Source organism: Nicotiana sylvestris, chromosome 8, assembly GCF_000393655.2.
Source record: "Nicotiana sylvestris chromosome 8, ASM39365v2, whole genome shotgun sequence".
Taxonomy (NCBI): Eukaryota; Viridiplantae; Streptophyta; class Magnoliopsida; order Solanales; family Solanaceae; genus Nicotiana; species Nicotiana sylvestris.
In genome coordinates, this window is record NC_091064.1 from 153217016 (window position 1) to 153289104 (window position 72089).

The 72089-nt window shown below is 37.9% G+C and overlaps 5 protein-coding genes across 6 annotated transcripts; 2 read left to right on the forward strand and 3 right to left on the reverse strand.

The window, feature by feature from the left end:
- Nucleotides 1–1856: 1856 nt before the first annotated feature.
- LOC138875870 (uncharacterized) lies at nt 1857–2901 on the reverse strand. The gene is made up of 3 exons (XM_070154743.1): nt 2366–2901; nt 2219–2315; nt 1857–2132 (listed from the first exon to the last, which is right to left on the reverse strand). The coding sequence occupies exons 1-3, from the start codon at nt 2899–2901 to the stop codon at nt 1857–1859; spliced, it is 909 nt and encodes a 302-aa protein (XP_070010844.1).
- A 24124-nt stretch (nt 2902–27025) lies between these two features.
- LOC138875871 (uncharacterized) lies at nt 27026–32611 on the forward strand. Its single transcript, XM_070154744.1, has 14 exons — nt 27026–27475; nt 27681–27709; nt 28153–28311; nt 28649–28712; nt 28802–28870; nt 28972–29604; nt 29870–30157; nt 30306–30429; nt 30517–30795; nt 30906–30968; nt 31153–31480; nt 31572–31692; nt 31781–32301; nt 32401–32611. Exons 1-14 carry the CDS (start codon nt 27026–27028, stop codon nt 32609–32611), a joined length of 3339 nt encoding a protein of 1112 aa, XP_070010845.1.
- A 1258-nt stretch (nt 32612–33869) lies between these two features.
- LOC104240967 (uncharacterized) lies at nt 33870–34454 on the reverse strand. The gene is made up of 2 exons (XM_070154745.1): nt 34449–34454; nt 33870–34298 (listed from the first exon to the last, which is right to left on the reverse strand). Exons 1-2 carry the CDS (start codon nt 34452–34454, stop codon nt 33870–33872), a joined length of 435 nt encoding a protein of 144 aa, XP_070010846.1.
- A 549-nt stretch (nt 34455–35003) lies between these two features.
- On the reverse strand, nt 35004–37313 carry LOC138875872 (uncharacterized). The gene is made up of 3 exons (XM_070154747.1): nt 36793–37313; nt 35762–36312; nt 35004–35059 (listed from the first exon to the last, which is right to left on the reverse strand). Exons 1-3 carry the CDS (start codon nt 37311–37313, stop codon nt 35004–35006), a joined length of 1128 nt encoding a protein of 375 aa, XP_070010848.1.
- Nucleotides 37314–38393: 1080 nt separating this feature from the next.
- On the forward strand, nt 38394–40961 carry LOC104239459 (3-ketoacyl-CoA synthase 11-like). 2 transcript variants are annotated; one of them, XM_009794091.2, is made up of 3 exons: nt 38394–38605; nt 38782–38832; nt 39014–40961. In XM_009794091.2, the coding sequence occupies exon 3, from the start codon at nt 39068–39070 to the stop codon at nt 40601–40603; it is 1536 nt and encodes a 511-aa protein (XP_009792393.1). In that variant the 5' UTR covers nt 38394–38605; nt 38782–38832; nt 39014–39067; the 3' UTR covers nt 40604–40961. The 2 variants fall into 2 exon arrangements, with proteins under 2 accessions (XP_009792393.1, XP_009792392.1); XM_009794090.2 differs by having other exon boundaries at nt 38395–38605; nt 38782–40961.
- The last annotated feature ends 31128 nt before the right edge of the window (nt 40962–72089 follow it).

Here is a 72089-nt window from a genome sequence, read left to right on the forward strand (position 1 = left end):
CCTTGTGAAAATATTCTTCTTCAAAATGCCATCACACTTCTCGATTCATTGTTGGGTAAAGCAACAGCCTCAACCCATTTGGACACATAATCAACTGCGACCAAGATGTAGGTGTTTCCATAAGAACTCACAAAATGACCCATGAAGTCAATACCCCACACATCAAAAATATCAATCTCTAAAATGGTGGTGAGGGGCATTTCATTTTTCTTTGAGATTTCATCAGCTCTTTGACATTCATCACAATGCATGACTAGAATAGTTGCATCCTTGTAAAGAGTGGGCCAATAGAAACTGTAACATAGCACTTTGGCCACCGTTCTTGCTCCACTATGGTGGCCACCATATGGCAAAGAATGACAAGCCCCAAGTATTTCACGTTGTTCCTCCTCCTGTACACATCTTATAATCACTCTATCCATACAAATCCGAAAAAGGTATGGCTCATCCCAATAATAGTCTTGACAATCCTGTTTGAGCTTCTTCCTTTGGTTTGAAGAGAACTCATCCGGGTTGATAACACTCTCAAGAAAATTTGCTAGATCCTCGAACTATGGCACTTTCTTTCATTGAAATAGCCAAAAGTTGCTCATCGAGGAAAGAGTCATTGATTTCAAGGCCATCATGCGGCCTCCCCTCCTCTTCCAAACAAGACAAGTGGTCTGCCACTTGGTTTTCACTTTCTTTTCGATCTTAGATGTCAATATCAAACTCTTGCAACAAAAGCACCCATCTCATCAACAGGGCTTTGGAATCTTTTTTCCTCATAAGATAACGAAGTGTCGCATGATCCGCGTGGATAATCACTTTTACACCCATCAAGTATGAGTGAAACTTCTCAATAGAAAACACAATGGCAAGGAGCTCTTTCTCCGTAACGGTGTAGTTGACTTAGGCACTATTCATGGTCTTACTAGCACAGTAGACCAGATGAAAAATCTTATTGAAGCGTTGCCCCAAAACTCCAATCTGGAGCGCTGATAATGGGAGTAGTGGTCAACTTGAACTTTAGCAATTCAAAGGCTTGCATGCAATCATCATTGAAGTGGAACTTAGTATCTTTCTCCAAAAGCTTGCACAACAGGTTCACTAGTTAAGAGAAATACTTGATGAAACGTAGGTGAAATCCCGCGTGTCCTATGAAACTCCGCACGCCTTTCATCGAAGTTAGAGGTGGAAGTATAGAAATCACCTCAATCTTTGCCTTGTAAACTTCAATTCCATTCTTTGAGATCTTGTGGCTAAGGACAATGCCTTCCTTGACCATGAAATGATATTTCTCCCAATTGAGCACCAAGTTTGTTTCTTCACATCTTGCCAACACTTTATCCAAGTTTGTGAGACAATCATCAAAGGAATTCCTCACCACCGAGAAGTCATCCATGAAGATTTCAAGGTAATCCTCCATCATGTCCATGAAGATCGCTATCATACACCTTTGAAAAGTCCCTGGTGCATTGTACAACCCAAATGGCATCCGCTTGAATGGAAAGTACCATAAGGACGTGTAAATGTAGTTTTCTATTGATCCTCCAAAGCAATAAGAATTTGGTTGTAGCCGGAATACCCATCAAGGAAACAATAGAAAACACATCTGGCCAATCTATCAAGAATTTGATCTAGGAAGGGAAGTGGAAAATGGTCCTTCCTTGTGACTTTGTTGAGCTTACGATAGTCCATACCCACTCTCCACCCAATCATTGTTCTTGTAGGAATCAACTCATTCTTATCATTGGTGACCATCGTCATGCCCCCCTTTTTGGGACACATTGAATCGGAGAAGTCCACGAACTATCGGAAATGGGGTAGACAACCCCGATATCCAACCACTTGATGATCTCCTTTTTGACAACCTCCTACATGGCTTCATTGAGTCGCATTTGATGTGCAATAGATGGTTTTCCACCTTTCTCCAAGTTAATATTGTGCATAAAAAATGCTGGGTTTATCCCCTGTATATCTGCTAATGTCCATCCAATAGCCTTCCTCCTCTTTTGTAGCACCGCCAATGTGGAGTCTACCGGCACATTTGTCAAATAAGAGGAAAGAATAACCGGTAAAGTAGAGGAAGGGCCAAGAAATTCATACCGAAGGTGTGGAGGCAATGGCTTCAACTCCAAGATGGGAGGCTCCTAAATTGAAGGCTTTGTTGGAGGAGTTGTCCTATTTTCAAGATCCAAGGACAATTTGCGGGGCTTATAAGTGTAAACCCCATTACTTGAAAAGAGTTCACACATTCCACGAAGTCCTCTATCTCTTCATCATCAATGTTGAGCAAGACGGCCTCTAATGTATCATCGACATTTATCACAACACTTGTTTCATCCACAATCACATCAGTCACCAAGTCCACGAAAGAGCACACCTCATTGCTATTGGGTTTCCTATAGACTTACACACATGGAAAATCACTTTTTTATCACCAACCCGAAAGGTAAGTTCTCCAGCTTCAACATTAACTAGAGCCTGCCCCATTGCAAGGAAAGGTCTCCCAAGAATAATTGGTACCTCATAGTCAACCTCACAATCAAGAATGACAAAATCCACCAGAAGAATGAACTTATCAACACGAACCAATACATCTTCAATCACTCCCAATGGTCTCTTCATGGTACAATCGGCCATTTGTAATCTCATAGATGTGGGTCTTGGTTCTCCAATTCCTAGAGTCTTGAAAACCAAATAGGGTATCAAATATATACTTGTCCCATGATCACAAAGAGATTTTGCAAACATGGCACTTCCAATTGTACAAAGAATCGTGAAACCGCCGGGATCCTCCAACTTGGGGTCCATTGAATGCACAATTGCACTCACTTGATGAGTCATTTTTATAGTTTCAAAATTCATTGACCGCTTCTGTGTCACTAAATCCTTCATAAACTTTGCATAACCGGGCATTTTCTCTAAGGCTTAAACCAATGGAACATTGATTGATAGACTCTTCATCATGTTAATAAACCTTTTGAATTGATTCTTGCCATTTTGCTTGGCAAGCCTTTGAGGATATGGAGGAGGAGGCCTAGGAATTGGTGCCTTAGCCTTTTGCACTACTGGTTCCGGTATGTCAACAATGTGATCCCTAGACAAGTTCACGTCCTCTTGAGTCTCTTCCACATTGTCATCAATATTAATCCGCACTTCATCATTTGCTTGCACCACATTGTTTGGGGTCTCATCTTATTGAACCACTTGCTCATCATCCACAAGTTTCCTTTTACTTGAGGTGGGTGCATCCCCACATTTTCCACTTTTTGTAGTAACGGCCATGGCATGTCCCGTGTTGTTCCCACCCTTTGGGTTCACCACCGTGTCACTTGGTAGTGCCCCATTAGGACGAGTATTTAGGGCTTGAGAGAATTGCCCCATTTGGACTTCCAAGTTATGGATAGATGTATTGTGAGAGGCAAGTTGGGCATCGTAGTCGGCATTCTTCTCCATCATTTGCTTGAACATATTCTCAATACGCCCCATTTCATTGTTGGAGGAACTTGGACCGTGTGAAGGATAAGGAGGCTGGTTGCTCGGTTGTTGATACATCGGGGGCCTTTGAAAACCCGACCCTCGATTGCCTTGATTATTGTTCCATCCCCTTGGTTGTTTCCACCCCAATATCCTTGGTTATTGCCATTCCAGTTGCCTTGGTTATTTCCACCACTCCAATTTCCGTGATTGTTTTTATTATTCCAAATATTTTGGTTGTTGGAATTCCAATTACCTTGATTAACTTGAGGTTACTGGTGTTGTTGGTTAGGGCCTTGAGAGTTATTTCTTTTCCCTTGAAAGTTGTTCACATATTGCACTTCTTCCTCTTGTTTATTGTAGGATTCATCTTGAGCAAACCCACTATCTTCTTACACATAATTCTCCATTCGGTTTTGCACTTGTGGTCCCTTGGTCCTCCTTTTGTTCACCATCATGTTTACTCCCTCCATGGTATTGACTTGCTTAGGACTTTGCACTTGTTGAAGTTGAGCCTTTGCTAATTGATTCATTATGGTGGTCAACTCGGCAATGGCTTGCCCATGATCATGCAATTCTTTATGCAGGTGAATCACGTTCGGATCACATTGAGGAACATTTTCCCTACTTTTCCATGCCTATGAAGTGTCCGCCATTTCATCTAAAATCTCACAAGATTTTGCATACGACATTGTCATGAAATTTCCACCGTTAAGTTGATTTACCACCCACTGATTGGTCGTATTGATCCCCTAGTAGAAAATTTGTTGAATCATAGCCTCTGTCATGTCATTATTAGGGCACTATTTGACTATTGTTTGGTACCTCTACCATATTTCATGCAACGCCTGATTGGCCTCTTGTTTGTATGGTAGAATCTCGTCTCTAAGAGTAGCCAAATGCCCGGAGAAAGAACTTAGAAATAAATTTCTGTGCCAACTCATCCCATGTATGGATGGAATGGTTTGACAATCTCTCTATCCAATCCAAGGCCTTCCCCCGTAGAGAGAAAGGAAATAGCCTCAACCTTAAAGCATCCTCGGAGACATATGTCTGTTTACCCTCCCTACAAGTGTCCACAAATCCCTTCAAGTGTTTGTATGCATTTTGATTCAGAGCCCCGGTGAAGAATTCCTGTTGCTCTAGCAATGTGAGCATTACATTCATGATTTAAGAATGATAGGTAATGTGGGGCAGGACTATGGCACTCGCATACCATTCATTAGGTAACACCCGATGAAGAGCCGCTCTTGGTGGAGGTAGGGGTGGAACTGGGACGTTGTCTTGAGGCGGTCGACCTCGTCTATTTGCTTGAGGTTCAAGAGTGATAGGTTTTAAATGGTTTTGCCTTATGTTTTGATGATCTAACAAACTTACTGTTAAGAACCAGATAGGGAACCTGACCTACTCGAACTATACTGCAAGCTTAACGAATTCAAGCTAAAGGTGAACTGCTACAGCTTTAGGAGCTAGGAACTCAAATCAGGATCTGATACCCTTGTGGTTCCCTTATCATAGTACAAGTCAATTGGTCATAGTTGGAAATAAAGTGACTGGCTGCACTATTTCTAGTTGGAAATAAAGTGATTGCCGTATCACATCCCCTTGTGTGGGATTTTTCCACGTAAAAATCCTCTGCCTTATTTACGTACTGCTTTATTAGCATTCTCAGTAGAATCTCATAGAGGACCAGGTACTCTACTGTTTGTTGGACTCACACAAACGAACAATTGGTATCAGAGCAGGTTCCTCCTATCAGGCTAACACCTAGGACAAATCCTCATGGCTGCTCCACCAAATTTTGAAGAAGGTTAATCTACATACCGACCACCCAAGTTCAATGGACAATACTATGGGTGGTGAAAAATAAGAATGCATGATTTTATCATGGCTAAGGGTTGTGAGTTATGGGATATCATATGTGATGGTCCTTATGGTCCAACCAAGGAACTAGAGGAACTTCCATTTTCAATGGCAAAACCAGCAAAGAGTACACTGAAGCAGACAAGAAAGCTGCGGAGAAGAATTTTTGTGCCAAGAAAATTCTAGTGTGTGGAATAGGACCTGAAGAGTACAATAGAATCTCCACCCGCGACACAGCCAAGGAGATATGGAAAGCCTTGCAAACAGCTCATGAGGGAACTACACAAGTAAAATAGTCTAAGATTGATATGCTCACTACTGAGTATGAACTCTTTAAAATGAGGGGCGATGAACCCATTAAAGATATGCATAAAAGATTCACTTCCATCATAAATGTGTTACACTCACTTGGTGAAACTATTCCCAGAAACAAGCTAGTGAGGAAAATCCTTAGCTTTCTGCCTAACTCTTGGGAAAGCAAAGTGAATGCTATTACTAAAACAAAGGACTTACAGGAGCTGACCATAGAAGAGCTGATCGAAAACTTGAAGACCTATGAGTTGAAGAGAAAGATAGACAGTGAAAGAAGAGAACCAAAGAAGGAAAAGAACCTGGTACTTAAAGCTGATAACAATGATTCAAGTGAGGAAGATAGTGACATGGCTTACTTAACCAAAAGATTTCAGAAGATGGTCAGAAGAAATGGAGAAATGCAAAAAAGGGACGCCTCTAACAGACCAAAAAACTGTGATCTTTGTTACAAGTGTGGAAAGCCGGGACACTTCATGAAAGATTGTTCCCTCTTGAAACAAGAATTCTCCAAGAACTACCATGAGAAAACAGTTAAGAGGAACTATGTTCCCTTCAAGGACTTCAAGAGAAAAAGATCTGCTGACAATATGATGAGACAGGCTCTTGCAGCATGGGGGGTTCCTCTAGTGAGTCTGAAGATGAACCTGATACTGGTGATAGTTCCATGATGGCAGTTGAAGGCGAGGAGATTGGATATGACTCAACTTTTGCTTTGATGGCTCAATTAGATGATGATGAAGACAATGGCAACAAAGAGGTAAATTTCAGGGATGTTTAGAGAAATCTGAAATCCTATTCTACCAAAAAACTCAGGTCTTTAGCTGATGTATTAATCACTGCTTTTCATAGTCTTGTGGAGGATAGGGATTTTTTGACCTTAGAATTAGGAGAATTTGAACAAACTAGAGACGACTTTGTGGCTGTAGTTACTGTCCATAAGAAAACCATTGAAATCCTCAAAAAAGGAAAGGATGATCTATTGGCAGAAATTACAAACCTAAGGGAAACAACAGTGAAACCATGGACTAAGTCAAAACCTGAAAATTCTGGAAAAGGAAAGGAGATAGCCAGTGAGGAACACATTAGGCTTGAAAATGAGGTGAAAGCTATGAGATCTAGGATGTGTGCTAAAATTGAGAAAAACGAGCAACTCCAAACTGATCTAGAAAGAGTAAAGAATGATCTTGAAAAGTCCCTAAAGTGGACCTGGTCCTCAGAAGCTACCACTGCCCCACATACTAATGATTGTGAAAACAGGCAGGGAATAGGGTCCCAAAGGGAGAAAACTCCTCACAGCAAGTACATCACTGTCTCTGGTAACTGGCCTTGTACCCAATGTGGGAACATTGGGAAGTTCAAGGAAGATGTCCAAGCCAAGAATCAATCGATTCAGAAAAACAAAGTGTTTGCTGAAAAGGTGACTACAAAAGAGGGACCAGGTACCACTCACAAAAAACGCACATTACCTGCATGGACTAAGAGAACTCTTATTCATCCTCTTGCCTACTACAAGGGACCCAAACTTGCTTGGGTTCCTAAAATTAAGTCTTAATCTCTTGTGCAGGGAACAGTAAAAGGAAGCGGTCAATAATGGTTCATGGATAGTGGGTGTTCAAAGAACATGACTGGGAACACTACGGACTTTCTTTCACTAAAAGCCCTGCAAGAAGGGAGTGTATCCTTTGGCAATGAAAAAGAGGGGTACATTCTTGGAGTTGGAAATGTCGGGAAGTCACTCACGCATTCTATTGAAAATGTGTACTATGTCAATGGCCTTAAGTACAGTCTCTTGAGTGTCTCTCAAATCTGTGACAAAGGAAACAAGGTGGAATTCTTGTCCAAAATATGTACAGTCACTGATCTTGTGACTGGTGAAATAGTACTTGTGGCTAAAAGATACAAGAACATCTGTGTTGCTGATTTCGAGTCCTTATAGAGTGGTGATCTGAGGTGTCTGAAAGCTGTTGATGATAATACTAAATTATGGCACAAAAGATTGGGTCATGCAAGTTTTTCTCTTCTGAACAAACTAATTCAGAAGGACCTGGTCCATTGTCTGCCTATGTCACAATTCAAGATGCAAAAAGTCTGTGACGCCTATGTTAGAGGAAAACATATGAAGTCCTCTTTTAAGTCTAAAAGAGATGTGAGCACCTCAAAGCCACTAGAGCTTCTGCATATGGATCTGTGTGGACCTATGAGAGTGCAAAGCGGATGAAGAAAAAGATACATTTTTGTGATAGTAGATGACTACTCTAGATTCACATAGACTCTGCTTCTCAGAACCAAAGATGAAACTATTGAGGTGTTTGTGGCCTTTGTGAAGAAAATCCAGGTGAAGATGGAGTCTAGAGCCGCATGCATTAGATCAGATCATGGGACAGAATTTGACAATGTCAAATTTGATGAATTCTGCAATGAAAATGGCATCACTCACAACTTCTCAGCTCCTAGAACTCCCCAGCAAAATGAAGTAGTAGAAAGGAAGAATAGAACTCTATAAGAAATGGCAAGAACAATGCTGATCGATAGTGGAATTGCAAAGAACTCCTGGGTTGAAGCTGTCAACACTGCCTGCTACTTGGTGAACGGGTTCATGATCAGATCACTTCTGAACAAAATCCCATATGAATTGTTGAATGGAAGGAAACCCAAGCTGACTCACCTAAGAAATTGGGTGCAAATGCTATGTTCTCAAAAATGGAAAGGATCAGCTTGGTAAATTCGATGCTTGTAAGGCCCCGAAAAGTTTTGCTAAGTAAATTAGGATTTCAAGGTGCCATATAGGCTAATTATAATATTTTATGTGCTATTAACATGATGGGCATCAATTGGATTTGGTAAATAAGTGTATCAGTCTTATAATGTGTAATGTGGGGTCTAATGGGAGGGCTAAGTTTAAGTCAAATTGGAAAATTTCAAACTAGGCTAAAATTCCAAATGAGTTTGCACAAGTCCACACTTTGGACAAGCATATATAAATATATATATATATATATATATATATATATATATATATATATATATATATATATATATATATATATTTTATATGGTTAAAAATGTATCAAATGAAAGGACTTTGAGTCTAGTTTCTAACACTTTAAACCGTTCCTCATTTGGACATTCCTACACAAACTTATGATCAAATTACCAAAGGCTGGATTTGCAACCAATTTTGTGATCGCAAAATGACTATGCGGACCGCATATGCGTCGCATAATGAAGCAGTGTCAGGCAAAATATTATGTTGTCGCATGTTGATTATGCTGTAGCATAATCGATTATGCTGTCAATTATGCTATCGCATAATAATTATGCTGCAAGAATGCTGCCCACATTTCGATTATGCTATAGCATAATTGCACCACATATTTGACTTCGGGGGTCATTTTTGGAAATTTTCATATTCGAACCCACTTTGATAAATAAGCTTTGGGGCTTCATTTGGGACCATTTTACACTAAATATAGAGAGAGGTGAGAGCATTTTAAAGAGAGAAAGAGGGAACCTAGCCTCCTGATCATCAATCTTGCACAAACCCTCAAGAATCAAGCATGCTAATCTCTAGCTCGCTATCTTTCGGGTAAGTCCTACTTCTAATATTTCATATATGAGATTATAAGTTCAAAAATATATTGTGGGGTTAGAAATAGGGCATGCATGTGACACTAAGCTATAGTATGTGGGATTAATGAACTATTTTGGGTAGTTCTTGATGAAATTGAATGAGGGAAGAAGGAAGTTCCATTGGAGAACCTTGTATTCTATTTCACATGATTAGGTGTTTGATGAAATTCCTAAGAGAGTTACACCATGGAAAATCCTTCTAAATTATTAATTGATTTTGCTTTCTCCTTATAGATTATTATTGCTAAAGGTGTTGGTGGATTGTAGGAACTTAAGAAAAAATTAAACAATGTATGTATGGCTAAAAAACCCTCTTCTTAGAAATTGAGCTCCCATGGTGTCCCTGCATATGTTGTAAGTCCGTAATTTGATTTATGTAGTATTTGCTATTTCAAAGGATTTGGTGTTGCAAGAATATATGTGAAAGGTGTGTCTCAATGTGTTCAATGTTCTATTCTTGGTAAATTAGAGATATGTGAAGAATGTGAACTATATTCTAAATTGCCTAGATTTCAAGTCAAGTTTAAATTGTGATTATTATGCCAAATCATGAGAATTCCTCTTTATGCTTACAACTTGAATTGCTCTTGTATGTGCCCATTATCTTAAATTGCAAGTTTGATGTTGAAAGTGAAAGTGATTTGGAATGCGAGTTATGAAATGTGGCCTAATGCCAAGTATGGTGTGATAATTGTGGCCCTAAGTGCCTATGAAATGATATATGTGAAACAAAGACTGAAATGAGATGATTGATGGAAAAGGGAAATGCCTTGGTAAGGCGGCTAGCCGATTGGGCTGAGATCGGATGTCATGCCGCACACATGGTGGTATTGTATTTGTGATTGAAGTGTATGTCTCAAATGAGGCAACCTAACCGATCGGGTCGAGATCGGACTCCGCTCTAGATAGCGGTGGTATTGTGGACAATGATGAACAATATGAAATGCCCCAAAACTAAAAGCTATGGGAAATGATGTGAAAATTGTATGATTCATTTATTTGATAATATGGTGACCATTTAAAGTGTTTGAGTTATACTTGTGATTCCTTTTATTTGATGATGTAGTGATTGTTTAAAGCTTTTGTTGAATCCTTATGACTTCCTTGTCCTTGTATGGTTATTCTTTCTAATGAGATGGTGTTTAGTTATACATACTAGTACTATTCGATGGCACTAACGTCCTTTTTGGCGGGGGTGCTACGTCTTTAAATGGATGTAGGTGTTTCTATAGCAGGCAGTGTTGGTCGCAGCTAGTGCCGCATCATCCTTTCAGCTGACTTGGTGAGCCCCACTTCATTTCGGAGTCATGTTTCATCTGTTTATCATGTACTTTTTATTTGAGGTATAGCCGGAGACTTGTCGCCGGCATTTTCATATTATTCTTCAGTTGTATTTAGAGGCTCCGTAGTCAGGTTGTGGTAGTGTAGGGTATTGGAATTAAAATAGAAATATCGATGTTTTGGCAACGATGTATTAAACATGTAATATCTTCAAAATTGTGAACGAAGTTGCTAATGGAAATGAAATGGAAATTGTTAATGACATGTTTATAGAATTTGATTAATGGTATACATTTTCTTTTTATTCAAAGACGAATTTGGGTAGTATGAAACCTAATAGGCTTGCTCAGTCGGGTTTACTTGGTTGAGCGCCGGTCGTGCTCCTCAGGTTTTGGGGCGTGACAAACTTGGTATCAGAGCCTAAGGTTTTAAAGTATCCTAGGATGTCTCGGAGCCGTGTCTAGTAGAGTCCTTCTTAACGGTGTGTAATCGACCACATCTATAAGTTGGAGGCTATTCGGACATTTAGGAATTTCACCCTTCTTTGATACTCCAGATCGTGCAGTAGAGCTCAAGGTAGGGAGCTAATTTGCACTCTATGTCTTAATCTCAAGACGAGTAGTTCATGATTTTGGAAGCAATAAGGAGGGAATGACCCCACCATTGAATCTGAGGGAGATTTCCCAAGAGTTTGTTAGAATAATGTATCGAGGCATGGAGGGATTGGTAGAACTTGTTGCTAAGGGGAGTACCCTTGTTCCTATTAAAGTCTATGCACCACCAGATCATGTAGTATATTAGTATATTACCTACCTAAGTTAGGGATGTGGAGTCGAAGGGTATCGATTAAGCTATTGCCCTACCAACCTAAAGTCATTAAATGAGTCAAATTAAAATTTCTACTCGTTGTATATGTGCATCCATATTGAAGAATTCTCATAAACATAGTCTTAACAAGGTGTTGAATAACAAAACATTACATGTACGACTTTTTGAACGAGATGCATTATTCGTGAATCCACTCTATTACAAATCCTCTTATTTACATTCTTGTGGAATTAAGTTCTATAATTGTGTCCTTGAATGGAGTTATGACTCTAGGATTAATACTTCCCATTTGCTTTTCCTAAATTCTTAACAAGGGAAAATACCTGATGAATTTCTTAAAGAATATTTTATCTAAATGGACAATACCTACCAACTTGTGCCTATGCATGCACCGTCGTAAAGTTTACCTATGTGGTGTCAAGTTCCATGTAAAGCATCCCAGTGTTGTGATCCTTCTCGAGTCACTCTTCTACTCAATTGTGTATATGGCTTATATAGTTTGAACAGTCACTCTACTCTCTTGCGAGTATCATCATGAAAGCTTCTCACTGTCTAGTAACATAAGAGCATACCTTAACACTTATCACATGAGTTCATGTCAATCGAAATGGCCACCGTATGCATAAAGTCTCTCTGAAAATTAAGATCCTCATATCCCTGTCATAGGAAGATCTTGTGTCGCCATCTTAGTATAACTTTCATGTCCACTTGGGACATCCCCCAGTAAGTATCTCACTTTTTTCCTAGTATCGTGGTTACCCATGGCGTGGTCTTGTATTGCCATTGGGAGTTAATATAGCATAACCATGTCTAGCTCATAACAAATGTTTATCTTCTCTTTACACCTCCACAACATGTGATAAGTGTGTTCCTTAGTTAGTGGATCCATTGTGCTAGCTTCCCCACACTTGTTCGATAACCATGAGAGAACATATTCTTCTATGTGTTATTGTAACACTTCCTTTCTCGTAAGGACTCTTACTAGGCTCTTCGTCAAGACCAAGTGCACCTTTGGGGGTTATCATAGCATAACGCTTGTTTCTCCTATTTTCTGTCTTTCATTAGCATCTGGGTATTTCTCAAGTCAAAATCAATGGAGAACTCATTATGAACATCTACAAACCTTCCATGATTATTTTATACTATCTCATTGGGTTCCCACCTCACTTCAAGTTCATCAAGGGTTGATAGCATGCTGTAATTGCTGAGATTGAATGATCTCCTTTCGATAATAGATTATCTACACATGTGCTAGTCCAACGATCTGCTTATCAGTCGAACTCTTGCCTTTTGGTTTTGGGTTGACCAAGGAGAAATACACCTAGTAACAAATTCGTATGTCAAAGCTTTTCTCTCAGTCAAGTCTTATAGCATCTCCCAATGTGGCTTGTAATAGCTGGTTTTGTAGTGGTGTGTTGTAGTGCTTCATTATGAAGTAGAGTTGCTAAACATAATTGGATTTTTGAATTCTGGAGCTATACATCACGTGACTACATACAAAGATCTTCTTTCAGAAATGTAGCTTCTCGTAATCCTTTATATTACCACCCTTCCTAGTGGTTACATTGTAAAGGTTACTTCCATAGGCTCTCTCACTTTCTTTTCATTTATCTGCTCTGCTTGTCCCTGTGACTATATAACCTAGGTTACCTTTCCCCGATAAATGCATTAAGACATCTCATTCTCTCAAACTTATCTATGTAGGCACTTTGAGGCCTTGTTTTATACTAACTCGTAATGGTTTTAAGTACTTTCTCGCCATTGTTAACGATTTTCTAGGGCTACGTGGGTTTGTCTATGGGTTCCAAAAGTAATGATTTCCCCTAAGTTCAAAATTATATTGCCATGATTTCAAACAAAAGTGCATCCCCTTTTCAAAAGTCTTAAATAGGTCGGATTGGATGGGTTACGTGGTTTCTGCTCACTCAGCTTCTAGGATTATTGACAACGTCATTGTCATGTGCGGGAAATTTTGCTACCGCTAGCGTTTCACCTCCTTAAGGAGGATAGGAGTTTTAATTGTCTTTCCTCCCGGAGTGTTACGTCAACCATTGGAACTCCTCTAACCAATACATGATTTCACCCCTATGGTAGGACGTCCTAGCTATGTGGTTTCACTCGTGAAAGGTTGAGATTAGATGCCTTCAGATTTTTGCACATATCATGAGCATATTGATTTGGAAGACAAGTTGTCGTATCTTTAGTTCTCTCATATAGGATCAATTATCAAGAAGGGTTAAGCTGTTTGAAACATGATAATCTCATAAGTGTTCAACTTCTTTTCATCCTCATGGGCTTTTGGCATAGATTTCATATGTCAGTTAACGATAGGAGTGTAATTCAACTTTATGTACTTTGAAACCCATATCGCATTCAAGGTTCCAGAGTATTCTCCTTCCCGATAAACTAATTTTCCCTACACTCTAGGAGACGATTGGGTCACGTACTTGAATATTCCTCCTTAATGATTCCTATTGCCAATGTACTAGTTACCCATATGCCTCATTTGTCTAATAATTAATGTCGTCAAAATAATTAACCATGTCAGTATTGTTAGTAGTACTCTTCGTGTCTATTAGCATATAACTCATGAAATACTCTACTCAGCACATTAATGGATTCCTGGATAATTCCAGCCCGATCTTGAATTCCGTTGCTCCTCATTGTATTAAATCTAGTGGGTATTGAAGGTTCAAACATGTCAAAGAGGAAGCATCCCCGTGTGATCACATATATTTGATAGGTAATTTTATGGTCAGTTTATGATAGCACATCTTAGAGTAATTGCTGAAGGTCATCAAAAGGTTTAGTGTGGGTATTCGTATAGAGATTTAGAATTGAGGAGGGTGAGTAGGTTATTCTTAATATTTTCCCTTGAAGACGTTATGTGAGTTGATAATAAAGGTGGCATAAGTTTATTTCACATTAGCCCGCACTAGGAGTATGAAGTTCCCCATAGTTGTTCCCCATATATTTTGTGTTTTCAAATGTTTATGCCTAAGAAGGTAGTTGGAGATCCTTTATGTATCATTCTGATGGAAATTATTGAAGGTGAAGTTAATGGATAGTTAGCTTATGCGAGGTACCTGGTTGTCATCCTTGTTAGATAAGTTTAGAGGTTGGGGTGTTTCTGTGAATGTGTTTTGGCAAAGCTGTAAGCCGAGGAGGCCACCTTGAAGGTCGAAAGTGGCGTGGAAAGAAACCATTTTCGCTTGATTATGTAACAATTAGTTTCGATTTGAAAAGTACTTTATAGGTTTTATGATTTAAAAATGTGCAGTCTACGTTCAGGTATCATTATGATAATGTAGCGCTTGTAATGGTAAGATTAGTGTTATGAAAATATACATTGTGGCGCTTTGTCGAGTTGTGGATGAGTTGTTAGGGTGTTTTGGTAGTTCTCTGGCAGGTGGATAGGCCTAGTTACAAAGGAGATGCTGCCGAAATTTCTGAAATATTTGGGAGTTAATCAAAATTTAGGGACTGGAGGTAGGTTAGAAAAGAGATATGTTATGTTAAGTGTTTGGGGAGGACTCTACTCCTCATTCGAGGACGAATTATCCTAAGGGGGGGGAGAATGTAAGGCCCCGAAATGTTTCGCTAAGTAAATTAGGATTTCATGGTGCCATATAGGCTAATTATAATATTTATGTGCTATTAACATGATGGGCATCAATTGGATTTGGTAAATAAGTGTATCAGTCTTATAATGTGTAATGTGGGGTCTAATGGGAGGGCTAAGTTTAAGTCTAATTGGAAAATTTCAAACTAGGCTAAAATTCCAAATGAGTTCGCACAAGTCCACACTTTGGACGAGCATATCTAAATATATATAAGGTTTTACGTGGTTAAAAACCTATCAAATGAAAGTTCTTCGAGTCTAATTTCTAACGCTTTAAACCGTTCGTCATTTGGACATTCCTACACAAAGTTATGATCAAATTGCCAAAGGCTGGATTTGCAACCAATTTTGCGATCGCAAACTGACTATGCGGACCGCATATGTATCGCATAATGAAGCAGTGTCAGGCAAAATATTATGTTGTCGCATGTTGATTATGCTGTAGCATAATCGATTATGCTGTCAATTATGCTATCACATAATGATTATGCTGCAAGAATGCTACCCACATTTCGATTATGCTATAACATAATTGCACCACATATTTGACTTCGGGGGTCATTTTTGAAAATTTTCATATCCGAACCCACTTTGATAAATAAGCTTTGGGGCTTCATTTGGGACCATTTTACACTAAAGCTAGAGAGAGGTGAGACCATTTTAGAGAGAGAGAAAGAGGGAACCTAGCCTCCTAATCGTCAATCTTGCATAAACCCTCAAAAATCAAGCATGCTAATCTCTAGCTCACTATCTTCCGGGTAAGTCCTACTTCTAATATTTCATATATGAGATTATAAGTTCAAAAATATATTGTGGGGTTAGAAATAGGGCATGCATGTGACACTAAGCTATAGTATGTAGGATTAATGAACTATTTTGGGTAGTTCTTGATGAAATTGGATGAGGGAAGAAGGAATTTCCATTGTGGGACCTTATATTGTAATTCACATGATTAGGTGTTTGATGAAATTCCTAAGAGAGTTATACCATGGGAAATCCTTCTAAATTATTAATTGATTTCTCTTTCTCCTTATAGATTGTTACTGCTAAAGGTGTTGGTGGATTGTAGGAACTTAAGAAAAGCTTAAACAATGTATGTATGGCTATAACCTCCTCTTATTATAAATTGAGCTCCCATGGTGTCCCCGCATATGTTGTTAGTCTGGAATTTGATTTATGTAGTATTTGTTATTTCAAAGGATTTGGTGTTGCAAGAATATATGTGAAAGGTGTGTCTCAATGTGTTCAATGTGCTATTCTTGGTAAATTGGGGATATGTGAAGAATGTGAACTATATTCTAAATTGCCTAGATTTCAAGTCAAGTTTAAATTGTGATTATTATGCCGAATCATGAGAATTCCTCTCTATGCTTACAACTTGAATTGCTCTTGTATGTGCCCATTATCTTAAATTGCAAGTTTGATGTTGAAATGAAAGTGATGTGGAATGTAAGTTATGAAACGTGGCCTAATGCCAAGTATGGTGTGATAATTGTGGCCCTAAGTGCCTATGAAATGATATATGTGAAACAAAGACTGAAATGAGATGATTGATGGAAAAGGGAACACCTTGGTAAGGCGGCCTAGCCGATCGGGCCGAGATCGGACGCAATGCCGCACACATGGTGGTATTGTATTTGTGATTGAAGTGTATGTCTCAAATGAGGCAACCTAGCCGATCGGGTCGAGATCGGACTCCGCTCTAGATAGCGGTGGTATTGTGGACAATGATGAACAGTATGAAATGCCCCAAAACTAAAAGCTAGTGGAAATGATGTGAAAATTGTATGATTCTTTTATTTGATAATGTGGTGACCATTTAAAGTGTTTGAGTTATACTTGTGATTCCTTTTATTTGATGATGTAGTGATTGTTTAAAGCTTTTGTTGAATCCTTATGATTTCATTGTCCTTGTATGGTTGTTCTTTCTAATGAGATGGTGTTTAGTTATACATACTAGTGCTATTTGATGGCACTAACGTCCTTTTTGCTGGGGGTGCTACGCCTTTAAATGGATGTAGGTGTTTCTATAGCATGCAGTGTTGGTCGCACCTAGTGCCGCATCATCCTTTCAGCTGACTTGGTGAGCCCCACTTCGTTTCAGGGTCCTGTTTCATCTGTTTATCATGTACTTTGTATTTGAGGTATAGCCGGAGCCTTGTTGCCGGCATTTTCATATTATTCTTCAGTTGTATTTAGAGGCTCCATAGACAGGTTGTGGGTAGTGTTAGGTATTGGAATTAAAATAGAAATATCGATGTTTTGGCAATGATGTATAAAACTTGTAATATCTTCAAAATTGTGAACGAAGTTGCTAATGGAAATGAAATGGAAATTGTTAATGACATGTTTATAGAATTTGATTAATGGTGTAGATTTTCTCTTTATTCAAAGACAAATTTGGGCAGTCTGAAACCTAACAGGCTTGCTCAGTCGGGTTTACTCGGTTGTGCGCCGGTCGCGCACTTCTCGGGTTTTGGGGCGTGACAATGCCAAGAGTGATGAAGGAATATTTCTGGGCTACTCTTCTTAAAGCAAGGCCTACAAGATATATAATAAGCGGACTCAATGTGCTGAGGAAGGTGTCCATGTTATTTTTATGAGTCTTATCCATCATGTGAGAATAGTGCTGAGGAAGATCAAGATGGAGAACCCTTACTAGTCCGTGGTGAAGTCATTAACATGACAAACGGAAAGGCAGATATGATGAGTCAAGTAAAGGAGCTAAATGAAGACAACGCTGGCTCATCTTCAATAGAATCAAACACCTCAATTGAAACCATTGAAGCTGAAGAAAGAGTGGTTGATGCAGTTCAGGGAACTCCACTAGCACTTAAGAGAAGGACAGAGGAAAATCAGCAAAACATACCCTCTTCCTCTTAGAATGAACCTCAGGCGCCTAACTAAAGACACCAAATCTCTCATCCAATAGATAACATTATTAATCCTCTAGATTCTAGAGTACAAACCAGGTCAAGAGCCAGAAGTTCACTTGCCTTCTCAGCCTTTCTCTCCCAGATTGAACCCAAAAATATCAAGGAAGCCTTGAAAGATGTATATTGGATTACAGCCATGCAAGACGAGCTACATCAGTTTGAGAGAAACAATGTGTGGCACCTGGTACCTAGACCCCCCAGATCGAACCATTATAGGAACCAGGTGGGTATTCATAAACAAGCTCGATGTACATGGAATTACCACAAGGAACAAGGCCAGGCTAGTGGTCCAAGGCTATAATCAGGAGGAAGGGATTGACTATGATGAAACGTTTGCTCCAATAGCTCGCATGGAAGCTATTAGAATTTTAATCACTTTTGCATCTCATATAGAATTCACCTTGTTCCAAATGGATGTCAAGAGTGCATTTTTGAATGCACTCCTTAAGGAAGAAGTCTATGTGAAGCAACCCCCAGGGTTTGAATGTCATGAGCACCCTGAATATGTGTTTAAACTGGACAAAGCTCTGTACGGGCTAAAGTAGGTTCCTCGAGCTTGGTATGAAAGGTTGTCAAAGTTCCTCTTGGAAAATGGCTTTAAAAGAGGGAAAATTGACAACACTCTTTTCTTAAAGAAACGAGGAAGGAACCTGCTCATTGTTCAGGTCTATGGTGATGATATCATTTTTGGAGCAATAGCTGATTCTCTGTGTCAAGAATTTTCAAAACTCATGGGAAGTGAATTTGAAATGAGCATGATGGGGGAACTAAACTTCTTCTTGGGTCTTCAAGTAAAACAGTTCCCAAAGAGTATATCCATTTGTCAGCAAAAATACATTAGGGAGCTCCTGAAGAGGTTTGACATGGAAGCATCAAAGATTATGCAGGTTATCTTGTGGACAGGAAAAGCACTTCTGGAATGGCTCACTTCTTAGGTACATGTCTTATCTCTTGGGGCACAAGGAAGCAAAATTCAGTGGCTCTTTCAATAGCTGAAGCAGAATATATAGCTGCAGCATCCTGCTGTGCTCAGCTTTTATGGATCAAGCAGCAACTGAAGGACTTTGGGGTACTCACTGAGAGTGTGCCCCTTCTATGTGACAGCACCAGTACACTCAACATGGGCAAGAATCTAGTTCAACACAAAAGGACAAAGCATATTGATGTGAGGCATCATTTTCTGAGGGACAATGTAGAGAAAGGGCAGATATGTATGAAGTTCTGCAGCACAAAAGATCAACTTGCAGACATTTTCACCAAGGCACTAAGTAGGGAATAGTTTGAAAGAAACAGAGTGAAGCTGGGGCTTTTAAAGCCCAATTGAGAACCTGATTCCTCTTTATCTAACTTTCACCTTCAAGAAATAACTGGCTAAAAGTGTTTTCTGACCATGTCTAACTCACTTCAATATCGTTGCAGGTAAACACGCATAATAAATATAGAAGTTGTAGATGCAGTGCATGAATGATAAAAGAGGATTGATTCTTTCAAATAAAAAGGTTAAGAACCTGGTTCTTGTACCAAAGGGTGCATCCTTTAATACACGTCTTAAAAAAGGTACAAAACATAACTACCATGTCATCAACTTTTCAGATCCTGCTGTCACGTCTCTTCATTTCAAATAGTTCCATCTCCCTCTGAAACATTGCAGTTCTCCACGCCCAAGCGCCGTTTCAGAACCAGTGCCTAGTCCTCTCTCTTCATAATTATCCTTACCTCTTAAAAACCCTCTTTTCTACTCTTCCTAACCATAAGCCTTACATTAGATATTCCCGAAAACATCGTCATACCACTTATTTTAATGGCTGAGACAACTTCTGATCTCCCTACCTCAATTGTAACTACTACTGATCAATCTATGAAGCCTTCAGCTCCCATTGAGCCTTCCTCACCCACTATTACTCCTGCCACTATAGTCACACCTCACCCAGTTTCCCAGTCTCCTCCTAATTCAGAAACCCTTAAAATTGCTGCTCCGTTCTCCCCATCGTCTAAGGCTCCCACTAGTCAAATACCAAGTGGAGAACAAGGTTAAAACCCTGAGGTCACAAAGAGTTCTGCCATCGTTGCTACCGATTCCACGGTGGTGGTAGCACAATTTGAGGAAGAGAAAAATGTTGTAACCGTGTTTGTGGTGTCTGCTGATGGTGTACTGCATGAGATCACCTCTCAGAAAAACGAGGCACAAGGTATGGGGGAAGAAAGGGACATTGTAACTGTTGAAGGGGATGCACTAGCATATACTACTGGGGCATCACATGAGGAACCTGATCCCTCTCCGGAGGACCCAGGTCAGGGCTCTCGTTCCTAGGACAGCGTTGTTCCTGCATTCAATATTGTTCCCTTGGAAATTCAAGCACCTGAAATGAGATCCAGTGATGAAGAAGACTTAGATAATATGGCTCTTGATGCATTCATAAGTAAGTGAAGGGTTGCTACTACCAGGCTTCAAGTTAAGATGGCCTAAGATTCTGCCCTTCAAAAGAGAAAAAAGAGTAGTAAGAAGAAAAGAAGAAAGTTGGTGAAACACGGTGTACCTGTAAGTGATGAGGCGATCCCTGTAGTCGAGGTGGAAGATGAAACCCCAGATGAACCTGGTTCACTTGTTAGACGGTCTTCGAAAAAGATGAATCCTGGTTTAATATAAAAAGGGGTCAACATGTAGGTCCAAGATGAAGGAGGTGGTGAGTGAGTTTTCGATGTCAGATGAGGATGTGTTAGTCAAATCCAAGGGAAAAGGAAAATTCAGTGGAGAGAAGTCTGGCAAATACAAGTTTGAAACTTTTGAAGAACCTGTTTCTGTAAAGAGAATGAGAAGTGAAGTCAGCCTAGGCATCAAAAAGTTCTGTTGGGTCGTACGTTTGACCCAGCAATCTCTGAGATGGATGGAATGCGCCAAATTCTGGAAATGATCGAGTTTCAATGCTGGACGCATCTATTTCAAATTGATGCACCTAAGGTATATGAGGATGACGTACAAAGCTTTTTTGCTAGCCTCTTTCCAGTTGAGACTGACCACATTTGTGCCTTGGTCAATAGGGTGGACATTGTGTTCGATGTAAAGTTGCTTGGAGAGATTCTTAAAGTTCCTACAGCTGGTGTGTCTAGTGTAAAAGATGTGTGTCAGTTTAACTTCAGAAATGCCGTGATAAAAGACAATGCAAACCAGAAGGGGGACCAGATCCATAAGAAAATGTTACTACATGTCTATCAGCTACTGTTCGAATTGGTTAACAAAGTTCTACCGCCTCGAGATGAGAGGAGGTCAGTGACTTCTAAGTCTGACCTATTCATGATGGAGCAACTGGATAGTTTTACTCCTATGAGTCTACCTGATATTCTGATTGAACACATGCAAAAAGTTGCTACCTTCAAAGATGGTAATCATGCCCTTCCCTATGGGTTCCTGCTTACTCAAGTGTTCAAATTCTTTGAAGTCCCACTGGGGACAGGCAAGGTGGGGACTAGGAAGCAGACTTTCTCACAGACAAATTTGGAAGAGTGAGAGTGCATAGAAAAGAATGGGGGGTAGGAAGTACATCAACCGTCTCATAGCTTATTAATGCTCAGAATAGTGCAGCTGAGGAAATTCGTCGGTTGAAGGCCATGAATACTATCCTGGAAGGTCAGCAAGCCCAAGGGGTTCCGGTGTCAAATAATGAAGTAGCTTGTTTGACCAAGGAGAATGTTGATCTTAGGGAGCAAGTAGAGAACCTGAAAGCAGAACTGCTCAATGAGCAAAAGTCGGGAAATGCCTGAATAGACCTCGTTCTCCAAACACTTGCTGCAACTTCCAAGCCCTTTACTCTTAGTGCCCCCTAAGTACCCCTTCAATGACCAGTTTCTGGAAATGTTTGTTAAGTTCTCTCTGATGTTTTGGCGGATGTTTTTGTTTACTTTTTTTTATGTAGTTGGAATGAAACACTAATGCTCCCGTTTTTAACAAGTCCAACGTTGCCTTTCACTTTTTCAAAGCAAAGGCTTATTAAAGTTTTATTAATATCAATCCTTGTTTTATTATGCCAGTACTCTCCTTCTGTATTTCTATTCTCTATCATGATTGTGTGCACATATGTAACATGAGTTAGCTTAGTTGAACTTATTTGTGCTGTTATTCTGTTTATTTTTTTAATGATGCCAAAATAGGGGAAAATATGGTCATTAACTCAAGGGGAACACATGTGTTACGAAAGGCATAGAGTCAGAGGGAACCAGTTCTGTGTTCCCCTGTTACTTAATCTGGTTCTTACTGCTCTAAATCCACTCTATAAATGTTAAGTTTATCATCATCAAAAAGGGGGAAAACCAAAATATGGCCATTAACTCAGGGGGAACACATGTGTTACGAAAGGCATAAAGTCAGGGGAACCAGTTCTGTGTTCCCCTGTTACTTAATCTGGTTCTTACTGCTCTAAATCCACTCTATAAATGTTAAGTTTGTCATCATCAAAAAGGGGAAAAACCAAAATATGGCCATTAACTCAGGGGGAACACATATGTTACGAAAGGAATAGAGTCAGGGGGAACCAGTTGTTCCCCTGTTACTTAATCTGGTTTTTACTGCTCTAAATCCACTCTATAAATGTTAAGTTTGTCATCATCAAAAAGGGGGAAAACCAAAATATGGCCATTAACTCAGGGGGAACACATGTGTTACGAAAGGCATAGAGTCAGGGGAACCAGTTCTGTGTTCCCCTGTTACTTAATCTGGTTCTTACTTCTATAAATCCACTCTATAAATGTTAAGTTTGTCATTATCTAGAAGGGGGAAATTGATAGGTTTTAAATGGTCTTGCCTTATATTTTGATGATCTAACAAACTTACTGTTAAGAACCAGATAGGGAACCTGACCTACTCGGACCATACTGCAAGCTTAATGAATTCCAGCTAAAGGTGAACTGCTACAACTTCAAGAGCTAGGAACCCAAACAAGGATCTGATACCCTTGTGGTTCCCTCATTACAATACAAGCCAATTGGTCGCAGCTGGAAATGAAGTGACTGGCTGCACTATTTCTGCCGCACTACACTATCTCCAGCACCCACTCATTATCTGACCAACTAAAGTGCTCACATCATTTCAAGTGATGTGATCAAGATGTACCTACAATAAGTTTATATAAAACATCACTTGAAGGTTTTAGTTTCTCATTCAAGCTTCTTGTCAAAATAGAGAAATCAATCCTCACAAGCTTGAAGAACAAAGTTGAATGCAACTACGGACCAGTTTCTAAAAGATAGCTTGTTGTTGTCCTAGTTGAGTTGTAACTTTGTGATTGTACTTATTGTATCTCTTAAACTGCTTAGCTAGAAGCGTTTGATTAGGAATCCTCTTGTAAATTTGTAAATTCCTTGAGTTTATGTTGTGACTAGGGTTAGTCATAAGCAAAAGTCTTTGTAATCGTAGAGTTTCAAAGTAGCTTGTGGTGAGAGCATCACAAGTTAGTAAAAGTCTTTGAAACTAGGAAGTCACAAAGTGGCTTGTGGTAAGAGAACCACAAGTTAGTTGAGTAAATTCTTTGTACTGGAGTCATTTCAAAGTGGCTTGTAATAGGTTTTTACAAGTTAGTGAAGTTGAAAGCCTACAGGTGTAGGTCGTGATTTTTTGATCCCTTTGTGTGGGATTTTTCCACGTAAAAATCCTCTGTCTTATTTACGTTCTGCTTTATTAGCATTCTCAGTAGAATCTCGTAGAGGACTAGGTACTCTACTGTTTGGTGGACACACACAAACTAACAAAGATGAACCTCTTCAACTTGGTTATCTTCAGCGTCCACATCCCCTAAAGACATATTTCCGTATTGATCATTGTTGAGGGCCATTGTTGCACCTACAATTGATTCACAAAAATAAGTAACACTGAAGGAAAAGAAGACAATTCACACACAAAACCAAATATATAGCTAAATCCGTTTTAGCTCCCTAGTAACGGCGCCAAAATTGATCTCGTCTAAGTCACACCTCTATTTAAGGTTATGAAACAATCGATGCAATAGTAAGACCCAACAAGGAGTCGGGGTCGATTTTTCACAAGGAGCTGTGAATGAGACTTAGGGGTATATATTATAGTGTATGAGCTTGAATTATTTCAAATTGAACTTCCACAAACTTGGGTTGTTTCTAGGTCTAATTTAAACTAAGATTACAAACTAAGGATTGAAACTAGGAAATTGTTTTTGTTGTTATTTTTCAAATGATATAAAAGAGGGCTATGACCTTCACCTAGGTGTTTGCCTAATGGGTTGTAAACTTTAAAGCTTGTTTTATTGGTCGGGGTGTATTATAGCTATCAATACTTGAGTACCCACTCAATACCTCTCGGTCAAATAGTGATTTTGCCTAATTTGGCTTTCTCAAGTCTAAATGGGTATTGAAAAAAAAGTTGATATAAGGCTCAAATCGGGTTTTATTATCTTTAGGTTCAACCCTTTAATTTGGCTTATCAATTTCTCGATTGACCTAATATCTTGTTAGCCAAATTTTCCTAGACTAAGTCTCTCTTTCTCAAGTAAAGACTAAGTCAAATAGGCATGAACTAATGTTTGCAACCATTAATTCTACACTTTAAAGAAAGAACAAGGCTAAATAATAAACACTCAACCATAAACAAATAATAAATCAAACACTCATTAAGATTACACCCTAGTATTGGGTCACAATCCTAGTGAAAATCTAGTTACTCATGCTTAAAATAGAAGAAATAGAAGAAGAAATGATAATTAAACCCATATTGATAATTAAAATGATAAAATATATATTTAAAAAGCTCAAAATAGCAAAAACTACTAAAGATAGTAAAGAAAGTCGTCTACTGTAGCAGCTAATGACGAAAGTTAACCTAATAAAGTGAAACTCTTCTATTTATATAAGCTGGAATTTTCGGACAAAAATGCCCTTTCGGAGGTTCTACGGCTGCACAATTCCATGTGTGGTCCGTATTTTACTTCAGCCTGACAGGATTGGAAACCTCCGGCCGCATAATTCTGAACTGCGGTCGCACTTCTCTTTTTCTGCGGCCCGCACAAATGTGTTCTGCGACCACACCTTGCTTTTCGTTGAACTTGAGATGCAGGTTCTCTGAACTTTTGCTCTTACCAGTTTCTGCGGCCGCACATATCATGTGCGGACCGCACTTTTCACACTTTTCTGATGGGGTTCCTTCACATCTTGCAGCCACAGAAGATAATCTGCGGTCTGCACTTTTGAGCTTTTGTGCCTATTTTTGTCCTTGAGTTCAAATCACTCCTTATTGAGTTGGATTTCATCTTGGGAGCTCATCTTCCAATATTCCTACAATTAAGCACATTTCATCAGTTTACGGGAACACAATTAAACACTTTTGGACTAAAATTAGAGCTAAAAGGCGCTAATAAGTAATCAAAATCTCCACTTATCAAGGGTAGGTTGTCCATTTATAAAGATAGATATAGTAGAGGACAAGACACATTTGATGATGATATTAATATGGGAAGGAGGAAAATTTAAACTGGATAAGGAGTACCGAATGAAGTACCATTCGAGACGGTCAAATGCTTTTCAAGGTCGATGTTAAGAAACATGTGACCCTGATTACCCGTTTTTGAACGGAAGAGTGAATTGCTTCTTAAACAATAATAACATTGTCAACAATTCGTCGTCGGGGAATGAAGCTACTCTGATACAGGCTAATAATGGAATTAAGGTAAGGCCGAAGTCTGTGGACGATGATTTTAGTGATGATCTTATAGCTAGTATTACAGAGAGCAATCGGGCAATATTGAGAAATCCGTTCGAGGCTTTTAACTTTAGGGATTAAAGTAAGATGCGCTTGATTTAGGAATAGAGGAAATGTCAAAAGCACCATGACATAATTTTAGAATAGGGGGTTGTAGATCATTCCAAAATTACTTAAAGAAGATAGGATGAAAGTCATCCGGACTAGGAGCTTTAAGCGATTGGAAAGATTGAATTGCTTGATAAATTTCAATATCTATGAGAGGTCGGGCCAAGTGTTGGGACATAGCAGTTGTAAGAGCATTGCGTGCGTGGATGACGACTTGATTGAGGCTTAATAGAAGTTCAATCGTGTAAGGACATTCAACGAGGTTGCTTATAGGACAAACATACTACGCAAGCTACAACTCAAAAATCTAGCAACAATTTTTTTGTCAAAATAGTCAGTTGCGATAAATATGAAAACTTATTTAAATTTTATGGTGAATATACTGAGAATTTTTACAAAATATGATGGATTAATTATGGACTAACTATATTTTAAATTGTCCGGCCAAACAAAATCACAAATTCAATTTGAATTGATGACCACAATGTCCAGGTAGCAATTTCAAATGATCAACAACATATTTGAAGCAAAGTCATATATCTTAAATATCGGTGGAGATTAATATTTGATTTATTCTTATTTATGATCCATAGAGAGGATTGTAAATGTAAACAATATCCATTACGAACATATATATTTTTTTAACATATAAAATTCAATAAAATTTAGTAAAGAAATTTATAGAATATTACAATTTATAAAATAACCCGAGTAGCACAAAGCTGCATTAAGCACGAGCTATCAACTAGTTCACTCAAAAAGATTATATTCAGATAGATAAAAAAAAGTGAAAATCTCACTTTATACCTATTAAGCCCAAACTATTTACCTTTTAATACCCATGCCCAAACTATTTACCCTGCCTACCCAGTCGGCCCAATTTATTTACCCGGCCCCCATATTTCACGCGGCCCAATCTACCCATCTCTCCTTATCTTCGATCCAGCCCACCTATTTCACCCGGCACAAGCTTCCCACGCTTTTCTTTGTTCTTTAACAGTTAACAAGTAGACTAGAGTATAGTTTTCAAATCTCCATAGCCAACCGATGAGAACGCAAAATTCACCCACATTCGAGTTTTTAATTTTTTTTTTCCGATTCCGTTCTATCTCTTCGTCTAGTACCTATTTTTGGGTGACATTTTTTCTTTGGGTGAAATTTTTGCTTCTGAAAGTACATTTTAGTGAAAGTGGATTTTCAAAATCATAGGATTTTTGTATTTTCCTTTGTACTTTTGTGAATCAATGTCTATGGGTTGTTGTTTTCTCTATGGGTCGGAAGCATTGTGCGCGTAGATGGTGGCGCCGTGGACAATATCATTCTTCAACACAAGTAGCTGCTGAATTCGTTGCCTCAGCCATGTCTGTTCCTAGTTTTTCCTTATTTTCTGATTCTCAGTCTCTATTTAGTCATAACCCTAGCAGTAGTCATGTTGAAAACACAACTGAAAATGTAAAATTAGAGGGTGGAAAAGGCAACAATATTAATGTTTCGTCAGTCGATGAAACTCCCTACCTGTCATTACCCGACACAAATTCTGAACCAGTCATAGGAGATGTTCCTGTGACTGATAAGGGAAAAGGTAAAGTTGTTGAGGATTTTGAGTTAGGGGGAAGCCGACGTGAATCCGTGCCTAAAACAGAGACTCAACCAGTAGATATTGATTGTAGCAATGATTCTCAGTTAAAGAAGAAAAAAATTGGTATCGCACCCAAGAAGGTAATTTTCTTACAATTATGATCTTTGAGATTTTTAATGTATAGTACATTGTTATTTTTTGATTTCCTGTTATGTTTTTGTATTATATTATAGTTATAGTCAGTTGTGTTAATTTTAAGTGAATTCTATTTCTTCAAGTTCATTCTGTACATTTAAGAGAACTGTTGTAAATTTATTACGATTTCCATTTATCTGTTTATTCCAGCTATCAGTTTCATCAATGTTCAGTACGACGTAATAGTGTTTATAGCTGTCAAAATCCATCACTAGATGATTAACTAAGAGAAAATCAAGTACCAGCGAATTTTGAGTTTTTGGGTGAAGTTCATTTGAGCTGTTCTATGTGTATGTTTCTGTGATATTAGCAAAATTTAGGCCTATCATTCTGCTTAGAAGAAGTAAAAGATATCATTTTGTATACATTGTGTCTGAGCATGAAGGAATTGAGTGATCTTTTCTACTATATTGTACAGACCAGTTAATTTACAATAATGAGCTTGTTAATTTTGGATGGCATATTTGTCTTTGCTATTAGTTTCTCAATGTTTTTGAATCAATATAGACAGATTAAATTAATGTTCTGCTTGAGGTTTAAAAAGGGTCACTGATTCAGTAGTTGTTGTAGTCAACCATATTTATTGAAGCCAGAGCTGCTCTGTGTGATTTCTGATTTTCAGCTTTGCATTAGATGGTTTTGTACATGATTTAGTATTTAGCCAGTTGACAGTGGTGGAGAGAAGCATGGAAGGAATGGGACCATGTAAGTTAGGAGTGCAGAATGGGCTTTTCTTTATATGTGGCATTGTGTGGATGGGGTCAATGGGCGATAAGCGCTGGTACTGTAGCATAAGTTCCTTGTCGAATATTAGCTATCTTGTAGTGCAATTTGATGTGAGTTTATGCTATTCTTTTACTTCCTTAGTAATCTCAAGAATATGCAAGATGAAAAGTATTTTGCTACTATCCTCTAAAATATGTATTTGATAGAATAGTTTTCGGATACTGTAGATTTAATAGCTAAGTTTCTTTTGGCTTTCCCTCCCTAGTAATATTGAATATGCATCTTCAATTGAAACAACTTAAAGTAAGTTTATGCATTGATGGTCACTTAGTATTGCTGCAAATTGTTCCCACACTATTTTCCTTTTGTTTCCTTATGAGTAAAATTTGTAGTTGCCGGAAATTAGTCAGTAGAATTGTATACCCTGCTGGTATAGTTATATGTCGTGTTGGTATCGTATGGTAGTTGTAATATTTTTAGTTGGTTTAGTTGCATTTTAAGTGAATTCTATTTCTGAAATTATTTTATATGAATATGTTTTGCAGTGTTGGGATTTCCTTGTGCCTATGAACTTAGATTATAAACCAAAGGTTGATTGGGATACCAACTGTCATGTTATTCATCAATTGAAAGCGAATTTATCAAAGAGGCAACTTCAATTGTTTAAGAAAACATGCTTTGGCTATTTTTGGATCTGCCACCAGTTATTGTGCAGATTCGGGTTATGCACCATTTGCTTATTAGAGAAGTACATCATGAGGTGAAAAATGAGATGTGGTTTGTAGTGAATGATTCTAGGTTGTGCTTTGGCTTGGGTGAATTTGCACTTGTTACTGTGTTGAAATGTAAGGGTGATACAAGTATAAAGAGCATAACAGAGAATAGGTTGATTTCAAAATATTTTGGGACTGCATCTGTGACATTTGCCCAACTAGCAGACTGTTTTAAGAAGAAGAAATGGGAAACAGATGATGATGCGTTGAAGATAGCAGTTCTTTATTTTGTGAACAGCTTCTTACTTTCTCAACTCAAAACAAAGGTTATTTCACGGTCTTACATTGACTTGGTTGAGTGCGGTGATTTTAATAATTATCCATGGGGTATAGATATTTATAAAGCTACAATTGACTCGTGTTCCAACAAGTTTCAAGATAAGCCTTCTTTTTATAGACTCGGTGGCTTCCCGTTGGCTTTACAGACTTGGTTGTATGAATGCTGCCCAAGTTTGGATGGTCACTTTGCTGATCATCTTGGAAACAAACTTCCACGAATTTTGAATTGGGTAGTCATGGGTCAAATACTGAATGAGCAAGTTGCTTTGCAAATGTGTAGCTTGCAACGCGAGCAGGTAATTTTCTCATAGTTTTATTGCCTCTCTTAATGTTTTGGTACAGTAGTTTAGTCACAGTTGTAGCAATATCCCAGTTCAGTGATATACTCTGTTGGTATACATGTATACTATATTGGTATCATGTATACTATATCCCAGTTCAGTGATATACTCTGTTGGTATACATGTATACTATATTGGTATCATATGGTAATAGGGATCTTTTATCTTTCCATACTTTATTATCATTTCTATTTCTAACTAGTGTGCTTAATAATTGCAGCTAAAGAACATCACCCCAACTAATGATGAGAAGAAACTATTTGATGAAGGTCTAAACTTTGAAATTGAAGTTGAGTGCACTGATAGTCAGCCCGATAGCTTTCAGGTTTTTGGCACTCAATTACCAAAGACACAAAGTATGCATGAAAGTATTAGAGGTGATTCCCAACCTACCAATGCTGAGGTAATGAAGGAGTTACAAGCTTTGAAGCTTTTTGTAGAGACCAAGTTTGAGGAGGTGCTTGCAGCTATTGGTAGGCAGTCAATGAAACCAGAGGGAAATTCAGCGGTATTGATCTTTTATATAATATAATGCTATAGTATATTGTTCAAAGATGCAATATATGCTTATAGGATACTATTCCATTCTTTACTTTTAGTGCACATAGTATTCTTGTAATATACATAATACTAAAATTGTTGTTTCTCATTTTCAGCATAAGCAACAGGATAATGATCCTGACTTTCGTGAGATGCATAATGATTATGACCAGTTTGAAAGTGGCCACGTTGGGAATGATCCTGTAGTTCTTGGAGATAGCACGCCCAAAGCGCCTTCTAGTATGTAAATCACAGATTTGATTGATTTTTGTTTTTTGCTATTGTTTTTTGAAAATAGTACTCTTGCTTATACTTTTATATGTTTAGTATATGGTTTTGGTGGGGTTGGTCAAGATGGAGGTGCCACTGGTGTCAATGTGAAGAACGTCACAGCAAGTGATGGTGTAGTTAATGATGATTTTGGCTTAGATTCTAACTTTAAACTATCTGCATCTGCAATTGATCAAATTACTGCCATTACACAACAAGCAATATATAAGCAGTCATCTCATGATGTTAAAAAGTCAGGTCCTGCTCCACTGCCATCAAGAATCCCTGTACAGACACGAGCAGATGTTGTTATTGAGTCTAATACTGCTCCACAGGGTACGATGTTGATATTACTAATTCTGTAGTTAGTATGTAAATGATAGGTTCTTGATAGTTTTTTAATTTTTATTTAAGTAGTGATGCTGATAATGCTTTTATGTGTTCAGCATGTCAGGTTGATGGTGTTGGTCAAGTGGATGTTGGTGGCAGTAATGTGAATTTGCCTTCTGGTAATGTCTTCTATATATAACTTTTCATTCTTTTTTTCTAAATTTCTTAACTTTGTATATTTATTTATTCACTAGCATTTTCTAATTTAAGCTCCATGTCGACACGGGGGTGATCTTCACTTCGATTCTGATTTTGAATATACTGATTCTTAACTTGATCTAATTGCTGCCATTACACAAAGAGGGAGACGTAATGTAAATCAATCTGGAAATGAACTGACAACTCGTGCTGTAAATAAGTCTAAACCTGATCAGTCGGTATCAAGAAGTATTGTCCAGATACAAACAGACGTTGAAACTACTCCTGCAGTTTTTGCATGGAGAAGGCGCCCCGCAGCTATAAAACAGTCGCCGTATAGGAATGACTGGCAATCTGGTGTTAGTGTAGTTGGGGGATCCTCGAAGGTTATCAAAGTAAGATTTCCATTTGTAAATGATATTTCAGAGACTGTTGATTTTAAGCTTACGACTACATTCTCAAACTTTGTTGAAGCAAACATGCAATTGGGAGAGTGCGTATTCGTTTCCATGTACTTTTGTTTTCATTTTTTCTTAATGTTTGTTGTTATATTTCTTATCCATATCTTCTTTTATACGAAATAGGGAAGTGTATTTACCTGGTGATCAAAAGCTAGAGCCTTGTTTTGACTTTGAAGTTGAACAGATTGATGATAAGACGTTTTTCCATACCTTAAACTATTCTGGCAGGCCGCTCTCTAGTTCGGTATGTGTACTGCTTTTTATTTTTGTTGTTGTAGTAGTTCATTCATATTGTTAGTGGTAGTCATGTTTTCTTCCTCTCTTTTTTGTAGCACTTGAATATTATATTCTACTATCTTAGGAAAAAGGCGAAATATAGAATTAATATGCCAATCAAAGTCACAACTACAAATACTCTTTTTAATAATATCATTCAAAGGGTTTTCACAGAATTTGTAAAAGGTGGGAAACAAGATCATTTGATTGATAGATCAGACGATATCATGGAGTACATGAAAGGATTTAGGATGCATTGCAACACTCCATGGCACCAGGTTGATCATGTCATTTTTCCAATTAATTTGGCAGAAATTTGGCATTGGATATTTGGGTGTGTGTCATTCCACAAGAGATGTTTTTACGTATATGACTCGCTACGTAGTCGAAAGCACAAAAAAGCTATTCAAAAAGTGGCAGAGGCTTATGCTGTGTTGATACCCCTATTTCTAGTTAGTATTGAATTTTATAACCAAAGAAGTGACATTGTAGTAGAAAATGGTCTGCACATGGGAAAGAAGTTGACTGATCCTTTTGAGATTGAATTGATTACAAATCTACCAACACAGCAAAATTCGTAAGAATAGTTACTTTTTTTTTACTTTGTTTTCCTCATTCATATTAACATTTTCACTTCTAATTGATTTTTATAGTCTGTTCATTTGTTTTATTTCAGAGATTGTGGAGTATATGTTGCTTGCTTTGCTGAGTATATTATTGAAGATCTTCCAATCCCTGTTGCCAATTTTGATGTGGATGGTCTTCGAGCTAGGTTTGGTATACTGTTGTGGCACTATGGGAGGAACAAGCAGTTGCATGGCGAATCAAGTGAATCCGAGGCTCCAGTAGCACCTAAAAAGACTCGTGGAAAGAAACACAAGAAGTAGTATAGGTCTCTTTTTTGTTTTAGTTAATCGTATCATGAAAACTTTGCAGGATTTTAATAGTTTTTGGTGAAGTATTGTATTATTAGTAGAAAATGACCTTCTGCTGATTCAAGACTGTAGGAAACTTGTGCCTTTATAAAATATTTCCAGCTGCTAATGTTTCTTTTGTCATATTTAATTATTCTGGTTCAGAATATGTGGTATATATTTCTTCAAGTACATGGGGGTTATCAGTTTAGTTATGTCTCTTGATGCTGAAAATTTGCTGATTTTGTTTCTGATTTCAGCTTGTTTTATTAGGCTTTTCTTAGGCTTCTTCCATAAAGTTGTTAGTTTATTAGGATGCCAAGGTCCATTCCTTTGACAGAGGGTAAGGTTTAATGGATTCTGCAAGTGAAATTAGGGGCAGATGAAGCGAACACTTCCAACAACATACAAAGTAGTTGTGATAGAAGTTAAATGATCTGCTTTCGAATGTGATGATGGTCTAAGCTTTAATGTTCATTTGTAGTTTTAGCATAGATGATGTATTAGTGTAGTAGAACTATATACCAATCAGGTATACTGATATACCATTTGGGGTATCACATTGTATTTGACTCACATTTCTTCCTTCATCAACTAGATGTAAGTACTGACATGAGTTCCAAAGCGTGCGCATTTTGGGTATCACGTTGTATGTGGTGCACCATTTGTATTTCTGCGCATATTTTGTTTTATCCATATTAGTGCAATACCACTATATAACAGCGAGGTATACAAATATAACATTTGGGTATCACCTTGTATTAATGCACCTGATGATGTACAATAATTGCATGTAAATGGCTTCCAATTTGTTATACTTCAATACAGACATGAGCTGCAAAACGAGTCCATTTTGTTAACAAAGTATGTACAAATGTTGCATTTGCAGCACCACTTCTATTTCTGCACATATTTTGATACTAATAAGATATACAGATATACTAATAAGGTATACAGATATACCAAATGGGTATCACATAAATATTTTAGCATCTTTTTTCCTGCAGCAACTAGATGTAAATGCATCCCACTTTTATATACTAAAATAGAAAATAAATAGATTCTTATTGAAAATACAAGTAGCCATATAAATTTGTTGCCAAAAAGTAATTTCTCAAAGAATCATCATACCAAATATATGTCTAGTGCAAGAAATGCATTTTATTTTTTTGCAATTCAAATGCTATGATTCTACGATATATGAGTTCTATAAAAACATTGAAGCATTATATCAATCTCTTTTTGGAATATTTCGGCATGTTCTCCGGTTGTGTCCTTTTCTCCCGCATAGTGCACATGTAACTGTATTTCCTTCCCAGCCTCCTATGCCTCTCTTCTTTTTAGGTCTTCCTGGTTTGATTTTTCCTTTTGGTGGCAGTACCACCTGCGAAGAGACATCTTCTGAAATTTGCCACATTGTTTCATCTGGCAATGGATTTACTGGTATCTCATATGTTTTCAGCAAGTAGTCTATGTTGTAGTAATCCGAGCAATCCTTGTATGAATCCATATGGAATTTTTGTATAACTGCCATTGCATGTGGACATGGAATATCGTCTAGCTGAAACCTCCCACAAGTGCAGTTTCTTTCATGTAGGCGCACCACATTTCTTGTTTGGCCATCAATTATTAAATGTAAGAATTCAGTTGATGGCAACACCTAGTATAATTTTAATTAAGAAAAGTCATTAGCTATATGAAGTAATAGTATTTCTTAAATAACAATATTCAGTTGTTTTAGTGAAATCACTAAGGTAAAAAAGTAAAAATACAGTACATGCAGTGTTTTTATGATTTTGAAAATGCATACCGTCATCGTCTGTGATAAGATAGTATTATCTGCCAATATTTTTTCTTACTTTGCACTAATCTTCATAAATGATTCCACTGCATCCTTCCGATTGGTGTAATTCCATTTTTGAATCAATGTTGTCATAAAGTCAAGCAAATTCACAACTGGGAGGTCTCTTGCGTGCTTGTTTGCTGCATTTACTGATTCCGCAATATTCGATGTCATGGTCATTGTTCTATTTGCCTTGGAATGCGCCCGAGACCATTTATCATATCCAATATCCATCAGGTATGTTTTCACTCTACTATCAATAGCTTCTAACTCTGCCATATGCCTGCTGAATTCTTCAACAGTGTAAGCTCTTGCTAACGCAAAATATACTTCTTTGATTTGTTTTTGGCTCTTCCTGAAGTTTGTCTTTATGTTGTTCCACAAATGGAACATACATGCACAATGAGGGACTTCTGGATAGACAATTGAAGTTGCTTTCCATATAGCATCATGCCTGTCTGATACAATGCACATTCCCTCTCTTTGTCCATAGGTTTCTCTGAACTACACGAAGAACCATTCTCACGATGCATCATTTTTCGAATCAACAATTGCATATGCAAGGGGTAGAATTTGTCCTGTAAACCCAAAGAACAAAATATCAATTACAACACACTATATTAATTTAGCATTTCATATAGTAGTATAGTCATAGGTAGGTGCAGGTGTGTAGCAAAACAACTATATACTTTGTTGGTATACTTGTATACCATACTGGTATCATATAATATTTGCAAATATTTTTTGTTTCTTTAACTGAATGTAATTGGATTGTACAAAAAAAATATTAATTTAGTATTTCATATAGTAGTATAGTCATAGGTACGTGCAGGTGTGTAGCAAAACAATTGTATACTCTGTTTGTATACTTGTAAACCATACTGGTATCATATAATATTTGAAAATATTTTTTGTTTCTTTAACTGAATGTAATTGGATTGTACACAAAATATTATTTTAGTATTTCATATAGTAGTATAGTTATAGGTACACGCAGGTGTGTAGCAAAACAACTATATACTCTGTTGGTATACTTGTATACCATACTGGTATCATATAATATTTGAAAATATTTTTTGTTTCTTTAACTGAATGTAATTGGATTGTACACAAAATATTAATTTAGCATTTCATATAGTAGTATAGTTATAGGTACGCGCAGGTGTGTAGCAAAACAACTATATACTCTGTTGGTATACTTGTATACCATACTGGTATCATATAATATTTGAAAATATTTTTTGTTTCTTTAACTGAATGTAATTGGATTGTATTCTTACCCTCTGCGTCTTGCGTGGAAGCCGTGAGTATGGTCCCTCTATATGTTGACTTTAAAAAACTTCCATCAACTACAATTGTTGGCCTACAATAGACCCATCCTCTAATCGATGCATATATAGCTATGAATGCATACAAGAAGCTCCCATCTCCTTCAGTGTGTAGTCGTGTCACTGATCCTGAGTTAGCGTACTCTAACATATAAAGATATGTTGACATTTTCTTGTATGATTCACTTGGTGATCGTCTCAATAATTGCATTGCTTTTTCTTTTGATCCCCATGCTTGCATGTAGCTTAAGTCCATACCATATGCTTTTTGGATGTCTCTCTGGATATCTGTTGGTGTATATATGGTTTTCGGGTCAACAAGTTTATCTTGTACCACATCTGCAACAAAAGCTGAGACAGCTTGCTTTTGTGAACAAAATCTCTTATCAGTTAAACAACTGTGGACAGAATTGAAATCTGTCACTTTGAAAAGATTTGATGCTCGCAGGCTTGATGCTTTAAGTCTCCAAGTACATCTTTCATCCACGCATTCAAGGATATACCTATTTATAATACAAATACAGTTATGTATAATGTTTTATTGATAAAAAACACACACAAATATCCGTACAATTATATACTCACATGGTATACTCTGTTGGTATACTTATATACTGTATCAGTATCATATTTTGCTGATAAAAAATATAGACAAAGCAGCACAATTCTATACTCACATAGTATACTGATTTAGCATACATATATACTATATTGGTCTTATGTTTTACTGATAATAACAAAGACAAACCAATACAGTTATATACTCGCATAGTATACAGATATAACATACTTATATACTATACCAGTATTACTGATAAAAAACACAGACAAACCAATACAATTCCATACTCGCATAGTATGCTGATTTAGCATACTTATATACTATATAGGTATCACATAGTTTTTTACTTGAAAACATGTAGACGGACCTTCTTGGGCATGATTTATGAATCCGATATTGACATTTTTCTCTAACGACATACTGTTTCATAACGAGAGCCAGCAGGTTCTTGTCTTCATAAATTTGTCCTTTTTCAACATTTTGATGAAATTGATCAGTTATGATGTTTGCATCATCAAGTTCTAAAATGGCGTCATCTCTTTCTTGCACATCAAACATAATAATCATATCAGTGCTTTCAAATTGTGCAATTTCTGATGAAATTGGAGCAACATCGAAACTGGAGGTGCTTGCAGCTATAGTGTTTTTAGCAAACGACACACACAGGGGAAGTGTTGTCATCCATGCACTTGATTTTTTCAATTCCATGTAAACACTAATACTCATATCGCTGCAAATTGTAATTGGTGGATATCCTTGAGCAATAGCATACTGAATAACTATTGTTTTACTGTCCTTTTGCAGTTGCTTTGCAATTTCTCTGAGAAGTTGTTCAAATTTCCAAGAGGTCTTTATTAGAATTGCATCAACATGAAAATTTATGAAATTATTGTTATCATCCCATTCTCCACTATGCTGTGGCAGAATTGGAATATTTTCCATGATTCTGAAGTTATAATCACTTTTATGTCTTGAATCTCAACAATGCAAATTTCAACAGTGTTCGAAATCAACAGTATTCGAAATCAAAAGTGTTCGAAATTTCAATAGTATATAGCTGCAACAGATTTTTCGAAATCAAACCTATAGATCTCCAGATCTCCAAACCTATAGATCTCCAGATCTCCAAACCTAGATTAGAATTTTCAGCTAAAATTCAGAAGTTTAGCTCCGAAATCAAAATCAAAATAACAGCGAAATCAAAATCCGAAAAGAAGATGCGAATCAACATCTTCGATTTGTTTTTTCACACTTAGTGATCTTCAAATTAGGGAATGTCGGTGGAAATCTCAATTGTGTGCGCTGATTTTCTGAAATTTTGAGCAGCTTTTGCGTTTTTATAGGTAAGGCATTAAGCGTGGGATAGTTATTTTGATATTCCCGTTTATTTATTAAGTGAGTAGGAGATTGTAATTATTTAGCGGGTAGAATTCTTTAATGGGTAGGGCAGGGTAAATAGTTTCACTTTTATAGGTACTCTTATCTTTTCCCCAAAAAAAAATTCAATCACCCTTAAGCCCATATGCGAACCTAGGATTTGAAGGTAGAGGGGCACATGGGCGGATCGCTCAACCACTACGCCTATCAGACTTTTAATATAATCGTTTTCTATATATATAAAATTTCGGAGGTTAACGGGTTCGATGACCCTTCTACTATGCCTTAGTTTTTGTATTTTAATAGAGAGAAAAAAAAAAAGGAAATATTATTTTTAGAAAAAGAAATTTTTGTAGTAGTACTTTTTCTTCTAGATTCAAGGAGTCAATTAATACATAGCTATCCCTTCCCCACCAACACAGTTTTATACACGTTCGCAAGGAAGTAGAAACTAGTACTACTACTTGCTTGCTAATTTCCAACTGCCCAATCCTTACGGAAGTGCGAACGTAATCGCAACAAACGTCCATTGAATTTTCTTGTCTTTTTCTCTTCCAAGACCTGCACTTGTACTCACATGAGTGGGTCCACTAGTAAAGAGTTTGATACTACTCCATCTCCATATGTTAGAACTGTGGGTGAAGCTGACTCAAGAGAGCAGATGAAAAAGTGAAAAACTGGCTACCAAAATTGGACCCCACTACGGAATCAACGTTTTTATCCTTTTAAATGCAAATCCAAATTTTCACTCGTTTCCTATAAATTAATATCTGATTATACCACCTTCAAAACCATCTTCTATCTCCTCCCTCTCAAGCATTGTGCAGTTGTGGGGGTTGTATTCCGCACTGATTAAGGTTTGTTTTCCTGATCTTGTCTTGAGATGGGTTTTTCTTCTTTTCCTCACTGCTTAAAAATTTTGAAATTTGTCTGTCTATGTTTTGTTTTTCTGTTTTGTTGGATGTTGTCACTGAGGGAAACTTTATCTGTTGTACATTTAGTCAGACTGATGTTTGTTTGTTCTTTTCTACAGGTGGTTCTTTGAGTTTGGCCTGTTTTTCCTGTGAGACATTCTTGTGAAATGGTACTTGTTCTTGAATATTTTTGCTCCTTTGTTTGTTAAACCTTTAGCATGTTGTAGAAATTCAATCTTTGCTGTAAAAATCCAATCTTGATTGCTATTACAAAACTGAAATTTTGGGGCAACTCAACGATTCTTAGATAACCGTTGACCTTAAATATTGCCAATCTTGTGTTGTTTATAGGACTGACTGCCCTTGAACTGTTGATTTTGTGTTATATCAACACAAAAGATCAAGATGAGTGAAACTAAGCCAGAAACACCAGTAAATCCACCTTCTATTTCAAGAAAGCTTCCTGATTTTAAAAAATCTGTGAAACTGAAATATGTTAAACTTGGATACCATTGCCTCATTACACATGGAATGTACCTGTTTTTGTCACCTCTAGTTGTTCTCACTGCTGCTCAACTCTCTACATTCTCACTCAATGACCTTTATGTTCTTTGGGATCAACTTAGGTTTAATCTCATATCTGTTGTCATTTGCTCCACCCTTTTGGTCTTTTTGTCTACTCTCTATTTCTTTACCCGTCCTCGCCCTGTCTACCTTGTCGATTTCTCGTGCTATAAACCGATAGATGCAAGGAAATGCACAAGGGAGAATTTCTTGGATATGTCTAAGTCCGTTGGAACGTTTTCTAACGAAAACCTTGAGTTTCAAAGGAAAATTGTTGAGAAGTCTGGTCTTGGTGATTTAACTTACCTTCCCGAAGCAGTGACTCAGGTACCTCCAAATCCTTGTATGGCAGAAGCAAGAAAAGAAGCGGAGGCTGTTATGTTTGGAGCCATCGACGAGCTTCTTGCTAAAACCTCTGTTAAACCTAAGGATATTGGAATTTTAGTAGTGAATTGCAGCTTGTTTAACCCGACCCCTTCTTTGTCTGCGATGATTGTCAACCATTACAAACTTCGGGGGAACATTATCAGCTACAATCTCGGTGGAATGGGTTGTAGTGCTGGTTTGATCTCGATTGATCTTGCGAAAGATCTTCTTCAAGTCCAGCCCAACACTTATGCCTTGGTGCTTAGCATGGAAAACATCACTTTGAATTGGTATTTTGGTAATGAGAAATCCATGCTCCTTCCGAATTGCTTATTCCGTATGGGAGGTGCTGCTGTGTTGCTCTCAAACAAAAGATCAGATCGAAGAAGATCAAAGTATCAGCTGGTCCATACTGTTAGAACTCACAAGGGTTCTGATGATAAGTGCTTTACTTGTGTCTACCAAATGGAAGATTCCAATAGAGAAGTTGGAGTCTCTCTGTCGAAGGAGCTGATGTCAGTAGCGGGTGATGCTTTGAAAACCAACATCACTACATTGGGTCCTCTTGTGCTTCCTATGTCGGAGCAGTTCCTTTTCTTCTCCACGTTGGTAGGAAGGAAGCTATTGAAGATGAAGATTAGGCCTTATATCCCTGATTTTAAGTTGGCGTTTGAACATTTCTGCATTCATGCTGGTGGGAGAGCTGTATTGGATGAAATAGAGAAAAACTTGCAGCTTTCTGATTGGAATATGGAGCCTTCAAGAATGACACTTTATCGATTTGGGAACACTTCAAGCAGTTCCCTTTGGTATGAATTGGCCTACTCGGAAGCCAAGGGAAGAATCAAGAGAGGAGACCGAACTTGGCAGATAGCATTTGGTTCGGGATTCAAATGTAATAGTGCTGTTTGGAAGGCATTGAGAACTATAAATCCAGCCGAGGAGAAGAATCCGTGGATGGATGAGATTCATCAGTTCCCTGTCGATGTTCCAAAAGTTGCAAGAATCTAACAACTTAATGGAGCATTGTATTTAATTAGCTAAGCGCTTCCAAAATGTGTAAAGTTGGAATCTTTCTCAGAATACTATGGTTATAGGGGGCATCTGTAGAGTAGTCAATCTCTTGCCTCCGAAGGCAGTCATTAGCTGAGATATTTGATTCAGTTTCTAAAAGGTTTATTAATACTTACTTTCAAATCTTTAAGGTTTCAAGCTAAGCCTTCTTCTCCTTTTGATGTTGATATTGAGTTTACGGACATGAGTAGTAGGTAATCTTTTGTTTGTTCAATATGTGTTAATTAATATTTATGTAAATTTCTTATGGATGATTATTATCCTGGATTCAAGAATTGGGCGAATATTAGTGGGATTCATGCTGTAATGTTAATTGTTTTGTTGAATTATTTCTCCAACCTGTTTATGTTGGAGAACAGTTAAGCACATCATTGTTCTCAACCTCTCATAATGGATTTTTTTTTTCCATTATTCATTAAACTCATCCTCCCCCTCCCTCCCACCAATCGGAGAAAATGCGCAAAATGAAATAGAAATTCTCCAATATGAAAAATACAGAGGAAACTTTATTGTTTGGGGATAATGTGATATTGTTGTGAAATAATACCTTGTTTATTTGGAAGAAGAAAAACGGAAAGAACTGGAAAATGAAGTAGAAAGAGGAGGAAATGTGTCCTCTTTTGTTCTGAGATTATTAAATTTCAAAAGTGGTGAGGGAAGGTATGTTTAACAAGCAAGGCCAAAGGTGAAGTAAATTTTTTTTTTCTTCCTCTTCTCTACAAACCAAATGAAGAAAAGTTGTCTTTCCAAACAAGTGGGTGTGCAGGGGAAGAAAAGGGAAGTGCTTGAAATATGAAGTTGGAAGTGAAGATGGAAAAGATATTTAAACAGTTATTCATCAATTTATGTGCTACTTTTGGTTCAGGAAGACAAAATCTGTAGGAAAAACAAAAATTCTGAACATCTGTTATTGTCACGACTCAACTTGGGGCCTGTCAAGGGCATATAACGGCCAGCTTACTCAAGTCCGGTGCACTAAGCTCTAATTATGTGCGGAGTCCGGTCAGGGGCATACACAAGATTTATATTAAGTGGTGTCGACATTTAAAGAAATAAATGAATGAATATATTACTGTACCAACATCATATTTTAAAGAAACACAATATTACAAATCTCCATCGACGAGTTTTCAGTTTTTGAAATTTATCCATAATAGACTCATAAAGAATATTATTAAATACTTCATTTTTTAATCCAAAATAGATTCATTAGGTGATGAGTCGGACTTTTTTTTTAAAAAAAGTAAAGGAACCAGAGGTTCCAGCATGCTTACATTTTTATTGGGGAGTCGAAGGATCAAGCGTTTCTGGCTTCTGCATTTTCTTCAAAATAAGGCTCAAAATTTCAAACAAAAAAATAGATCAGCTTAACAGGGATCGATCCTATAACCTCCAAAGGTTCACTGCAGCGCACCAACGAAGCTCTAGCATTAAGAAAGGTCATTTTTTAAAATAATTTAGTTGTTTTGCATATCATTTGCGCATACATAAATTAAAAATTTGTTGACGAAGTGGTGTCGGATGACATCGCTTGGATGAACGTGCATCCTTCCTTGGGTTTGGGGAAGGGCTGGACCACTTGTCTACTGTACACAACCCTTTTTTGCCTCCCTACTTCTCCTTTTTTAATAAATAAGTCTCGTTGGCCCTCGCTGATAAGAAAAAAAAATGTGATGACCACTCTAAATAACCACAAGGATATAGGTAATCTTTATTTCGACTACGTTGACATTTACCATTTGCTTTTCATATTATTTCATCAATCATATGAAAATAATTGTTCATATAACTCAACTCATATCTCATTGCATATCTCTATAATTTCAAACCTTATAGCTTAAGGACTCATAGCTTTTCCGAAAAGTAGAAAAAGTTTTCCTTTCATTTTTCTTTTTTGTTGTTGTCGACCTTCTTTATTTATCATTTTTTATTGTAAACGATGAGAGTTTATAAAAGCATTAAAATTGAACTCTCTAATAAAAGAGAAAAAGGCATATATTTATTTACAATAATCAAATGTAAAAGGAAAACCAAGTTATATAATTTGTTAAAATATGCAAATGAAGAGATTATTTTTTCTTGAAATTTTTTCCTTTTTCCTTTTTCATTTTAAGAAATTATAAAAAATATGGTTTCATCTATATAGATTATTAAAAAAAATTAAGTATATCTGTAGGACCAAAAATTGATGAAAAAATACAGAAAAATATAAAACTAGGTGGTAATTCTTGTTAAAACTTGAAAAATAATCTACTTGGAGCTGAATGCTAAAAAAATATTCAAAATATTAATTTTAGAAAATTAGCAAAAAATTTATATCATAAATTCAATTTACGCGAACCGCGAATAAATTCACTGGACTCGAAAAGCCATAAGGACTAACCAATTACAGATAGCTCCTCGATCTGTAAACCCCCACTACTAAAGTTTGTAAGTTTCTCATTTCAGTTGACTGTTTTGCCCCTCAACTCGATAAATATTTATATCATCCAAAATTGTCGAAGTATATCTAAACTTGTACAACATGTTAGCAGACACTTGATGAACTTTCATTTGCTTTTGAGTTATTTCAAACCTCTACGTGTCGTGCAAACATGTTTGAATAAGCTTCTTCCTCAAAAAATTAAATATACATCCATATTTGCACTAGCAAAACCCCACCAAATTAAACCACTATACACAAGTCTACGACCTTGGACAGCAAGTGTAGGACGATGCCGTTTAATCATCAGCTTTCATTTCAACTTAATTAGCTATGGAGAGATCGATCAAATTAAGGTAGGCATATATAATATTACTACTGTTGTTCCTGTAAATATTTATTTGCTTATTTTAATTATATACTGCAAGCATAGTCCTGGAGAAAATAATATTCCTTCATTTAGTTTACCTTTAAATTCAATTGTTTTTAATAATTTGTAAGCGCGATAGACTAGTTATACTTTGTTTTCAGAAGGAAAAAACAGGCTAAGCCTTTTTAAATAATTTGTAGAAAGGGAAAAGTAGTCTAGTAGTAGTATATATAATAAAAGAAAAAGAAAAAGGTGCTGCTGTGTTGAAAACATGACAAACTTCGTATTTTCAGCTTAAGCAACAAGCCCAGACGAAGTCACATTGCTTTATGTGTCACACCTCCTTTTTACCACCCGACGGGTATATAAGGGAGTTTTTCCACTTTAAGTGACATTATTCGAAATGAGATTATTTATTTAATTCTTAGAGTCGCCACTTGGAATAGTTCATTTGGTGTCCCAAGTCACCGGTTTATTTTAAAATCCCAAATCGGGGAAATTCGACTTTCCTTTTGAAGTCTGCGAACCAGAAATTCTATGTAAGGAATTCTGTTAACTCGGGAGAAGGTGTTAGGCATTCCCGAGTTCCGTGGTTCTAGCACGGTCGCTTGAACAATTATAATTGGCCTATTATCTGATTTTAATACAAGTTTTAGCCTATGGTACAGTTTAACATATTAAACCGCTTTTAATTATTTTTAAGGAAGATTCAACGTTATCTAAAACACGTCTTGAACCATGCCACATGAAATGCGCCCCCGGTTCGCGACACATTTTATCTAACGTTGTTGAGATTTGGATTTGGGTCACATGAAATGCACACCCGAGTTTAGGAAATTAATTTTTAAAATAGCGCGCCTAAAACAACTATACACTTTCAAGTTTGCGAGGGCCATGGAAAATTCAACTAAATGGAACGCCTCGATTTCTAAGGATTAAAATTAATTAAGTGAGGGCTATGCGTTTTGGGGTTTTATTTGGCACGGCACACCTAAAATTATTCTAATCCGAAGGATTTCTAAATTTAGTTTTGAGGGTCATAGATATTGGTGTTATTTAATATGGAAGGCCCCAACTAATTAACGGAATCTACATAATTAAACACTAAAGAGTTGGGATTTTTACCCTTTTTAATCTAATGTTCATACTGACTTAAACAGAACCCTTTGCATTAAAGAAGAAGGCAGATCTGTTTGTTTAATAAATGGCTCGTGCCATATTCGGCAATTGAAAGGGAATTTAAAGAAGGCAGGCGCAACATGATGAGGCATGCAATTCCATTTCCGGTGGCCCCATCGTCCAAGGCCGAAGAATGGACAAAATCTTTTGAGAACTAAGGACTAAAGAAGGCCGGACTCGAGTTCGAGTCACCAGGCACACAAATAGCATATGAAATCAAGAGTATTGACATGAGCCCAACAAAGCTTTCAATAGCAAACAATCATTTAGCAGTCATACTCAAATCAGTCTTCGACTAATTTCAAAGAGATAATTGCAAGATTTCAAATCTAATTAAACCTCTGTTCAATACATATAACGACAAATAAGATCCTATGGGAATATCCAATAAACAAATATGAACCTAAATATCAACCTCAACTAAACATACTTACAAGCAAATGAGTAAATCAGTACATAGCTCGACTCTTGAAGTAACCTGGACCATTTTCTTATCCAAATAACTGTAAACTGATTAATGACTTTAAAACCAATAATGATTTTGTGAAGTAAAGTACTGCATGATTTCCAAATAGCAGAATACATTTACCAGGATAAACTACAACTGAAGATTTCTCATCCCACACTTATACATATCAACTCCAGCAAACTCAAACCAGAATCACCAAAAAAACAAACACTGATTCCCAACAGACTAGCATAGATCTAAATAAATTCAATTCTACTGGACTTAATAGTTGCACTGAACTCACATCTCGTTCATAAAAATATTATCTTAGTTCATTCGAGCAAAAACAAACTGAAGGACATCATATTCATACAAACAGAGTATTAACTCATCTAAAACCAAATGAGTGAAGGCAAACACTTATTCAGTGCTTCTACCAGAACTTAAAATTTCCAGAGAAAAGATCAAACAAGCATCTGAAGAAAACTTAATTAATTACAGGAACAAATATTTTGCAGAAATAACATCTATGTACAAATGTGTCGCTGATTTTCAAACTCAAATCCAACAGCTTCAAAACCTTTCATTTCAACATGTTAATGAGGTGCAGTGAGTACCTGGTTACATCAAATAAACAACACAAAGCCTGAAGTTATGAAGAAGCAGCAGTAGTAATTCAACAGAGAAGAAGCAACAACAGAATCAACTCAAAAATCACCAATAGAACAGTGATCAAACAGCCTTTAAACCATCTTTGAATCCCCAGAATAAGCTAGAAATCCTTTAAGTGTTTTAGAATGGAAAAACTAATTGCAGAACTAGATCAATTTTCCACCAAAATGCAAGAGTTTTGAAGTTCTTTTTAGCTCAGCCGTTTGCAACTTTTCAGAATTTTTAGTCTCTAAATTCTGACTTGTGAGTGAAGAAATAATGCCTTAATAGGCAAGCCTTAGGGCAGCAAAAAATGAATTCAATTTTACTCTTTTAATCCTTTTTGAATTTTCATTTTTGCTCTCATGTGCTTGGTATAAAAATCAGTCTTTCAGATAAGTCCCATTCCCTACCTTCCTGGAAGGTTCCTAAGTTAGTTACAAGAGATTCCCTAACCTAAATTTCCTGATCTAACCCTTAAGACCCCTACTTTTACCCCTGAAACCAAATGGGTCAAATTGACCCAATAACTAAACATGATGAATGGGCTGCCCCGTTGAAAGTGGATCAAAATTAACCCCAAGGCCCAAAACCAATCATAAATCCGTTTGGGTAATTCAGGAAAAACAGAAGAAGTAATTACTAAAATTCTAACTAAGCGACTGTTTTCTTTTTCTTTTTTTTAGGCTAACTAATGAACTATAATTAAACTACATATTCAAAATTAAAGCAAACCTAATTTAAAAGATTACAAAACTAAAATAAGAAGGGCAAAGATCAGAAGTTTAAACCTAAAAACTAAACAAGTCAATAAACAAAATCAATGCACAACCTTTTTTAAAAAAAAATTGAAGAGAAAAACTGAAAATCCAACGGAGCAAATACGAACACCAAATTAATCTAAAGGGAAGAACTAGGTTCGAAACCATTCACAATTTCAGTCAGAAGACATGCCACTCAAATAAACGGAAAAGAAAAGAAGAAGAATAAGAGGTGAAACAAAAAGAACGGACAAAGAGATGAAGAAAACTTACCAAATCAAAAATCAAAACCCACTAGAGACATAGATTTAACGAAAACTAATGTTAATCATTTGTTCTTTATCAAGAACAACTGAGCAACATCAGTTTTCGTTGGGTCAAAACTTCAAAGTCGAAAGAAACAGCAGCCTATGGTCATGCATACCACCAGGTTCAACGGAAAATGATTTTGGACTTTTAGGGTTCGAACTCAGATTTAAGATTCGAGGAGTTCTGGATAGATTCGAGAAAAATTGGTCGGGGATTGGAAAAGGGGATGATGTGAGGGTCTTGTGGTGTAGATTTGGGGCTGGTTAGAGGCGGCCCCGCCGGCCGATGAGTGGGGAATTGAAGGGCGGCGTTTCTAGCGTTCTTTAGTGACGAAGAAGGAAGGGGTTGAGAGAGGTTTGGACTGGGGGGGGGTGCAATGTTCGGAAAGTTTTATATTGTCGAACAAACAATTCCCAAGCCGTTCGAACCAGTAAAATCAACGGCTCATATGATGAGAAACTAAAACGTCATCGTTTGGTCGATTGAGGGGTGGACCAGGTTGGGGAATGGATCTGAGCCGGTTTCGAATGGGTAATGGTATTAAATCAATTGGGCTTGGGGGAATTTGAATTAAATTGGCCCAAAATCAGACTTCTTCTTTTATTCTTTTCCTTTTTTCTTTTATTTCAAAATTCCTTTTTCTTTTCAGAATTAAAAATAAAACCTAATTTAATCTCTAAACCAAATTATCCTACCAAATTAAATTAATTAACTCTAAATAATAATTACCACAACTAATTAAATACCAAATTAAAAGAAAACTACCAAAATTTGAAGCTAAAAATTAAAACTGCAAAAATAAGTTATTTTTTGTGATTTTTCCATTTTTGTAAAACACTAATTTACTAAATAATCTAAAAATGTAAAATTAAATCCTAAATGCAAATGCGATGTATTTTGTATTTTTATGAATTAAAAAGATTAAACATGGACACAAAAATGCAAACAATCAGAAAAGTTTTTACAATAATTCCTAAAATAACAAATAATTAAAGAAAAATCTAATTTTGGGAATTCTGTAGGAGTAATTCATGTGAGGCAAAAATCACGTGCTCACAGCTGCCCCTCTTTGTTTGGAGACACGAAGGGTTTTCAGGCAAAGATAAAATGAGCAATTACGAGAGATTTTTGTCCATTTGAAACTCTATGAGAATTTTTTTTTGAAAAATCTGACCGAACCTTGCTTCGGAGGTTTCCTACATATTCTTGGCTATAAAGGAATCAGGTCAGTGTAGTTCTGGATGTTTCGGTAGCTAGGACTACCAGGAAGCTGTGATTCCACTATTGCTGTTGCTGCTGCTACTGCTTGCTGAACTCCTTATTACACCAAAAATAGAAAATAAAAAGCTAAACTAGCTAAGCCTATCAACTACGAGTTACAAGATTCCTATCTATAAATCTCTTGAAGCTTGATCTTGAGTCTTGGCTAGTTCTTGCTACAAAGTATGATCTGAATCTTGATGCTCGTCAGCTGTGGCCACTAGTTTACTTTTCAGCTTTGGATCAAGGCGGGACATGCGAAGCCTGTTACTTCAATCATATCTTGAGCAGTCCGCATCATTCTCCACTTCAGCATTTCAAGTTCATTACTTTTGCTCTTTTCTTCTTTTCTTTATTTTGGATTGAGACTCATTCTTTGGGTCATCTCAAACCCTGTGCCTCGAGATTAAACCTGCTCAGACACCAAAACAAACAAACGAACGAAAATTTTTCTGCCCCAATTTTCACTAGGAAAATTTCGTGAGTTATTGTAACAAAAACCCTACACTATCTCTCTACTGAAAGCAATAAAATAAGGATCATGTGTCTCCTGGAGAATGAGATTAGGGAGTGGAGCTCTATATCTAAAATAACCTCAACTGGGGATTAGATACCCTATGTTGGAAAATGCGATTAGGGAGTGGAGGCCCTATGTCTAAAAATCTCAACTAGGGGTTGGAGACCCTATGGTAGCAAAATGAGACTAGGGGATGGAGACCCTATGTCTAAAGAAATCTCAACTAGGGGTAGGAGACCCTATGTTGGCAAAAGGAGACTAGGGAACAGAGACCCTATGTCTAAAATATCAACTAGGGATTAGAGCCCTATGCTGGCAAAAGGCGACTAGGGAATGGAGGCCATATGTCTAAAATCTCATCTAGGGATTGGAGCCCTATGTTGGCAAAAGGCGACTAGGGAATGGAGGCCCTATGTCTAAAATCTCAACTAGGGATTGGAGCCCTATGCTGGCAAAAGGCGACTAGGGAATGGAGGCCCTATGTCTAAAATCTCAACTAGGGATTGGAGCCCTATGCTGGCAAAAGGCGACTAGGGAATGGAGGCCCTATGTCTAAAATCTCAACTAGGGATTGGAGCCCTATGCTGGCAAAAGGCAACTAGGGAATGGAGGCCCTATGTCTAAAATCTCAACTAGGGATTGGAGCCCTATGTTGGCAAAAGGCGACTAGGGAATGGAGGCCCTATGTCTAAAATATCAACTAGGGATTGGAGCTCTATGTTGGCAAAAAAGGCGATTAGGGAATGGAGGCCCTATGTCTAAAAAATCTCAACTAGGGATTAGAGCCCTATGTTGGCAAAAAAGTAAAAGATTGATATTGGGGATTCTAAAGTACCATTTTTGGATTTTCTTCTTATCTCTTTTTTTTTTCATTTCACTTCATTTTTCATCAATTTTTTTAGTAAAAATGCAGGAAAGAAATTGGAGGAGACTTCCCGTTTGGATTGATTATTGCTGCAAAACTGTTTCTAGCACTTGCGCATTTTTTCTTCTTTTTGGATGCACCTGCTTTCTTGGACGGTTGCTTTGGATTGCACCTGTTTCAATTTTTCCAAACAAAGAACAATTGTTAGTTTGAAACGGTGGTTGGTTTTGTGGCCTTGATTGTTTTTGATCACTTGATCTCGGCCCAACTCTTTTGGTGAGAACCTCTGATGCTTGCTGGCTTTTCTGAAGATTGATCTCTCTCCTAAAACCAAAGAACTCAACTTTTCAAATTTTCCAGATGATGGTTCAACTGTGTGAGGCTTTTAGCCTTTTCACCTTATTCTGCCTCTAGGGGCTTTTGACTTTGGATTTCTTTTCATTTTCCGTAACTCTGATTTCAGAGCATCGGCCATCATGGCCAGTCGGGATCGACTTGATGCACTTGCTGAGGCTAGGTACTTTTCTTTGGACTTGGCTTTATTAAGCAGAACCTTGTAAAACCAATCTTGCCACATTTTCTTTGTATTAGTTTCGGAACAGAATTAGACCGAAAGAGATTCAAGGAAAAGTAAACAAAGGACAAGAAAGTGAATTTAAGGAGAAGTGTCCCTTTCGGGGAGGAAAGAAGGACTTATCTGGAGTGCATACCGACTTCAATAGACATGACATGCTTCTTGGACTGGATACCCGATCTGCACAACTATCCAATTTCTCATAAACCCATTGTGATCCGTGTTTTAAAAGACCGAGAAACCTTGTCGGGACTCTTTCAATACCAATGGTGGTGAGGGGTTTTTTCTTTTCGATCAACGGCGCCCTTTACGGGTTTTCGCCAATCGACCTCTCTCATTTATCTTCTCACAATCGCCTTATAGTGCTCTTTATGAGTTTTCATTAACAAGACTCTCTCATTTTAAGTTTCTCTGCTTACCATCGCCTTACGGTGACCGTAGGTTTTCACCAATAAGACTCTTTCAATTTATTTCTCTCATTTTGATTGCATCGAATCTAAACAACTGCGTACTCCAATTTGAAAATCTTTTACCGTTTGATCGGAAGGACTTGAACAAGGTTTGGGTGAAAAGAATTCAGATCGAATTATAACTTTGGAACCGTTCAGGCAGGATCATCGCCGAACTATTATAATATCTGCCCCAGTTTCACTTTTGGGGAAATTGGATTTTTGTTTTGGTATGACTGAACCCCAGAGAGAGGCTGCCTACGTATCCTTTCGGAATCAAGTCGAACGTAGTCCAGGGAAACTTTGTTTTTGATTTTCTTTTGTTTTTCTATTTTGTTTTGTTTTCTTTTTTCTTTCTTTTTCATTTTTCATTTTTTTCATCTTTTTTTTTTTTACAAATGTCTTCGAGTTCCAAAAAGGGTAATGAAAGAAAGGTAGCCGGCTCAAAGGGTTGGAGTGTTTGGGGTAGCGAGAATAAAAGCCTTCGTCATCCCAATCGGATAATGTTATTGCTGCAAAAGGATTAGACATAGTACCTTTTGACTGCATCCGCATTTGCAGCTGTTTCATGGTTATTTCCTTCAATGTCCCCCAGATATAATGCCCCTTTTGGCAGCAATTTTCTGATAATATATGGGCCTTTCCAGTTAGGAGCAAATTTTTCTTTTGCTTCCTGATGATGGGGGAGAATACACCTTAAAGCGAGTTTCCCCACTTCAAAACTTCTAGGCCACACTTTCTTGTTGTAGACACGGGCCATTCTTTGTTGATACAACTGCCCGTGACAGACTGCGGCCATTTGCTTTTCATCAATCAGGGTTAACTGTTCCAGACAGGTTTTGACCCACTCACTGTCTTCAATTACAGCTTCATCAATGATCCAGAGAGAAGGGATTTCAACTTCCGCGGGTATTACGGCTTCAGTGCCATAAACCAAAAGGTACGGGTTTGCTCCGACCGATGTGCGCACAGTGGTGCGATACCCTAACAATGCAAATGACCACTTTTCACGCCACTGCCTGGAACTTTGAATCATCTTTCTCAAAATCTTTTTGATGTTCTTATTTGCTGCTTCGACGACACCATTGGCTTTGGGACGATAAGGAGTAGAGTTCCGATGCATTATCTTGAATTGTTCACATATCTCCCTCATCAGATGACTATTCAAATTTGCAGCATTATCTGTAATGATAGTTGCAGGAATACCAAAACGGTAGATGAGGTTGGAATGCACGAAGTCTACTACAGCTTTCTTGGTGACAGATTTGAGAGTAATTTCTTCAACCCACTTTGTGAAGTAGTCGATAACGACCAATATGAATCTATGCCCATTTGAAGCTTTCGGCTTAATCGGTCCAATGACGTCCATGCCACAGGCAACAAATGGCCAAGGTACTGACATGGGATGCAGTTCTGTAGGCGGTGCATGAATCAAATCACCGTGCACCTGACATTGGTGACATTTTCGGATGAAACTAAAGCAGTCTTTTTCCATAGTCGTCCAGTAATATCCCGCTCGAAGGATTTTCTTTGCCAAACATACCCGTTCATGTGGGGTCCGCACACTCCTGCATGCACTTCATACATGATTTTTTCGGGCTATTCGGCGTCAACACATCTTAACAAGTTGAGGTCCGGAGTCCTTTTGTACAAGACATCACCGCTCAGGAAGAAACCACTTGCGTGCCATCTAATGGTTATCTTTTGGTCTCCATTGGCTTGCTCGAGGTATTCTTTAGTTTTTTAGAAATCTTTTGATATCCTGATACCATGGCTGAATATTTGGTTCTACCTCAACAGTATTTCAGTAACCATGCCTTTCCCGAATTTGGATTTCCAAGGGATCGATATGGGCATTGCCTGGGTATGGCAGCATCGAGGCCAAAGTAGCAAGTGCATCAGCTAGTTCATTGTGACAACGAGGGATGTACCTGAACTCTATTGACTTGAATCTCTTGCTAAGATCTTCCACATATTGCCTGTAGGGAATAAGTTTGACATCTCGAGTCTCCCATTCTCCTTGGGCTTGTCGGATAATTAGATCCGAATCTCCCATGATTAACAATTCTTTGACATCTTGGTCGATTGCCATGTTCATACCCATAATGCAGGCTTTATACTCGGCAGTGTTGTTCGTGTAGAAAAACCGAAGTCGGGCTGTAGCTAGATAATGCTGACCAGTGGGCGAGATCAAGATTGCCCCAATTCCAACACCTTCTGCGTTCACAACTCCATCAAAGAACATTTTCCAAGCATGGGCGTCTTCTGATGCTATCTCAACTGGATTTACCTCTTCATCCAGGAAGTAGGTGCTCAAAGGCTGGTATTCATCATCAATCGGGTTTTCAGCCAAGTGATCTGCTAACGCCTGGGCTTTCATTGCCGTGCGAGTGACGTAGACTATGTCAAATTCAGTGAGTAGGATCTGCCATTTTGCTAACCTCCCTATGAGCATTAGCTTCTGTAATATGTACTTTAAAGGGTCCAACCTGATAATGAGGTAAGTGGTGTAGGCCAACAGGTAATGCCTCAGCTTCTGAGCAACCTAAGTTAAAGCGCAACAAGTTTTTTCCAACAGGGTATATTTGGCTTCATAGCTTGTGAACTTTTTGCTCAAATAGTATATCGCATGTTCTCTTTTCCCGGTCACATCATGTTGTCCGAGGACACATCCAAAATAATTCTCCAAGACTGTCAAATACAAGAAAAGAGGCCTTCCTGGTTCAGGTGGGACCAAGACTAGTGAGTTCGACAGGTATTCTTTGATTTTGTCAAAAGCTTCTTGGCACTCGTCTGTCCATTTAATTGCTGCATCTTTCTTTAACAGCTTGAAGATGGGTTCATATGTAGACGTCAACTAGGCAATGAATCGGCTGATGTAGTTCAATCTTCCCAACAAGCTCATAACATCTTTCTTGGTTCTTGGAGGAGGCAAATCTCAAATGGACTTTATCTTTATTGGGTCTAACTCGATGCCCCTCCGGCTGACTATGAATCCCAAGAGTTTGCCAGATGAAACCACAAATGCACACTTGGCTGGGTTTAGCTTCAGATCATATTTACGTAGCCGCTCAAAGAATTTTCTCAAGTCCCTAACATGGTCGTCCTGGGTCCTGGATTTGATGATCACATCGTCTACATACACCTCTATCTCTTGGTGCATCATGTCATGAAAAATGGCAGTCATGGCCCTCATATAGGTTGCCCCGACGTTCTTCAGACCAAAAGGCATGACCCTGTAACCGTAGGTGCCCCAGGGTGTGGTGAAAGCTGTCTTTTATGCATCCTCTTCATCCATCAACACCTGGTGATATCCTACGTAACAATCCACAAAGGACTGTATCTCATGTTTGGAGCAGTTATCAACAAGGATGTGGATGTTCGACAAAGGGAAGTTATCCTTAGAACTTGCTTTGTTCAGATCTCTGTAATCCACACACACTCGAGTTTTCCCGTCTTTCTTTGGCACTGGAACTACATTGGCTAACCATGTGGTGTATCGAACCACTCGGATCACCCCTGTTTTCAACTATTTTGTGATCTCTTCTTTAATCTTGTCACTGATATTGGTTTTAAACTTTCTTTGATTTTGCTGGACAGGGGGATAATCGGGGTAAGTTAGCAACTTATGAACCACCAAATCAACACTTAGTCCTGGCATGTCATTATATGACCAAGCAAACACATCTTTGAATTCAAACAAAAGTTGGATCAATGCATCCCGGGTTTTTTCATCTGTGTGAATGCTTATCTTGGTTTCTTCGACTTCTTCAGAACTACCCAAATTAACCGGCTCGGTATCATTTAAGTTAGGCTTAGGTTTATTCTCAAATTTTTCCAATTCTCGATTTATTTCCCTAAAAGCCTCTTCTTCATCATATTCCGGTTCTTGGTTCATTATTTCACAATTAGACAGCGTGTTTGGATCTGGGCATGAAGTTCGCAAGCATGTCATGTTATTTAAAGCCACATTATTAGAACTGAAAGAAGAAATAAGAAAAAGTAACAAAAATCTGAAAGAATAAAGAGAGATGAAACGATGAAATATTGATTTCATTTTATTGAATTTTAAAGATAACAGGGTTTACATTGGAAATTATGGACAGGAAACTAAATAAAACATCCGAGTTACACCCTGAAATAACTTGTGATGCAGAAAAGGTGGCAGGACTGAACTACCGGGATTCCCGCTTGATTGGGAATGGAGTAGCCTTTCAATTTTGCAGCTTGGCATTGGGTCCCATGTATAGCACCTAAGTAGTGCTTGAGCCTTCCCCCGGTTGGACCATGTGAGTTTCATACAACATCTGCCTCATAGCCCCATAGATTTCTTTAATTTCCTTGGTCGTGAAAGCCTCATCTTCCTCTTCTTCATTATACTTGGGCCTAACGAAAGTTCTATAAAGATGCAGAATCGATTGAGGCAAGACCCAACCATTGTTCTTTCGTTTATCTGCCCATTTTTCATCAGCTGGCGTAGGTTGGAAACCTACCCCAAAGAACTTCTCACTAGCAGCCAGAGTGATAGGTTCGGTGATTCCTTGCAATGAAGTCCCGAGCCCCTTCTCGGGTTTGTAACCATGCCTAATCATTTCTTTGGCAGCCATAATTAAGACATCTGAGAGAAATGGTTGAGGACAAGGGTTTCCTTCTTCACATTGGTCCACGAGCACAATCTCAAAAGCTTGATAGACTATATGTTCACTTCCTTCCCTAGCTTCGAGACATGGGACTGACGGGTCCCGATAAATCGATTACTCATCTGCCCCGTGAACTACAATCTCCTGATCTTCATGTTCAAATTTTACCATCTGGTGGAGAGTAAAAGGCACAACCCCTGCTGCGTGAATCCAAGGTCTTCCCAAGAGGAAATTATAGGAAGTATCCATGTCCAAGACCTGAAAGGTCACCTCGAAATCCACCGGCCTATAGTCAGAATCAAATCAATCTCGCCTATTGTATCTCTCTTGATGCCGTCAAAGGCACGCACACAGACGCTGTTAGGTCTAATTCTCTCAGTACCGATTTCCATTCGTTGCAGAGTTGAGAGAGGGCAAATATCTACCCCAGAACCACCATCTAACATGACCCTTTTCACATAATATCCCTCGCATTACACAGTCAGATGAAGGGCTTTATTGTGGGCGACCCCTTCCGCGGGTAAATCATTCTTGCTGAAAGAGATTTGATTGACTGCAAAAAACCTTTCCGCTATCCTCTCTAGCTGTTCCACAGTGGTTTCAATGGGTACATATGCTTCATTGAGAGTTTTGATCAACACTTTTTGATGTTTAGTTGAATTCATTAGCAAAGACAACAAAGAGACTTGAGCAGGAGACTTCCGGAGTTGGTCAATTATCTCGTAGTCCGCCATTTTCATTTTTTGGAAGAACTCTTCTGCTTCTTCAGCACTCACATGCTTCTTGGGTGGGAAACGCTTCTTTGTGGCATTATTCACTTCCTCCAGATTGAGGTATTTCTCAGCTGGGTCATTTTACTTAACTTCTCCCGAGATCTCATTACCTTTGTAAGTTACTACCGCTTTGTTGTAATTCCATGGAACGGTAGTAGGATCTGTCATGGGCCTTTGCGGTGCGCGACCAATAACCACAGGCTCATTCATCGTTGGTGAAATTATTGTCCCCCATACCACGTAAGTCCCTTTAGGCACATATATTTTAGATCCTTTATTTAGCTCAAACCTTCTTGGAGGGCTCAATGACATCTGTTCTTTCTTGCGGCCCCGGGGAACATAGAGAACGACATCTTTTGAGGGTGCTGCCCCAGTTTCGGTTTCCACTTTCTTTTCTGTATTCTGAGGGGTGGGTTTATTCTTCTTCTCCCCTTGTCTTGTTTCATGGCAATGATGGCTTTTAGAGCTGGGTCAAACTCTCTATCTTCACAAATCATTCCAATAACCGGCCCGTTGTTGTGAGCCGGTAATGGATTGTTGGTTACATTAGGAACGTCCTCGTCCTTTAGCACTATTCACTTTTGTTTTATGAGGTTTTCCACAGCCCTTTTCAGGGTCCAACAGTCATCTGTATCATGCCCTTCCTCCTCTAAGTGGTAAGCACATCGAGTACCGGCTCTGTAAGCGGGCGACGCTGGGTTCTACCTGGTTTGGGGTACAGGCTGCAACAAACCCATCTGGACAAGTTTGGGGAAAAGGCTGGAATATGACTCACCAATGGGTGTGAAGTTTGCCATCTTGGATGGTTCCCGGGCACGAAAGTTGTTCTGTGGGGGTCGGGGATTATACTGAGCTTGGTGAGGAGTTTGATTTCTGGGAAATGGAGCTCGGTTTTGATTGAATTGTTGTTGTGGTCTAACGTAGGGCTGGGAATTCATCACTGTGTATGGCTGAGTAACCATAGCATAGGCCACATCCTGATAGAGATAGTAATGTTGTGGGGTTCTTTCAGAGAAATAAGGTTTGGGTGGATGGGGTTTTCTTACACTTGAAGTTGCCATTGCCGCTTCTTCCTTCTTCTTTCGGTTTTCTGCACCTCCAGACCCGCCTTGAATTGCTTAGGAGGTATCCCTTATAACAGACTGACTCAAGATTCGCCCTGTTTTTAAACCATTCTCAACCATTTCACTGATTTTGATGGCCTCGACAAACGACTTCCCCATCACAGACATCATGTTGTGATAATAATCAGCCTCTTGGGCTTGAAGAAAGACACTAACCATCTCTGTTTCATCCATTGGAGGCTTGACTCTGGCCACTTTTTCGCTCCATTTGACAACATACTCTCGGAAGCTTTCTAAGGACTTCTTCTTTAGATTTGACAATGAATTCCTATCAGGGGAAATGTTGATGTTATATTGAAGCTGCCTGACAAAGTCTCGACCCAGGTCATCCTAGATATGCCAACGAGATATATCCTGATCCATATACCATTCAGAAGCAATGCCGACCAAACTCTCTCCAAAGTAGGCCATGAGAAGATCCTTTTTTACGCCGGCTCCCCGCAATTGGTTACAGTACCTTTTAAGGTGGGCTATGGGATCCCCATGCCCGTCATATTTTTCAAACTTCGAGGTTTTGAAACCCAAGGGTAAATGTACGTGCGGGAACATGCACAAATCAGCTTAAGATACGCTCTTTTGCCCACTCAAACCCTGTATATTTTTGAGACTCTACTCCATGCTCCTCATCTTTCTGGTAATCTCCTCTTGTTCAGGGGTTTTTGTAGTTTTCTCCTGCCCCACAGTAAACTCGTACCGAGGCGGCTGAAGGTAAGCATTGGTAGTAAACTGGGTTGGTTCCATTGGGAAAGATGGTGCTTGAAATGTGAAGGAAGATGGATCGAAGCTAGGCCTGGGTAGAGTGGGTTGTGCCGTAGCTGAACAAGGTGGCGCAGTGAATATGTTTGAGGCCGCACCTAACATTAACACCTGGGGGCAAGCCTCAGAAGGTGTTCTAGCAAAGTGGGCTAAGATGGTAGGATATCCCCAGTGGGGTATTTGGATAACTTATGGGGATATTGGAAGTCCCAATTGCCCTGGGAAATAGCTCAGGGAATCCAGGGATTGCACTTGGTGGTTCTCTTCCGTTGGCCTAGGCGTCCCACATTTCCATCATGCGGAGACACAAAATTCTATTTTCCTCAGCAGTTGCTGACTCAAAAGTTGGGATGGACGAGATCGGGCTATCCTCCGGGATAGGGATTGTTGGTAGTTGACTTTCCGAAGACATTTCAACACTTCCTTTTGACCTCGTGAAGTACGGATGTGAAGCCAGATTACCACAAAACCAACCACCTTAATATAAAACCTGTACTTATCAGTAGACAACAAACCGGCCAGTTTGAAGCAATTAACACATAGGTAATCGCACGTTGGGGGTGTGATGCACCTATACAGTTAAATGTGTTTCTACATATTTCGCAACGGTTGCTTGTTTCATCCCGGCTCTGCTTATTTCCCCAATTTTCTTTTCCTTAAACTTTGGCTCTTTGTGGTGCTCCTCTTATTCCCATTTTCCTCTCTTTTCTTTCCTCTCTTTTTTTCGTTTTTCCTTTGGTTTTTCTTTGGCTCTCTTTTTTCTTTCTTTTTGGTTTTTCTTTCGGTTCTTTCCTTCCACATCCCTCTTTTATTTGAGTTATTTACAAAATTGTGACCGGATCCGATGAGGATTGCCTACGTATCACGATGCCGTGTGAATCAGATCATTACGTAATTCAAGAAAATAAATGCAAAAATAAAGAAACAATTTTGGGAATTTTCAATTTTCATTAATAAAACTGCTAAACTTTTCTATTACAAAAGACTCCAACATACTCAATTCTTGGAATTTTAAAAACTACAAACAGACTCAAAACAACTTTTAAACTAAAAAACCGAAATACATACTCGATAAATGAAAATAATGAGTACATAAGTGCTTCGACTCTTGGGACCTGTGGGACATCATTCGGTCTTACCACGGGCCTATGTGCAAGATCCCCTTGAAGCCGCTCCAGATCACTCATTATTTGGTGGACAAAGTCACTACTGCAGCAAAGAAAGTGGTTTGAGTCATGTCCTCACATGCTTGGCATTTTATGACGATATAGTCGGCAATGGCCCTAACCCTTTCCCAGATAATACCCTTTTCTTGAAGCAATCACCCGATTTGCTGAGTTCGAGATTCTAGCACCTGAGTGTCATGATGGTTTTGATTTTGCAACTATTGCATATCTTCCTCCATCTGGGCCATCAAAGCATATCAATGTTCCCTTTCGGCTTTAAAGTTCCTAACATGTTTGGCCGCCTCAATTTCAAGGGTAGTTAGCTTTCTCTTTAGATTGGTGATTGTCCCCTTATATTTTCTTTTCATCTGTCGCACAAACTCTGCCCGCCCTTCTGCATTCTTTGCTAGTTGTGCTCAGACTCTTGCTAGACTAGCCTCAGATTTCTCTAAGTCATCTTGACACTCAAGTACTTTCTTTCTCAAACCACTTATAAGCCTTTCATCCGCTCGGCTTCTTTTCTGGTTTTTGGCAGCTATTCTCATTTTCTGGATCTAAGCTTTGAGGGCTTTGTTTTCCTGAGCTAGCTTCTTCTTTTTCCCTTCATCTGCAGCAGCTTGGACACTATTGTCAAACTTGAGGTCCCTGATTTGTCCCTCTAATTTACTTATGTTGGCCCTATAGCTTGCTTTTTTTGTCAACCAGTCCCACTGCTCCCGCGAGTCGTTAGTGAATTGCTGGACTTGAGGTCTTTTAGCAGGCCTTTCGGGCTCTCGAGGGATTTGAAACCTTTTTCTGAACCAACTCATGTAATTGGGGTCTACCTCACCCTTAGCTAGATCTCGCACCAGAGTCTTAGGTTCTAAAAATCTGTATTCATTCCAAACTTGACGAACTCTTCCTTTTGGGAATACATCCTTTGGGCCTAATTCAACGACTTGCTGGCTCAAGTCTTCGTCATGGGGAATAGTTTGAAACCTGCCCAGTTGGCGCAAAACCAGGTGAGGAGCATATGGCTAAATGCTCTGAAGACCCATTAGGAGAAGATAGCACACTTCGACTGACATGTATATGACTTCGGTAACAGGGAGCCATCCGAAAGTCTACTCAATTTTGTCAGAAGTTAAAGAAATCAAGTGTGCAGATCAAGCCTCTGTACCCTATGGAAATTCAACACCCACCACTCGGTTTTCGAACTCTTCGATGCAATTCAAACCAGTCATGCCGTAGTTCATATACACGACACGGTGACAGAGATGTTCTTGTATCCACAGTTGTAGGAGTAGGTTACAGCCCTGGAAGAATTTTCCCCTTTCTCGGCATATGGTTAAAGCTCGTTAAATTTCGGCTAGGATCATTGGAACAAGGGTTCCATTAGCTTTCTTGATCATGACATCAACCATTTCCACGAGACCCAATTCTATGTTGCCGTCTTTTCTCGGACAAATTATGACACCCAAAAATGCCACTATAAAGACCAAACCCCGTCGTGCCTCCCATTTGTCTTTGTTTCCTACATGGGTCAGACCAGTATTCGGTGCTTCAAAACCTTGGGGATTTCCATAACGATGGTACAAGAACTGGAAAGTGCAAAACCCTTCAGATAAATTCCCATCTTGAACCTCCCGGCTTATACTCAACATATCCAGGAACTTGTGAGGAGACACTGTTCTTGGTGACACCGGATACCGACTTCTAAGATTTCCGCTAAGGCCAGCATAGCCCACAATTTCCTCTAGCATGGGGGTGAGCTCAAAATCAGAAAAGCGAAACACATTGTGAGTCGGGTCCTAGAAAGGTATCGAGGCTTCAATCACATCTAATATTGGCTTGATTTTCAGAAGTCCGACAAAACCACCCAAAACTTTTAACACAGTCCCTCGGCTGACTTTTCCTAAGTCGTTCCACCACATATGGAGTTGTAAGGGGATTTCCTCAAGAGCTGCGAATGGTTCATTTTTATTTGTGCTCATCCTGCACATTTATTAGGGTGATTTATTTAAAAAAGACATGACTCATTTTGACTCAAGAAAGTTATCACCATTTTTTTTTCAAAATTTTCATTTCAAAAATAAAAAGCCGGCTTTGTAAGTACGACCTTTCAGCACTTCGGGGAAGAAAATTTTAAGGCTGTGTTTGATAACCGGCCAAAACTTTAAAAAAGAGACCATACGTGGCTGTTCTTGCAAAAACAGCCTTCCGGCGCCCTTTTGGAGACATTCAGCTATTTTAGACAAGAATGACATCACCTTACTTATTTACAGTAAAACAATAAAAAGATTTTTTTGTTCTTTTTGGGTTATTTTTGCAAAAATGAAGTTGGACCCGATGGGGGTTGCCTACATATCCCACATCCGGTGAGAATCAAACTGGCATAGTTCGGGCAGATTTGACAAAATAAAACTAACCATTATTTTTTAAAACAAGAATTTTTTTTCTCTTTTTTTTTTCAAAATTTCGGCAGAGTTTCGGTATTTTTTCGATATCGGTTTTTTTCAAAACAGGTAATTATTTCTCTAGCCCTGAAATTGATTTTTTCTATTTTTCCCAACTTTTCTTCTATTATTCATAAGCCGGTCAACATGCAAATCCGAAGCAAATAAATGCACAAGTAACAAGTAGAATGCATCAGGATGGTCTTTTCATTTCGGGTACACCTGTCCTAGACAGGCCCAACCCCTGTGTTTAGTATCCAAAGTCAAATGCACGTGATGCAAACAAACGTTCCTACTAGGGATCCGTCATGAGGCTGTGTTATTCTAGGTTTAGAACCTGGGCGTATTGTTCTAGACCTGGCTTACCCAAGCGGACAACACGAGCTGGGGGGGGGGCAGCGTACCGGGAATATAGAAGCTTCACCGACTTTGCAACTTGTCCGAACCTCGTTCTAAAATTGCGATAAGACTCTAACAGAAAAGAAGTCACACGAAGTGCACACTTCCTAGATGATTTAGAAGACTCAGAGAGAGGAGGGTTTCGTAGCAATTTATATACAGTCCAAACAATATCAAAAGGGTAAAAGCGACATTTAGCACATTAGGTTCAACATGTAAAAACCAGATAAAACAAGCCAACTATAACAGTTATTCTAAGCTCGAATTCTTGAACCCTTAACCGAACTTCTGGGTTTGGATCCCTAGCGGAGTCGCCAGAGCTGTCACACCTCCTTTTTACCACCCAGAGGGGTATATAAGGGAGTTTTTCAACTTTAAGTGACATTATTGGAAATGAGATTATTTATTTAATTCTTAGAGTCGCCACTTGGAATAGTTTATTTGGTGTCCCAAGTCACCGGTTTATTTTAAAATCCCAAATCGAGGAAATTCGACTTTCCTTTGAAGTCTGCGAACCAGAAATTCTAAGTAAGGAATTCTGTTATCCTGGGAGAAGGTGTTAGGCATTTTCGGGTTCCGTGGTTCTAGCACGATCGTTTAAACTATTATAATTGGCTATTATCTGATTTTAATACAAGTTTTAGCCTATGGTACATTTTAACTTATTAAACCGCTTTTAATTATTTTTAAGGAAGATTCAACGTTATCTAAAACACGTCTTGAACCACGCCACATGAAATGCACCCGCGGTCCACGACACATTTTATCTAACGTTGTTGAGATTTGGATTTGGGTCACATGAAATGCATAACCCGAGTTTAGGAAATTAATTTTTAAAATAGCACGCCTAAAGCAACTACGCACTTTCAAGTTTGCGAGGGCCATGGAAAATTCAACTAAATGGCACGCCTCGATTTCTAAAGGTTAAAATTAATTAAGTGAGGGCCATGCGTTTTGGGGTTTTATTTGGCACGACACGCCTCAAATTATTCTAACCCGAAGGATTTCTAAATTTAGTGTTGAGGGTCATAGCTATTGGTGTTATTTAATATGGCAGGCCCCAACTAATAAACGGAATCTACATAATTAAACACTAAAGAGTTGGTATTTTTACCCTTTTTAATCTAATGTTCATACTGACTTAAACAGAGCCCTTTGCATTAAAGAAGAAGGCATATCTGTTTGTTTAACAAATGGCTCGTGCCATATTCGACAATTGAAAGGGAATTTAAAGAAGGCAGGCGTAACATGACGAGGCCTGCAATTCCATTTCCAGTGGCCCCATGGTCCAAGGCCCAAGAATGGACTAAATCTTTTGAGAACTAAGGACTAAAGAAGGCCGGACTAGAGTTCGAGTCACCAGGCACACAAATAGCATATGAAATAAAGAGTATTGACATGAGCCCAACAGGGCTTTCAATAGCAAACAATCATTTAGCAGTCATACTCAAATCAGTCTTCGACTAATTTCAAAGAGACAATTACAAGATTTCAAATCTAATTAAAACCTTTGTTCAATACATATAACGACAAATAAGATCCTATGGGAATATCCAATAAACAAATATGAACCTAAACATCAACCTCAAACTAAACATACTTACAAGCAAATGAGTAAATCAGTACATAGCTCGACTCTTGAAGTAACCTGGACCATTTTCTTATCCAAATGACTGTAAGTTGATTAATGACTTTAAAACCAATAATGATTTTGTGAAGTAAAGTACTGCACGATTTCCAAATACAGAATACAATTATTAGGATAAACTACAACTGGAGATTTCTCATCCCACACTTATACATATCAACTCCAGCAGACTCAAACCAAAATCACCAAAAAAACAAACACTGATTCCCAACAGACTTAGCATAGATCTAAATAAATTGAATTCTACAGGAGTTAATAGCTGCACTGAACTCACATCTCGTTCATAAAAACTTTATCTCAGTTCATTAGAGCAAAAACAAACTGAAGGACAACATATTCATACAAACAGAGTATTAACTTATCTAAAACGAAATGACTGAAGGCAAACACTTATTTAGTGTTTCTAACATAACTTAAAATTACCAGAGAAAAGATCAAACAAGCATCTGAAGAAAACTTAATTAATTACAGGAATAAATATTTTGCAGAAATAACATCTATGTACAAATGTGTCACTGATTTTCAAACTCAAATCCAACAGCTTCAAAGCCTTTCATTTCAACATGTTAATGAGGTGCAGTGAGTACCTGGTTACATCAAATAAACAACAAAAAGACTGAAGTAATGAAGCGGCAACAGTAGTAATTCAACAGAGAAGAAGCAATAGCAGAATCAGCTCAAAAATCTGCAATAGAACAGTGATCAAACAGCCTTTAAACCATCTTTGAATCCCCAGAATAAGCTTGAAATCCTTTGAGTGTTTTAGAATGGAAAGACTAATTGCAGAACTAGATCAATTTTCCACCAAAATGCAAGAATTTTGAAGTTCTTTTTAGCTCAGCCGTTTGCAACTTTTCAGAATTTTTAGTCTCTAAATTCTGACTTGTGAGTGAAGAAAGAATGCCTTTATAGGCATGCCTTAGGGCAGCAGAAAATGAATTCAGTTTTACTCTTTTAATCCTTTTTGAATTTTCATTTTTGCTCTCATGTCCTTGGTATAAAAATCAGTCCTTCAGATAAGTCCCAATCCCTACCTTCCTGGAAGGTTCCTAAGTTAGTTACAAGAGATTCCCTAACCTAAATTTCCTAATCTAACCCTTAAGACCCATGCTTTTACCCTTGAAACCAAATGGGTCAAATTGACCCAATAACTAAACATGATGAATGAGCTGCCCCGTTGAAAGTGGATCAAAATTAATCCCAAGGCCCAAAACCAATCAGAAATCCGTTTGGGTAATTCAGGAAAAATAGAAGAAGTAATTACTAAAATTCTAACTAAGCGACTACTTTCTTTTTCTTTTTTTTTAGGCTAACTAATGAACTATAATTAAACTACATATTAAAAATTAAATCAAACCTAATTTAAAAGATTACAAAACTAAAATAAGAAGGGCAAAGATCAGAAGTTTAAACCTAAAAACTAAACAAGTCAATAAACAAAATCAGTGCACAACTTTTTTTTAAAAGCAATTGAAGAGAAAAACTGAAAATCCAACGGAGCAAATACGAACACCAAATTAATCTAAAGGGAAGAACTAGGTTCGAAGCCATTCACAATTTCAGTCAGAAGACAGACCACTCAAATAAACGGAGAAGAAAAGATGAAGAATAAGAGGTGAAACAAAAAGAACGGACAAAGAGATGAAGAAAACTTACCAAATCAAAAATCAAAACCCATTGGAGACATTGATTTAACGAAAACTAATGTTAATAATTTGTTCTTTGTCAAGAACAACTGAACAACATCAGTTTTCGTTGGGTCAAAACTTCAAACACTAAAGAAACAGCAGCCTATGGTCATGCATGCCACCGGGTTCAACGGAAAATGAATTTGGACTTTTAGGGTTCGAACTCAGATTTAAAATTCGAAGAGTTCTGGACAGATTCGAGAAAAAATGGTCCGGGTTTGGGAAAATGGATGATGTGAGGGTCTTGTGGTGTAGATTTTGGGCTGGTTAGAGGCGCCGCCACCGGCCGGTGAGTGGGGAATTGAAAGGCGGCGTCTCTAGGGTTCTTTAGAGACGAAGAAGGAAGGGGTTAAGAGAGGTTTGGACTGGGGGGGGGGGGTGCAATGTTCGGACAGTTTTATATTGTCGATCAAATAGTTCCCAAGCCGTTTGATCCAGTAAAATCAACGACTCAGATGATGAGAAACTAAAACGTCGCCGTTTGGTCGATTGAGGGGCGGACCAGGTTGGGGAATGGATCTGGGCCGGTTTTGAATGGGTAATGGTATTAAATCAATTGGGTTGGGGGAATTTGAATTAAATTTGCGCAAAATCAGACTTCTTCTTTTATTCTTTTCCTTTTTTCTTTTATTTCAAAATTCCTTTTTCTTTTCAAAATTAAAAATAAAACCTAACTTAATCCCAAGACCAAATTATCTTACCAAATTAAATTAATTAACTCTAAATATTAATTACCACAACTAATTAAATACCAAATTAAAAGAAAACTACCAAAATTTGAAGCTAAAAATTAAAACTGCAAAAATATGTTATTTTTTGTTATTTTTTCATTTTTGTAAAACACTAATTTACTAATTAATCTAAAAATGTAAAATTAAATCCTAAATGCAAATGCGATGTATTTTTGTAGTTTTATGAATTAAAAAGATTAAACATGCACACAAAAATGCAAACAATCAGAAAAAATTCTACAATAATTTCTAAAATAACAAATAATTAAAGAATCTAATTTTGGGAATTTTGTAGGAGTAATTCATTTGAGGCAAAAATCACGTGCTCACACATGTATTTCAAGTTATAATTAACTGTCTTGATTAGATTTTGAAGGTCAAAATTGTAGAGTTAACCATCAAATAATTCATTATATATGTAATTACTCTGTTCACAAAGTTTAATATTTGATCAATATTTATCCTAATTAAATAAGTATCTAGTAGTGGTTTCCAAAATTTTAGACTTATATATTTGATCAATTTAATGTTCTTGTTATATGTTTGTTTCCCAAATTCTACAGTGTCAGGTTGCAGGGCAGGCGGAAAGTTACTGATGCCCCTTAAAATTAATTTTCCTCGTCCCCCACAAGTACAAATTGTTTATTACTTTTTCCCTCTTAGAAGTACTGGTTAGTTTTTTGCTAGATACCCTCTCTCTCTCTACTGTTATATTTTTCAATTTCAAACTAATGTATATAATAAATTAAAAATGAAGTAAAGTTTATTTACTCCTTTAATTTGTAGTGAAAAATCCTCCAAATATTGCCCCTAACCAAGTTCAATAACTCTAAATAATGAGAAATAACCAAAACCCTCAAAATAATATATTTTTCCTAGAGATTTTTGCATTTGCGGATAAATTACCGCTTTTGCGGTTCCGCTTTTGCGGAGAACACCTTGCATATGCGAGTTCATTAACTCACCCGACTATTCGCATATGCGTCCCATAACCCGATTCTGCGACTCGCACACGCGATAAAGACCTCACAGGTGTGATAACACCAGAACAAGTCTACCCAAAGGAATAAAAATGATCCGCAACTCCTTCGAAATACACACGAGCCCCTTGGGACCCGTCCAAACACATCAACCAACCCCAAAATATAACACAAACCTACTCGAGGCCTCAAATCACACAAAATAATAACAATATCACGATTCCCACCTAAATTCAAGCCTAAGGAACTAATCAACTTCCAACTTTTCAAAAATCATACCAAACCACGCCTAGTCAACTCGGAATAACCTCAAATTTTGCGCACAAGACCCAAATGACATAATGGACTTTCAACTCCCGGAACAACAATCCGAACACGATATCATTAAAGTCATCTCCTAGTCAAACCTATGAACCTTCCAAGCCTTTAACTTTTTAATTTTCAACAATTAGATCCAAATTAACCAAGGAGCCTCCAAATTCAAATCCGGACATACGACTAAGTCCAATATCTCCATACGAATCTACTGGAACCATAAAAATTCCATTTCAGGGTCGTCTACACAAACGTCAAACTCCGGTCAACCTCACAACTTAAGCTTCCAACCTTAGAACTAAGTATCCCAAATCAATCTAACACTTCCCCAAAATCAGATCTACTGCCCCTGCAAGTCACATAACGAAAAACAGATAAACGTAAAGCATCAAATAGAGTAAAGGGGCTAAAACACAAAACGACCGGCCATGTCGTTATATTCTCCCATTTTAAAAAAATGTTCGTCCTCGAACGAGTCTAGAATCATACCTGAAGTCTCGAAAAGATGGGGATATCTGCTCTATATCTCTTGTCCGGTCTCCCAAGTAGCCTCATCGACCGGCTGACCTCTCCAATAATGTCACGACCCCAACCCCAGTCGTGATGACGCCCAACACACTGCTAGGCAAGCCTGACCAACTAACAACCCTTTCTAATTTCTTATGAAAATCATTATCAGTTAACATAGTTAAATTGCTAAATTATTCCAATAAGAGTTTAAGACAACGAGTTAAATATGCAGAAAGTCAGATGATAATACCACTACATAGCCCATACAGATCTGGTGTCACAAGTCTCGAGCCTCTAGTACAAGTTTAAAAACCTAATACATGTCCATCTAGGGAATACTAATTAATAACAAGGATAGAAGGGAGAGATCAAGGCTGCGGACGCCATGCAGCTACCTCGATGCTCCCGGATATGCGCTGCTCAACTAAAATAATCATCACTCAGCCTCAGATGCACCTGGATCTGCACGCAAGGTGCAGGGAGTAATGTGAGTACTCCGACCCAGTGAGTAATAAGCATAAATAATGACTGAGAATAAGAAATCACGGAAAACACAGAGTAATCTACACTGCGGCAGTTTAAAAACAAGTAATATGAGAGTAATAACCCAATGGAAGAGAAATATAGAAATACTACAACAAATAAGCAGTTAAGTGACAGACATATAAAGAGAAATCAACACATAGAACAGTACCCTATAGTACCCACTGCGGCATGCAACCCGCTCCATTTATTTATCGTCGACGACGCTCACTGGGGGTGTGCAGACTTCGGGAGGGACCCCTTGCGGCCCAAGCGCAATATCAAGCCATCTCGTGGCATCAAATCTAGGCCCTCAGCCTCATATCAATATCAGTATAACACTGCTACGGCGCGCAGCCCGATCCCATAGTATCCTCACATCTAGCCCTTGGCCGTACTCAGTCCAGAAATCATTGTGAGCACGTGATTTTTTCCTCATACGAAGTACTCCAAAAGAATTACCAAAAATTAGGTTTTTTCTTTAATTATGTAATATTTTTAGGAATTATTGTGCGATTTTCCTGATTGTTTGCATATGTTTGTGTGCATGTTTAATTGTATTAATGCATTAAAAATACAAAAAATATAGCATTTGCATTTAAGATTTGATTTTTAAATTTTTGGAATAATTAATAATTAGGTGTTTTATAAAAATGAAAATTCACAAAAATAGCATATTTTTGTATTTCGGTCAAATTGTGTGATTTTCTTTTAATTTAGTATTGAATTATTTGTGATAATTATTATTTAGAGTTAATTAGTATTTTTTTTAAGTTTTATAATTTAATTTTTATTTTTATTTTGGGAAAAGAAAAAAAAGGATTTTGAAAAATGAAGAGAAATGAAAATGAAAGAGAAAAGAAACAGGATGGGCTGTTTTGATAAAATTACACAGGCCCAAATCCTTGCACCCGGTTCAACCAAACACATCCAAGCCAATCCGTTCCCCAACCCGGTCCATTTCCAGCCTCTGCCAAACGACGTCGTTTGGGTTCAATTAATCGAAACTGTTGAATCAGCCTGATCGAACGGTCCCAAGCCTTCCCCATTACCCGACCCCGACCCGCCCCTGAACCGATCCAGCCTCCAACCCTAACAAACGACACCATTCAAATTAATCAAATAGTCCAAGCCGTTGATCTCGTTTGATCGAACGGCCTGGATTTAACATCACCCCAGTATATATTTGTCCAAACAGACCCCACCCCCCTCATAACCCCCCACCCCATCTCATCGCTCATCTTCCTCACCCAAACCCTAGAGGCCAGCCGCCACCATTCCCCACCGCCTTCCGGTGGCGGCGCCGGCTCCAATCCGCCTGAAAACCACACCCCATGAGCATCACAAGCCCCTCATACCAAATCCCTGCTCCAGTTCCCTCGAACATCCCTAGAACTGTTCGAATCTCGATTTAAAGGGATGAACCCTAGCAGCCGCCACCATTCACCACAGCCTTCTAGTGGCGGCGCCGGCTCCAATCCCTCCCAAATTAACACCCTGAAGCCACCTCCCTCTCCTCTTCCTCAATCCACGATTCGTTACCCTCGAATTAAACTAGAACTGGTCGAATAATGAATCTAAGTTTTAAACCTAAAACTGCAGAGTCAAGATTCGTTGATACTTTAAGCTAATTTTGACTTTATCTGTGTGTTCTTGATAAAAACACACAGTTAAAGTCAAAATCTGGTTTAAAAATTGAAGATTCGAAAGTTTTCTTCAATTACTAATGACCGGTGAGTCCCTGTCCTGATTCTATGTTTATATTCTGTTAATTTTATTCTGATATTCATCTTCCTCGTCTCTTTTTCTTTTTTTGTCAATTTCATTTGAAATTCGATCAGTTCTTTGTATAAATTATTTTTGTTCACTGTTGTTTCTTTAAGACTGGTCTTGTGGAGTTGTTTCGTATAATTGGGATATCAGTTTGTTTTAAGACTTTGAAATCGTATCTCGTTTAATCACTTAGTCAAAATAATTAGGATTAGTTTAGTAGTTTGGTATAACTTCTTGTTTAACACTGTATTAACAAGAATTGACTATTATAAGTTTTATGCAAGTGGTCACTAATTGAGAACCTTCTAATAGTGGCAGGGTAGTAATTGCATTATTGAATTAATTAAAAGCACTAAGCTAGTGGAGATATTTAAAAATGGAAAAGGAGATTGGTAATGGAAGCTGCACTAACTGATTAATTTAGATAAACTAAGGTAAGGGACGGGACACTAGTAATGGGGATTGCATTAATTGAATGCCTATAAAAGGCTGAGGAATACAGAGAGGATAGGGGGGATATAGAGCTTAAGAGATAGGAGAGAGCCTGGTACTCTGAAACACAAAGAAAAAAGATTCTGAAAATACTGAAAAAATACAGAGTGGAAAGTAAGGAAGAATTTCTACAAATATTGAAAAAGACAGAGATTTTAAGATTGAAACATACAGAGATAGATATAGAGAGAAATTCTGAAAAAATACCAAGCAGCTGTAGAAATTACTATTTCATTAAGTTACCTTGGCGATTTCTTAGATTTCGAATTCCTGAAATGAATCCTAGTTTACTGTTTCATTAATCTCTATTGTTTGGATTTTCAAATTTTCAATCTGACAAATCTATTTTGGTTCATTTGAGTGTTTGTAGTGGATTGGATTTAGTTTTGAGTGGGTGTGAAGTTTGATGAATAAGTCAATACTCTACTGGATTCTGGGTTGATCTCAACACTTGGTTGTTTGAATCTGAGGCTTATTTGATGTAATGTTGTCGCTTGAGCTTGCTGAATCTCATTTCTTCTTTGTTTATACTCTTTTCCAGGTATATGATCCTGAACTCTATTGTTTTTGTGAAGTAAATTTGAAGAAATGAAATGAGAATGAGGTCTAAAGCATGGCTCTCATTTAGTTATTTAACAGCACTATTTCAATTTGTCTCTTTTCAATAGGTTCTTCATTTAACCTTAGTTTGAATAAGTTAATTTTTCATTATGTATTAGCTTTCGGACTGTTACAAAGCTTGGAAAACAAATTATCAATTGAATTAGACCCTAGATTATGTGTTTGAATATAAGTAAACTTGTATTGTGAATGGTATTGGGTCTTGTTAATTCGGTAGTTCATTCGAGCTTTGATAGCATGATTAGTTGTCTGGGATGATTATATATTCAGGTGATGGTTTGAGTTGAATGTGTACTAATTGTGGCAAGAATGAATGAACTCCAATAGAATAGGGTGAAGGTAGTTAAGGTTTGTTTTGTGTTTGTAAATGGTCCTTAAGGTTATTGTTAAACTTGCTGTCAAGAATACTTAGAATTGATATGGCTTGGGTGTTTGCCTTCATTCTTACTTGAAATGGCCTTTTGAGTACACAGTAGTACTAATTTATGGAATTTGCTAGTATAAGAACTAGAATGGGGTTGAATCAAACTATGGTTCAAATGGATTATGGAATCTATCTTTAATGTAATAGGAAATTCAGGCTAGGTTACGTATATCTCTTATATTATGGAATCAATGTTTGCAATTTCCGTTTTGTGTTAAATTTGTTGGAATTATTGCCCAGACATGTAATCATAATGGTCTTGTGGGATATCTATATTAGCAAAGGCTTGTCCTTTACTTGGGGAATCCTGATTAGTGTGGTGTCCTTTGCTAGATTCCAGGAGTTAAAATCATTGTGTTAAAATGGATGTGATTAAGAACTGCATTAGATAAATTCAGCACCATGAATAGGCTTGTTTGAAATTGTAATTATATTGTTAAACATGTTGATCAGCAAAAATTTCCTTTTAAAAAAAAAGATGATTTGGACTCATTTACTAAAGTTGGGCTGTGGTTTCAGCCCAGCTATTAAAGGCCGTTTTGTGTGCTATGGGATGGATTAGGCTTCACTCGAGCCCAATGGTTTATTCCAAGGTTAAGATGTTAAGTGTCCCATGTAGGC

Excerpts from the sequence above, each read along its gene's own strand:
- LOC138875870 (XM_070154743.1), bottom strand. The coding sequence starts at position 2,901 with ATGCCCGGTTATGCAAAGTTTATGAAGGATTTAGTGACACAGAAGCGG. Across the intron at positions 2,316-2,365 it reads GGAAACCCAATAGCAATGAG|TGTTGTGATAAATGTCGATG; the intron begins GTGTGCTCTTTC and ends GGATGAAACAAG. Across the intron at positions 2,133-2,218 it reads AATGTGTGAACTCTTTTCAA|GAGCCTCCCATCTTGGAGTT; the intron begins GTAATGGGGTTT and ends CCTTCAATTTAG.
- LOC138875871 (XM_070154744.1), top strand. The coding sequence starts at position 27,026 with ATGGGTCGGAAGCATTGTGCGCGTAGATGGTGGCGCCGTGGACAATAT. Across the intron at positions 27,710-28,152 it reads TCATCAATGTTCAGTACGAC|CTTTGCATTAGATGGTTTTG; the intron begins GTAATAGTGTTT and ends TCTGATTTTCAG. Across the intron at positions 28,312-28,648 it reads TCAATGGGCGATAAGCGCTG|TTGCCGGAAATTAGTCAGTA; the intron begins GTACTGTAGCAT and ends TAAAATTTGTAG.
- LOC138875872 (XM_070154747.1), bottom strand. The coding sequence starts at position 37,313 with ATGGAAAATATTCCAATTCTGCCACAGCATAGTGGAGAATGGGATGAT. Across the intron at positions 36,313-36,792 it reads CTGGCTCTCGTTATGAAACA|GTATATCCTTGAATGCGTGG; the intron begins GTATGTCGTTAG and ends TATTATAAATAG. Across the intron at positions 35,060-35,761 it reads TTCCACGCAAGACGCAGAGG|GACAAATTCTACCCCTTGCA; the intron begins GTAAGAATACAA and ends TTGGGTTTACAG.
- LOC104239459 (XM_009794091.2), top strand. The coding sequence starts at position 39,068 with ATGAGTGAAACTAAGCCAGAAACACCAGTAAATCCACCTTCTATTTCA.